Genomic DNA, 69924 nt, shown 5'->3' with positions numbered 1-69924 from the left:
GATGGGAAGAACATTCATAGTTAGCCCTCTTCAGGCACTGGATATGTCAAATCATGTTAGAGACACAGGGTCATTCCCACATCCCAGTGAAAACCAGTCCCACTCACTTTCCTCAGCCCCAGCTTTATCACACAAGGAGCCCAGAATTTAATTCTGAAAATGAAAATATTAGGGAGCAATGTCCAATCCGTGGCCGCAGTATTCTGCTCTTTAAAATGTGGGCAGCTTCTCCCCATTAAGCCTATTAACCAGGCTGCCACTCTGACCTCTGCTGATGTCTTTAACCCTGCAATGTATCTGCAGTATTCCAATTCAATGACAATGCAGGGAGCTGGCTGCCCTTTTCAACCATGCTAGCCGCAGGTTCTACCATGCCCTTTTGGGCAACTTCTCCCTACCTTTCCACTTCAGCTGAGCCTCTCTCTTATCCTCCCAATATTCAAAGAGGGAAAAGAGAAAGCATCAGTTTTACACAAACTTACTGCAACCTTCTTTCCTGATTGAAACTAATTAAAAATAAGTACACCTCTTTCTAAAGAAAGACTTTGTGAAGGAGGAGAGGATGGCAAAAAAATCAGATGAGGACTTTTGTGGAAGGATGAATGGTGTTTATTGGCCGCTGGCTAGACAAAAGGGAGTCTGGCTGGGCTGTGTCCCAGCACCAATGAAGCAGAGGCAGGTGAAATAAACAGAAAACCTGTATAAGGTAAAGGTGTGAATTGTACATGGAGTGTGTGTTTGTGAACGCTCAGTATCAGGAAAATTCAAGATTGGAATGTGAGGGGGGGGGGGGGAGGAAAAAAACCCTGTTCTTTAGCTATACACAGTAGGGCTGGAAAAGATTTGGGATTTCCTACGACTGAGGAAAGTGTGGCACATATGCTGCATGCAACCTTCAAACATGGGCTTTTTTGTATTGCCCACAACTGCCACACTCTGAAGCCTTCCCAAAATCTGGACAAAAATGCCTGAAAAGAAAGTAAATCATTACTCCTGGAGGCCTCCAGAAGCACACATTTGTTAAATCCCTCTTCTCTTAACTCCCTGATCCCCTCAAATGGCACCTCAAAGTAGCCTGAAACCACTTTCAAGTCACTTTTTTTGCCCAAATGTTGGGCTTGTTGTTGTTAACTGCCTTCAAGTTGGCCCTGACTCATGGTTGTGGGTTAAAAACTGGGCTACACCCCTGCCATAGTTCTCTGCCTCTGCAGAACCAGAAATACACACTGAGATTTAAACAGTTCTGAACATAGGCCTTTTTTGGATGGAGGAATTCCAGGTAAGAAGTCAAGATTCCTTGCTCTTTCATTTCACTCTTTCTTCACTTCATCAGGATAAAGATATTGGTGGGAAAGAGATGCTGGTGTTGCTAAAACGGCTAAATACTGGGAGCCAGAAAGCTTTACTGATCTACTTCAAATCACCAGAGATCTATCAGGAGGTCCCAATCTACCTTCTGCCCACTTTGGTGGACTTGCAAGGCTGATGAGATAAGGCTTTAATTTCTACAGAAAAAAAGCCCAGGGACTGAGGCTTGTAAGGATGAGATACCATCTGTTTTACATAGTCCTTCCTTAAATCTGGAGGCTAGAGTTAGAGTAGGTCACAGTAGAAAGAAAGCACAACTTGAGGAGCAAGAACTGAGCTAAACATTGCTAACATGAATAGTAAAATGCAAACACACTGAGCAACCCTGGGCAAGTCACACACTCTCAGCCTCAGAGGAAGGCAAAGGCAAACATCTTCTGAGCAAATATTGCCAGGAACACCCCATGATGCCTGAGGGTCACTATTAGTCAGAAATGACTTGAAGGTACACAACAACAATATAAAAATATCAGGAACAAAATGTTCTTTACCTCCATGGAGTATGAACATGATTGTGCTGGATCAGACCAAAGACATACCTACTCTAGTATTATGTTATCTAGTTCTGTACCAGATGCCTCTGGGTTCTTCATAAGAAGAGCACAAAAACACTCTCCCCTTCATGTTCCCCAGCAACTGATACATAGAAGCATGCTGCCACTGATGCTGGAGGTAATACCCAGACACCATGACGAGTCTCTGATAGCCTCACCCTCCCAAAGTTGGAGTAGTTTCATATTGTTTCGATTGTGCTACCTTCCTCCCTTCACTGCTAAGCTTCATAGCTCCAGTTTCTACAAAGGATGAGCAGACAACTCCTAAATGTCTAACAAGCCTATTAAAAGGTCTTAGAGTAGGTCATGCCAAGAGCCACCTCCACATGCATTAACCACATCCTAGTCTCAGACTATGTTAAATACAAGTGTTTGAATCTATTGTAGTTTTAAGATAAAGACCCACTACACAGCTCTTCTAGTATGCTCATCCCGCATGGTGAGAAGATGTTAATTAGCCTCAACGAACATAATGTTTCTGAAAAGTGACTAATGCATATCAAGATAGAAGTCTTAAGCAGTTCAGATAAACTTTCTGTGCTATCAAACTGGACATAAAGTAATCTTTCTGCAAGGGCCCATGTCTAGCCATTTCAATGCAAGGCCTTGAATAAATTAAGGCTGTTATAGATCAGTACTTCCCACACTCTTGACTGTCAGGGAAATGCACACATGGGGCATGGCAACAGACAAACCATTTCCTGTGGTGAAAGCCATCACTGGGAAATAAAGACTGAAGACTGACCAACTCACCCCCCTCAACACACATACACACAGTAGAGCAACATTAGTACAAAGGTTGCTAGCACATGTGGTTGGAAAGAACTCAGACCAACCGAAGAACTTGGGCAACAGGCTCCTTCTAAAGCGCAAGAATGCAACTATTATTCACTTCCCAGTAAACAAGTTCCTCCCTCAGCGCAAGACTTCTCGGCATCTTTACTCCACAGGGTTATTATATGGGGGATGGCTTCACATTAGACCATAGCTATCCATGTTTGGCTCTGAAGTAACAATAGCTGAAAGTGTCCAAATACTTTAAAGGCATCTAAGCAAAGGTGGCCAGAGTCATGCTCACTGCAATGGAGGTTGAATGGCTAAACCCCTACAAATTCTGTCTAGTTCATATGGTCTACTACACAGAAATCCAACTAGAGTAGAATAATTTAGTACAAAGAGAATGCCCTATGGAAGCACACATAGATAGTGAGGCTCTTTGAACTAGACTTCCTTTAGCTGCTGCTTCAATTCACCACGTCAGTGGGATTAAAATGTACAATGACTTTGAGGACTCACCTGTTCTTCTCCATTTCATTGTGTGTTGATCTAAGGGAGAGGAGGGAGAGAGAAAGAGATAGAAACTGATTAGATTAATGAAAGGCAGTTGGCAGCCATAGTGTATGTAAACATGTTGTGATAAAGATTACAAATATGGGAGTTCTACTTAACTATTCATTTTAGAAGACTTCAAGGAACCTGCTGGTTATCCTTGCACTTATCATCCTGCTGTTAAGCACAGGGTTCCTATGCAAACCCGGTACTGTGACACATTAAAATCAGGTATTACAAGTTGCATTGTGGTATCAGTACAATCATTAATCATTGTTCAGATCGATTTCTCCATAAACTGAGGCAAAATAATCTTCTAAATGAATCCCAAACAACTCTTTAGAAAATAAATACTCAAGGAAGGGTAGCACAAGATATGCTGCCTTTCTGAATCTAACAATTTCACAGAAAACAGACTAAGGCAGCAACCTCCAGCCCTAGTTTGATGATTCAGACTGTCTTCCCACTTGTTAACCTGGATTGTAAAAAGAAAGATCCCTCCCCTTAGCTCCCCCATTTACAACTGAAAACACTCACATTTAATCCATCTAAACAGAATTAAGCTCTACTTAAAACCTCTGAATAACTTGTGAATTATTTTCATATTATCATTCTTTGAATCAGTTGTCCTCATGACATTATCCCTATGTAATACCTACCGAAGAGTAGTCTCCAATACACCTATTTCCCTGTGTTGCACTTAGGAAGACATACTGTCATTCTCCAACTGAAAACATGTGGCAAAGAGTCAAAATCCATGAAAGGGTGAGCGGATGGCATTTCCCCCATAAACTAAATGCTTTTAAGAATGTTCTGTAGTATCTGCAGGCAAAAATAGCTGGGAAATTGTTTCTGTGAAGTACAAAATCCCACCAAGTTCATATATTTTGATCTGTGTCAGCAGGGCCAGCTAAATGGACACTACAGTGTGTATCATCCTTCCCATACCTGGTACCTTCCAAATGTTTTGAATTGTGATCCCAAGATAGTGTATCCAATGGTTAGGCATTAGATAAGTTGTAATCCAAAACATGTGGAGAGCATCAGGTTGAAACTCAGTAGCTCAGTGGAGTGTTTTGCTCACCCCAAAACCAGGCAAACAAAGACTGACTGGTAAGAAAACATATGACAGCAGCTAATCCTCTCAGCCACTCTGTGGAATTAACACACACAGTGAACCTCCCCTTGGAGGAAGAATCTGGGCATTTCCTGAAACATGTGACTGGATTACCTGTGTCTCAATGCCAGTTCATACATCTGCATTATGAACTAAGTATTTCCTTGGAAGAACTACAACTCAAGTAAGAGTCAAACAAAAGTGTGGACTAAAAGAGAAGGTGGGGGATGTGGAAGAGAAGAGGTTACTGAAACTCCATCCTGCACTTTCCATGCCATTCCCCAAACAGAAGAACATCATGTACTCATCTCAAGACCACTAACTACTGGCAAAACACAGGGTGATGTAAGGACAAAGCTTTGACTGGGCATTTCCTGATTCCCAGGACATAAAGGAAGGCTGCATGCAGTTTGTCGCCAGACAGCCAGAGAACAACTGCATGCAATAACTGCACACGATTTCTCCAAAATACTTTGGACCTGGATGCCTTCATCCATAAGGGCACCCTGACATACTGAGAATGGAGTACATATTTAAGGGGTTAACTCAAACCCTGTTTGGAACATCAGCAGCCAGAAGCAGCTGGGTTGTTTTGTCCAAGCACTTTTGGTAAGACATCAGATATTTTCAACTGTAGTATCACTCTGTATGAAAGACCAATGAAGGGCTGATAAGAAACAAAACTGAAACTATTCAAGTTCTGTACGCAATGGACATGGGAACTTTGGGAACTTAACATGATCTATAGCTCAATGAAGCCTTTAATTATGACTAATAGTCATGTGACTAGCGTGTGTCCAATGCATTCACTAAGTTACTACTATAATTGCCCTGTAAGTGACTGGATTCTGTATGGAAGCAGGATAGTCCAGGGAGAACCACCATTTCTTTTTTAGTTACCTGCTACTACTGTTGTTCTTCTTGGACTTGTTTCTTTTTTTTAAGGCATCTCTATCCTTGGTGCTGTAAGGTAACATGGAAGCATACCCATGCTCAGCTTCTGGAGGAGAGACCAACATTCATTCCATTAACTCACAACAAAAGAGAGACACCAGAAATCAATGCACTATCTGCACCCAAGTAAGCCCACCGCAGGATCCCATTCTGTTCTAAGAGCTAGTCCCCTTTTCAAAAATGCCCATGAGCCTTAAACTTACTAGATGGCCTCAGACAGGCCAGCGTCTTTGTCTCAACAACCTCATGTACAATGCTTACACCACCGTACAAGGCTGCTGTAAGGATTACTAAAACAACGGAGAGGTACTCTAAATGCTTAAAACATACTAAATTATGAGCACGCTAGACCATTTACATCTCATAGCTGGTTGGTGTAACCACAGAAAAGAATAGGTAGAGAGGTTGCAAAGAACAGCATGGTGTAGGAAAGGCAGACCACGTGACTATGAACGCACGCAAACCAGTGCAAAACCCCCGCCGCCACTGCTGCCGGTGATGGGAGAGATGCCTATTCAGTGGGAAACAGAGAGTTCCTTCAGAATACACCATTTTGTTTTAGAGAGTGTTCATAGCACTTAACCAACAGCAGTATTTTCTTGATAGCCACTGGCAGCTCTATTGCCTCTCTCTCTAGAACCCTTTAGAGTCATGCATGTATGTCTATGCAGCCCATGAACAAGCCCAGGAACAGTGTGGCCTAAATCCATCCACTTTGCTGTTTGTCTTTGTGTGCCTTCAAGTCACTTCCCACTTATGGTGACCCTAAGGAAAAACCTATTACTGGGTTTTCTTGGCAAGCTTTGCTACTGCCTTCCCCTGAGGCTGAGAGTGTGTGACTTGCCCAGGGTCACCCAGTGGCATTCATGACCTAGCAGGGAATCGAACCCTGGTCTCCAGAGTCTCAACTATAGTGAACCTACTGAATGAGCTACTGAATGGTCAGTCAGCATTTATGCCAATTGCACTAGTTCAACAGGTCTCCTCTAACTGGGGCTGGCAACAGGCTTTGGGCCCTTGACTTTTCTGGGGGAAATGTGTGCATCTCTGAGAAAGAGAGAGAATTCATACTACAATCTGAAAGGAGGAAGAGAGCAGAGAGAAAGGAGACAGAGGCAAAAACGTCAACAGCCTTTTTGCTCTCTGGCCAAACCAGGCCGGAGCAGGCCGATGCCAAGAGGGCAGGACTGAAGGAAGAAGGGAAAAACAAGGCCAGGAGCGGCCCTTCTGCTCCTTCTCCTCCCTCCCCACTCAGGCTCTGGAGAAAGGAAACCTACACAGAAAAGAGGAGGAGGGAAACCAAACCTTTGGGGCACCCTTAAAAGTGATTTATTTAAGCACCAGCTATCTGTGGATTACAGGCCACTTCCTCAGAGCACCTCTGGATCCAGTCCAGGAAAGCTCCTGCCAAAACAACTTGGATCTGCTGGCCTTAGAGGTGCCGCAAGAGCAAGGGCCCTCCCACCGCCTTCTTTCCTTTCTCTTTAACAGTGGAACAACAGATGAACGTGGCTCTCTCTTCGCAAACTGCAGGCCAGGCGGCGGCGGTGGAGGAGGAGGAGGAGGCCCAAGGGCTCCCTTCAGATCCGGGCTCTTGCTGGGTGTGTTTGGGGGGGAGAAAGAGGGATATGCGCACACGATGGAGGGGGAGGGAAGCGTCCATATCCTCCTCCTCCTCCTTCTCTTTGCAATGGAGGAGGCCTCCTGCCTCGTCTCTCCCCCCAAAGGCCTTGCAAAACAAGAAGCCACACTGGATTATGATGTCCCGGGTTGAGATGTGTATGTGAGAATGAAAAGGGGTTGGGATTCAAAAATGCCAAAACAAATAGCATGAAGGCACCGGATCCTCGTCTGACTGTGGAAGCTAAGCAGGGCCAGGCCTGCTTAGTCTTTGGATGGGAGACCAACAAAGAGCAGGTGCTTTAGGTGATATTTCAGAGGCAGGGACTGGCAAAACCACCTATGAAGAAATCCATGGAGTCACCATTAGCCAAGAGGTGACTTGAAGGCAATGCAGACACCGTGGAGAGAGGGGCAAAGGGGGATCCTGGTGTGTGCGGAGGGAGCAGGAGTTAATTAAGGCTGCCCATGATCTCTTTAGGCCTTCAGCATCCAGTCTGCTGGCATCAGGGGAGAAGAACCATTCCCAGAACGGTCCTTTCCTTTTTGCCCCATGGTTTTCTTTCACTGGTTTGAGTTCCTGAGAGGTGGTCTGCTCTTTCCTGTCCCAGAAGGCATTGGCAGTCCTTCTGGGCTTGAGGAAGGCTCTTCTTTTGTGGACTGACTGCCAATCCCAGAATCCCCCAGCCAGCTACGGCCTTGTCTGTGCGCATTATGCGTCTTATGGCAGCCCCATGAATCTCAGGGGGTTTTCTTAGGCCAGGAATCCTCAGAGGGGCTTCTGACACTTCCTTCCTCCGAAACAGAGCCTAGTGGCCACAGTGATTCCTTGGCAGTCTCCCATCCAAGGACTGGCCAGGGCTGGCTCTGCTTGGCTTCCAGGTGCCTTGTGTGAGTCCACCTGCCTCTGCATACATTTCCTAGGGTTTCCTTAGGGCAGGAGTCCTGAGAGGTGGTTCTGTCTTGTCCTTCCTATCTCTATAGCCTGGCTCTCCTTAGTGGTCTCCCATCCAAGGACTGGCCAGGGATAGCTTGGCTTGGCTTCCAGAGGAGGGGAGCTGGTGCTGAGGGTTTCCTTGGTGTCTGTTTTCCAGTCTGTTGCTGATGTATATCAACCCCAGGGGCTTCGCAAGGCCTTTTAGGCCAGGGATCCTGCTCAGAGAGCCGATGTCACCTGGGACGACCCTGCGGTGGCTGCCATCCAAGCACTGGCCAGGGCTGGCCCTGCTTAGCTTCCAAGATCCTGCGGAGCTCTCAGAGGGTCTTCTTGGGCCAGGATTCCTCTGAGACGGTTGCCGTCCCTGCCCTGTTCAGCCTCCAGGCCAGGCAGGAGCACCTCTCAGAGGGCCTTCTTGGGCCAGGGCTCCTGTCTTCCTGGGAAATGGAGCCCAGGCTGGCCCTGCTTAGCCCCCAGGATCTGTGTCCGTTGCCTTCCAGCCCCGAGGCCTGCTTAGGCCGCCCCCTTCCTCCGTCTCCATCTTAGGGACCCCTTCGGGGCCTGCAGCTTCCTCCCAGGCCCCAGGGCTCCCTAAGATGGCGGCGGAGGTGCCTGGGAAGGGGCCGCTATCGTCCCTGGCCCAAAGGGGCCCAAAGGCTGTGGAGAGCTCCGCTCGGGGCCCAGAAGAGACTCCAACTCCCAGAACGCCACAGCCTTTGGGCCAGGCAGCCCTGAACGCCGAGGGAGCCCTGCGCCTACCTCGCTCTCTCCGCTCCAGGAACTCGGCCGCCTCCAGCAGCATCTGGATGTTTTCGCAGACTTGGGCCGCCGCAGCCGCCATTTTCGCCTCTTTCTCTCGGGGTCGGTCGCTCGCTCGGTCGGAGGAGCCCTTCGGGGCGAGCGGCGGAGGAGGAGGAGGAGCCGGAGGAGAGGCAACGGCCAAGGCGGCTCTCTCGGGCCTCGGAGCCTTCGTCGTCGCCGGCGTCTCCCTTCCCTTCCGTTCCCTTCGAGCGCGGAGCCCTCTCTGCTCAAACCGAGGAGGAGGAGGAGAAGGAGAAGTGTTTACTTCACTTCAGCCTGACAGACACCGCGAAACCGAGCCTCACCGCAGCCTAACCCGCTGCCCTGCTCCTGATTGGCTTATCCGACCTTATCCCCGCCCTCCCGTCGCGCTCTGGTTGGTCAAACACAGCCACAGTGACGCGTACCACGCCCCCTCTCGACACGCCGCCCTCCCATTGGCCGCCTTTGTTCCTCAGCCACGCCCCTCCCTTTCCGTCGTGTTGTTTGTGTCGAGCCTCGCCTGGAAGCTCCGCCCCGACACTGCCGTTGGAGCGTTTCATTGGATAACCGCGTCCCCCTCCCGCCGAGGGGCGGTGGCCTCGCTCCTCATCCCCGGCTCCTATTGGACAGGGGTTCTTCTTGCTCACTCATGATAGGCTGGATCATTTTTTTAATCCGGGTTTCCTCCCGTCCTGATTGGTTAAGAAAGCTCTCCCCGCCCCATTCCTTTATTGTTGCTTTGGAGGCTTCCGCACCGCCCACTGGCCACGCGTTCCCTGCCAGCCGCGCGGACCAATCAGCGTCCGAGTTGCTCGGACGGACCCGAAATGGAACTAGGCCTGTACAAAATGATGGAAACTGAAGCCCCTGAAGCAGAGCCCTGGGTTTGGGGACTACAACACCCACAATCCCCCTTTAGCCAGGGGATCATGGGAGGTGCAGTCCATTCAAAAACAGAAAAGCTTCTCCACGAAGTCGCTTTAAACTACGGTTTTTAAAGTCTTTTTAATACAAACGATCTCTTTTAACCTTACAAGACTCTCCTCCCTCCCTCCATGTTCGCGGATTTGATTAATATGTCTGCTCTAGGAATCTCTAGGTCCTCCAGCGCAACACTCAAAGTGGCACTGAAAGGCCTACGGATTCCTAGAGAGGACACTCTTCTAGGCCTTTGTAGTTCCTTCAGCACAACTCTATGGTCAGTGTCTGTTGGACGTTGGCCACAGAGTTGCACTGGAGGACCTAGGGATTCCTAGAGAGGCCTCCTCTCAGGTAAAAACAGGGTGTTTCTGTTATCAGCGGTTCCCCCCCATTCACGGGGGTCTTGTGCCCCTGACCCTGGCGAATACGGAGGGACAAGTGTGGTTTGGTTCTGTTTAAATTGTCACTTCTGTAGGTTTTTAATTGCACTTTGCTTTTTGTAAAGTTGCTTTAAGTCCCAACTTTTTTGGGGGGGAATAGGATACAAATAAACGACAATAACAACAATTATTGGGGCTGAGGTTGGGCGAGTCACACTCTCTCAGCCCCAGAGGATGGCCGTGGCAGACGCCCCTCTGAAGAAACCTGCATCCCAGCTGAGCAGAGGTAAACAGTCCAAAGCTGTGCCTCCAAAGCCTCCAAAGGGGATGACCCCTCATCTCTCCCATTTTGAAACCTGATTCCCTCCGTTTTAGATAAACACAAGAAACTCTGTGGAAGCAGAAGAGAAAGTAAATTACAAGATGATTTAAACGAAGGTGAAACAAAGACACCAAACGGCCGCGGAGTGTGTTTATCAATTCCCTACTTTAAGAACCCGAATCACTCAAGAAGCAATTATCAAAACAACACACACACAAAGACACACAAAGACACACACCCTGAACTCCTTTTACAGGTTTCTGAGCGCCTGTCCCAAGGAAATGCCTTGCAGGGTTTGACGGTCCCACAGGCTTGGCTCCAGATTTGTGTCCATGGGATAATCTGATGCAGACACACCCACTTGGACACACCGCATGCGAGCAACATCCTGCCAGCTTTAGGACTCTGCGCGTCCTGGTTGTGTAGGAGGAATAAATCCCATTGCTATTCTAGGTCAGAGGAAACTGAGCTGGCAGTTTTAATCTGGACTGTTGTTGTCGTTGTGCGCCTTCAAATCTTCTCTGATTTGTGGCGACTCTAAGGGAAACCCTTGGGGTCACCATAAATCACAAGGCAAAAAAAAAGTCACAGGGTTTTCTGGGGCTGAGAGAGTGCCGTTCGCCCAAAGCCAGCCAGCGGGTTTCCATGGCCAAGCAGCACCCTCCAGGTTTGTATTCCAATGCTCAACATCATGCTGGCTCTCTGATCTGGATTGCACCTCTGTCCAATTAGCTGTGGAAGGACAAAACAGTAGCTGTGTTCCCTAGAACATCACACAACCATCACTGCAGCCCAAGCCCTGTTTGCAATAATGTTGTCTTCAATTCAGTGGGGCTTACTCCCAATTAAGTATGTCTTAGGGCAAATTTTAGGTCTTGCTTTGAAAGGAAGCAACCTGCTATTCCAGGTGATCACCTCTTGGACACAACTGGATGCCAAACAGGCCCCAAAAGTACTAATTTTGTATTCTATGGCGTATTTTTGTGTTGTAACCCACCTCAATCCTTTTGGGAGAGGCGGGATACAAATAAAAATTATTATCCTTCATTTCTCTGCCTAGTGGTTTCCGTCTCATGACTGAGAGGCATGTCTTTGTCTACCACCCTCTGCTACCTTTGCATGCCATTTCCAACATCATAAAGTCAACTCAGGTCCACTGGAGCGAACTGTGACACAGGGGTTAAGATCCTACAGCAAGCGTAACATTGCACCTGTAGTTCCATGCCTTTCCCTCTCTACTCTATTAGCTGCGAAGCCCATTGCAGCCGTTCCTTACCAACGAGGAAGAGGGAAGTAATTGAGAGAAGGAAGATGCAGCTGGTCTAGGTTCATGGCGGGAAGAAATGAGGCATTGCTCCCAGAGAAGTGCACCATCCTTCCTCTCAGAACTTACACCAGTCACTTCTTTGACCTCTGAAATGTGTTCATCTCCCTCTAAACCGCACTGGTAAAGAGTAGCAGCAGCAGTAACAGCTTCTCCCAGGATCTGACAGCAGTGGAGGCCAAGGTTTTAGGCCAGGCACACAGGGTAAGAGAACAGCATCCTGCACTCCACCCAAAAAAGAGACATAACATGCATATCCCACTAACAGACTCTGCACAGAAGAAGCAGATACAACAGAGGAGAAGCAGCCCTCTTTCTTCAGATGAAGAACTATGCCAGGAAACGTCCAACATAATGAGCAAGGATCAACTGCCAAATACGAAGGCTACTCCAGAGGGTAGCCCAGGGTACTTTGCTGCCCAGGGTGAAGGGGAAATAACACCAGACTGCCCAAGTCAAAAACGTGCATCGCACCAAACCAACCAAGTTGTTTTGGCACATGAGGCTGAAAAATCCCACAAGAACGTCTCCCCAACAAAAAGAGAAGTCAAAGTGAACATCTACTGTAATTATTGGCTGCCCTTTCATAACATCCCAAATCAAGTACCTGAAAGCAGGGTTGACCTTTCTCCTATAGTATTAATTCTTTCCAAGGGAACACACAAAGCAGTAAAGGTTCTCTGTTTACATTTTGCTTAAGGGGAGTTAGATGACATTGTGAGATTAATGGCTACTGGCTATGATTATTCTACCGCAGCAACCATATATCTCTAATTCCTACAAGCTGTGTCACTTTGCCTGCAGCCTTCTAACTGGCTGGCTAGAGTTGGAAACAAGATGCTGGACTAGTCCACAAGTGGGAATCATGTGGCCTTCAAGACATCACGGGACTGCAATGCCCAGCATTCCTCACCATTGCCTATGATGGCTAGGGCTGCTGGAGCTTGGAGTCCAACCACATTTGAAAGTCTGGATAATTCTCACCCCTGGACTAGACCCAGCAGAACAACCATTATACTCTTATATTCATGACTACAGCCTTTAATCACAATGTCTCTCAAGTAAAGCCACAACTTTGTATTTCATACTCTGGTTTAAAAAAAAAAGACAAGAAAATACATGCTTCAAATTTTGCAAAGTCCTGCACATCTAGTGCATAAAAGCAAATATTAATTTGTTCCACAAAGCCACCGAGGAAAAAATCCAGACCTTTACAAGGATACCATGCAAACCAATTTAGAGGACAATCAGAGTTGTATAAGCATATTTGCAGATTAGTTTGGGTCCCTCTCCTGGATGGAAGGAAAACAGCAATTGGGGGGGGGGGGGGGGAGGAAAATGGCCTCTTTGTGGGGAAGAAAGGGATATACACCAAAATAATATATGAACAATATTAACGATCTTCAGAGGAGCCTGGAAAGGAAAATGGATGGTTTAAACTTGTAGAAAAAGGTACCCCATCAACTTCAGAAATGTCTGTATCCACCAACATAATTCAGGAGTCTAAGATGAGCCTGGTATCCCAGCTTTTCAGACAACTGTTCTTAAATTTCAGATGGATGGAAGGAGAGAATACAAAGTTTTCCTTTTTAATTTAAGCAACAATATTTAAAAACAGGGACACCTACAAAAATGAGACACAGCAACTCAAAAGGGTGCTCTGTGCAAACAAAGAGAGACAAACCTACAACCGCCTCACTCCGCGAGACAATGTCACTTTCACAGACTCTCTGGAAACAAGAGCCCCATTTTGTGTGGGAAGACATTGGGATCCTCTTAACCACAGGTGTTGCTCTTAAGACAATTAAGGGACTAGCGGTGGAATCATCTTTCGTGGGCAGGGATCAGGCAATAAAATCCAGAGGCCGGTTGAATCCACCTTTCCGGTTCATGTACTGCCTGCAACAAGAAACAGCCAAAATGAGGAACAAAATACACCCAAAGCCCCCTTTCCTAATCCTTAGACAATCTTCTTGGTGCCCATCCAGTTTTTCTGAAACTGCTCTAAGCTCAACCTGGGTAGCATCAACCTCAGTTTTGCAGCCAAAACATTCAGGAGGAACAAAACACTTATTTTAGAAGACCTATTTTGATTTAGTTATTGTGCATCCCACCCCCCTCTCAAAGTATAAGTATACTCTCAAAGAATATACGGCTGAAAACGATGCAGAGCTATAAAATGCAGATCACATGTTAAAGGAAAGTAAATAAGCAATCAAATTGAAAACATTAAGGTAAAACAACTTAAATTCATTTAAAACATAACAGTGAAAATAAAATACAGCACACCTAGTTTTAAAACTTTTCTGAAAGTTAATGAGCTCAGAACTCCAATATTGTATCACAAAACACAATTCTGCACTTGTGTGATGATTATCTGGGCAACCAATGTCTGTTACACAAGCAGATGGACTTTCTCTGAGGCTATGCAAGGCTGGCATCCCACTCAGGACTGTGCAAACCGTGTGACATCAACATAAATCACTGTGCAAGTCAAGGAGGCTCCGTGAGCGTGATCCTTCGTGGTGGTAAATTAATGGGATTTACTGTATATACCTATATATAAGTCTAGAAGTTTGAGTCAAAGAATTGATCTGAAACAAACGAGTTGCCTTATCCATGGGTCAGTGTAAGTACTGTTCAGTACTTTAACTCTTAGGAACCATCCCCTGGTGAAAGGCAAGAGTCCCATAGAAGGCTGCTAAACGTGCACTGCTCAGTGTTGCACAATGCACAGCAAATGCTCAATGGTGCTCAATGAAGAATGCTCAATAATGCACAATGGCATCCACTTTGTAACCTGCAACTGAGTATGTCTGTCAGGCACAGGCCAAAAATGTCCAGTCCAGTCATGTAAAAATGTCCAGTTAGGCACTGTCTTGTTGAATAATACTGTGCCAACTCTGCACTCAGCACTAAGAACCACGTTCACGGAGTCCCTTGGTGTAGTGTAGTGGTTTACATTGATGCCACAGGGTTTGCACAATCCTGAGTAGGATGCCACCCTTGCACAGCTTGTGGGAAGGATTATGAATGCATTAAGAGACCAACAAGATGCCAGCCACTGATTGACAGTCTGTAGGGAAGGTGAAGCGGAAACCAGGGGAGGTGGAACAAAACAACTTGGAAAGGTGCTCCCCCACCACAGGAATAGCAACATACAGATAAAATATCCCAACCAACCAAGAACTGAAGATTGCATCAGAGTAATTTATATTATGCAATTAAACCTGAACAGCTTGGGGACACATGAGGTTGATCCTGATAATTTTCAACTCTCCCACAATATTAAAATTTGGCTGATCTTAAGAAGCTCATGTTTCCCTTTTGGCATTGCTCACAATCAGGAGCTTGAGAACTCTGGGCAGACACTAATCTTCTGGAGCAAGTTAAGGAGGATATTTATGGCAAACCACTCAGAAACCAGGAAGGGCAAAATGGGCTTTTGTTATTGTTTTGTTCCTTTAAGGAAAAAGGGAGATGAAGCAACACTGAGAGCTCTTTTTTTGCCAAAGCATTCCAGTGAATCAAGTGCTGGGGTGCAAATCGCTCTTGTAAACACAGGGATGAGATGGCTACCCTCCCCTGCTCAGGGCCAATCTGTCTAAAGTGAAGAGACGCCAACCTGTACTTCCTCTTCTGTGACACATTTATAGCATAGGCATTCACAGAGCCTTCTACCTTCTTGCCCTGGAAGACAAAGAGAAATCCACAGTCACCTTCAAGACAACAAGCGATCCAGTGGTACTGGCCAAAGGGAAGGAAAAAACAACATCTTGGATCCTGATTTATGTGTTTTGCTCATGTAAGGAACTGGACAATTTCCATCTATTCCTAGCGCTTCCATCTGCATCCAACCCTCCCTCATCAAGGCCTCCCAGTCCCCAGGAGCAAAGCTGCAGGACTCTTTGGGTGCTCCAGGAAAAAGAAAGGGTAGGCATAGAAAAAGCCCAGAGACACAAGGAAAATTTCTTGGCAAGATTTATCCAGATTTAAAAAAAAGAAGTCAAATGGTCCTCTGAGTAGGTTCTCTCTGTTCTCGCAGAACTCTGGCAACAACACTGGCTGCTTCGCTTACATGTTGCTGCTAGATTATTATTGTCCAAGAACAGCAGAACTCATTTATCACCCCTCAGTCTCCCAGGGCTCCCAAAGTGATGCAGAAGGGACAAAAGCATTCCTTTAACCCTATTTTAGAAAACATTTTCAAAAACGCACAAATTAAATATATCCAGGAATAGCTGTGTTGGCCAGACAGCAAAGTACAGTACCATCAAAAATCCACAAAACAGTGATACATTTATTGGGCCAACCAAAATGCACATTATACATGTTGCCATTAAAATAATCCCCAAAGCCACTGTTCATCCACATGCTACCACTGACCTAAGATCTACAAAAGAAGGCACTCACTTTTGTGGTGTCAAAAGATGCAAATCCCATCATTTTCATCATTTCAATTTCTTCCTCTGTCTTTCCCTCCAAATCTTCCTCTGGAAAGAAGCAAATTTGTATTGCTTTCTTATGCATTTATGTTGTCTCTTACGGAAAGAGATGCCACGTAAGCATTTAACAATACACAATATTACATCAATTTTATATAGCCCCAGAAGACCTTGAGAGCAATATCAGCCAAAGCACTTTGGGCTTGTTTACCAATCAAACATCCATCTACTGAGCACCTTGAGAAATGTCTCCACTTTCTTCTGCACAGCTTTACAGAAACCCTGTCAAGGAAAAATTCCTTTGGGGGGGAAAAGGGCCAACCAAAGTATACTGGACTTGCAATAAAACATTTATCAGCATCTTGAGGCATGGACTCTCTTTTTGGAGCGCCTGGAGGATGGTTTGTGGTTTCCAGCATTTGGTTGTGACATACAAGCCTCTTCTGTGTTACCTGTGATCTGACGCTCTTTGCCTTTGGCCTCTTTGTTCTCTTTCTTTTCATCATCTCGCCTTTCTTTCGGCCGGACTGGGGAAGACGAACTGGATCTATGTCGCCTTGGAGATCTAGGATGTTAAAACAGAGCAGGTTTTACTTTAACAGCAAACAAGGTACTCACATATTATGGCTCCAGAATCCTTTCTAAAAACTAGTTACGTATATTGTCAGAGCATTACAATTCTTGGTCCTGGCTTCTCTGCTTCAGTAATTTTAATCAAAATGAGTGTTTCAGGCCTGCTTGAAACTAAGGAGAACTAGTTGGGACTCGATACAAAAATATTTATTCTGCTTTACTAATACTGATAATTTTCTACTGTTTTTTAGGGGTGATTGCCTACCCCACAAAAGGCAAAACTAGAGATCCCTTATAATACAGGTGTTCCTTATGTCAAACATGATAATTACCAAGTTATACCCAAGTTGCACATACAGCATTTTATGTTCCTAAATTGTCTCTCAATGTGTAAAGGGTGCTAAAATTGCATTTTAATTTTCTTTTCTGCGCAGGAGGGAAGAAAAAGAAAACAACCTTCCCTCCATCCCTTCAAAATTTCCAGAATGTTTACAGTTCTATGCAAGGGGCAACGCTTTCCCTTTCTTACACAACTGTGGTGTTATAGCTGCCCAGAAACCACACTCAGGACATTGATAGGCCTCAATTCCCATTTTCAAATATCCCAGCTTGGCCAGCAGTCAAGGATTCTGGGAGCTGAAGTCCAAAACATCCAGAGGACCAAAGTTTGGGAAACGCTGATTTAACTGCTGTCTTCTCACTCCACAGTTAAGCATGGATGGGGGAATTCAGGGACCTTTCCTTCGTCTATTCCTATCAAGCGAAACATCTGCCAGACAGCGGGGGTGGCTTTCAAATGTTTCAAATGAAAGTAGAGAATCGCATCCAGCCACCGTTTCCCCCAAACAGTGCCAAAGGCGAGAGGGGTGAGCCTGCTTCGTCCTCCCACTGACTACAAGATTTATGCTGACAGAACAGGTTCACCAGAAACCCGGGGCTCCTATCTGATCGCCACCTCCTCACCTGGATCGCCGCCTGTGCGGGGACCGCGAACGGCTTCTCCTCCTGTCTCTTTCGCGAGACCGCGACCGCTCTCGCCGCCTCCTCTCCCGTGACGCGGATCTGGAACGCCGGCGCTCTTTAACAGAAAGAAGGCATGAATGAACAGGGAACAATTGTAATGCATGTGAGGAAGTAGGCTGAAGTCTAGCAAAGCTCATGCTGCCAATGTCTTACTTTCAGTGAGTCTCAAAGGTGCTACAAGATCTCTCTACAGACTGATTTACATCTAACATAGCTATATCCCTATTAATAATCATGTGCATCTGAGGAAGTGGACTTAAGTCTACCAAAGTTCATGCTGCTAACTCCTTTATTTCAGTGAGTCTCAAAGGTGCTACAAGATCTCTTTACATACTGATTTTTCAGACTAACATGGCTATATCTCTATTATTGTTATTGTTATTATTATTATTAATGTGTATCTGAGGAAGAAGACTTAAGTCTAGGAAGGTTCATGCTGCCAACTCCTTTATTTCAGTCTCAGAGGTGCTACAAGGTCTCTCTATGTACTTAAGTGTTCTGCACTTGACAAAAGTGCTGGTCATGACCCAGGTCCAAAACACACTGCAGACATAATCCAGTCTGAGGCCACTTTAACTGCCCTGGATCAGTGCTAAGGAATCCTGGGAATGGTAGTTCATTGTGGCACCAGCACTCTCTGACAGAAAAGGCTAAATGTCTCTACAGAACTACAGTTCCCAGAATCCTCTAGCATTGAGCCAGGGCAGTTAGAGCAGCCTCAAAGTGGGTTATTTCTGCAGTGTGTTTTGAACTTGGGGCTTATGGGAGCTGCAGTCTGTAAAGAAGAGGAGAAGGGAGAGCTTAAGCCCAAAGGCCAAAGTGGGGGGGGGGGGCAGAGGAGACATAGGATTCTGGGAGTTGTAGTGGGTAAAGAAAGCTCCCCAAGCTCTGCACAAACCCCAGCCCAGGCTGGCTGTGGCTGATGGGAGCTGCAGTCCAAAGCCCTGGAGAGAGAAGAACTTAGCCCAAAGGCCTTCAGCAAAAGGGGGGAGGATGAAGATAATGGGAGTTGCAGCAGCTGTAGGAAAACCCTCCTCCCCGCCCTGGCTTCACAAACCCCAACCCAGTCCCTGTCTGGCTGTGGCTGATGGGAGCTGCGGTCAAAATGGAGGGCAAAGGGGGCGGAGACTGAAGGGAAAGGGGCGCAGGACTTGAACCCAGGGCCTTCCCAGCTGCTTAGGGCCCAAAGGCTCCCCGAGAGATAGTCACCCCTTCGGGGAGGAGACCTGGAACGGCTCCGGCCCATCTCTCCGCTTCCGCCTCCTCCGAGGCTCCCAAAGAGAGCAACTTCCGGTGACGCGGTCCGTCCCCCTATTAGTTCCGGCAAGGAACACAGACCAGAGTCCTTCCGTTCCACACTTCCGGCCTGTCCCCTTCTTTTAGGCTCCGGCTGGAAACGCCACGCCCCTCCCCCGCCTGGGATTGGCCCATGCTGGCTTCGCGATGGAGAGCGGCCGGCCAATCCCAGAGAGGGGGGAGTGGCGAAGAGAAGCCCCGCCCCTTCCACGTGGATCTTCTCTTCTTGGTGCTAGATTTGCTTTGAAAGGTTGGGAAAAGTTACTTTTCTCGGACTACAATACCCACAAGGCCCCAGTGCTCCCATCGCTGCATCGCTCCAAGGGACTCATTCCTGGCTCTCGGGCGCCCTCCTGTGGCTGCATTCAAATTTCAAGCACATTTCCCAATGCTAGCCACAGGAGGGCGCCCGAGAGCCATGCAGCGATGGCTCTTTAGCCGGATAAGATCTTAGCCGGGTGCTCTTTGGCAATGAAGCCACAGGGGGGCGGCCAGAGAGAGAGAGAGAGAGCGAGCGCGGGAGGAACGGGAGCCTCGAGGGGAGAAGCCGCCCTTTCTGCTGCCGCCAGAGGGCGCTCCAGGACCACAGGGAAAGGGGAGCGAGTGCAGCAGCGACTGGGTTTGGGGCTACAATTCCCATCATCCCCAACCGACCCACAAGCCCATGGCCCTGGAGGAGGGCTGAAGGATTCTGGGGAGTTCCAGAAAGGGGCTTCAGACAGGCTGCAGGGAGACCTCTTGAAATATGCAAGAGAGTGCCATGTTCAGTAAAGCCATGCTCAATGCCCAAATGTGCTGCTGTTGCCTGTGTTTTGGAATGGCCAGAGAGGGAAGAACATTTCTGCCATCTGTCTAGCAATGATGCCAAAACGTCCTCCATTTTGAGCATGCCTAAGAAACATGTCTTTACATTCATGCTTTTTTAAATTATTAATTTTTTTAGTGGTTTGCGTGTCCTCCATTTATAAAACATGTCCTCCATTTGGGGCTTACATTTGCCCTACATTTTTTTACCTTTGTCCCGGTTTGGAGGTTGACAGTTATGGCAACCCTATACTAACCACAAAGGAGGACAAGGGACCACAAAATGTAGGACGTTTAAATAAAACCTTTGTGGCTGAAGAGAGGGGTATAAATACAGTCAATAGATACAACCATTTAATGCTTCTGAGTCATGCTCAGAAGGGAAGGCATTTTGGGATTCTTCCCGGACAGAAGCTTGAAATGTATGTAGGACATGTCCTGGAAAAGGAGGACATCTGGCCTCATATGAAATAACAAGAGCTTTTCTCACACTTTGTTGGTGTTTTGGTGAAAGTTTATTTGTATCTGCTATTTTTTGTGTGTTTTTAGAGCAATCAAAGGAGACAAAAGCGTTTCTTCCAAAAGGAGTCTTGGATCCGGACGTTGAGCGCTGAGTTCGAGTTTGGCGTAATAAGACCTTTAGATCCCAGCCAAAGTGTCTCTTGGAGGAGTTCAGCTGCTTGGATGCCATTAGGCCAAGAAGACGATGAAGAAGGAGACAAGAGCAGCGCATACAGATGGCCTTTAAAGAGGAGACATGCAGCAGTAGCACACTGGCAAAGCGCAAGGAAGGCTTGGCGTTCGGCGCATACGGTTCTCTCAAAGGCCGCAAGATGAGTCCAAAATGGAAAGGGATAGAAAGCCCCGGCGTACAATATGACAAAGGTATAAGTGGTATAAAAGTCCAAACGAACCATTGATTCCTCTTAGTTGCTGAAAAAGTGGCAAAACACACAAAGAAAGAAAGAAGGAAAGAAAGAAAGAGAATACAGGCTTTTTTGGGGTAGTAATGCACAGAGTCTTTACGCTGCAGGAGAGCAAGTATTTTACATTAGGACCTGAAAAGGTAAAACTTCACAATATCAGTCAAAGGCCAAACACAAAGGTGTGGGATGTGTGTGTGTGTGTGTAGATATATATATGTGTGTATATATATATATATACACATACATACAAGGGGTGACATTAAATAGCACTTTGAAGCGACGATTGTCAGACACAGACATTTAAATTTCAGCAGCCTGGCCCATAATGCTGAGCATCATTACTCTTTTCTTTCCCTTCTGCCTCATTCGGGGGCCATGGATGGCTCCAGTTTTTTGGGGTCAAATGGGAAAGCAAAGAGGAGACCTTTGTGGGTTCAGACCTCTGGTTCGCGCCAAAGTGTACACTGCTCACTTGGGTCGCATCCGCATTGCGGAAGTAATGCAGTTCGACACCACTTTAAATGCCAGGGTTCCATGCTATAGGATTCTGGGATCTGTAGTTTGGTGAGCTATTTTAGCCTTCTCTGTCTGAGAGTTCTGGTGCACCAATACACTGCAAATCCCAGGAGCTCACAGCATTGAGCCATAGCACTTAATGCATTGCCAAACTGCATTATTTCTGCAGTGTGGATGCAGCCATAGTTTGGCAAACCTCAGCCCTCTCTTTCTGATGCTCCCTTAATGAACAGCCAAAAAAGGGCCAGGGATCCTAAGGGATCTAGGGTTCAGCTCAGCCTAGGATCCTTCCTACATCTGTGGGTCCCAAGGCAACCCTGGTGTGGGCTAAGCCTAAAGCCAGGTTTTGGTGGATCCCTCTATCAGATGGGTTAAAATCCCAGGGAAAAGGACTGAAGGCATAGGCCAAACTCCTCCGCACATTTTGCACAATGTATATATGTACACCCAGATTAGCTACACATTGGATCCCACACTTGCACAACTAGATGTGCAAGGGCCACCAATTTTACTCCCCGTTGCAAAATGGTGGATTAGCATTCCTATTGGGCCAAAATGTTTGAACGAAGGCCCTTGTGCGTGTGAGTGTGCGTTTTGTGGGATGATGGGCTGCACTGAGGAGCACGTTTACACAACCTCTGAGGAAGCACAACTTGTTGCACAACTATTCTTACCCTTTGCATCCTGTGATCTCTGTCTTCCCCAGCCTCTTGCCCCATTGCAGTCTTCCCTATGAAGAGTTAATGCCAGTGATGGCTGGTGGCTTCCATGTTTGTGGGTGAATCTGCTTCAGATATTACTCCGAACTTTCCAGTTCAGTACATTGTGTTGAACTCTTTCTCCCCATAGTTTGAGCATTTTGGAATGCCGCTTTAAAGGATTTACCATCCAGCCAACATATGAACCATTGGCCACCACTGGACACTGACACCTTCTTGACCATCCTATTTCTGCACCAAGTTCGTCCAAAAAGCACTTTTCCGGAGACTGGATCTGAATGCAAGCAAATGTATGCTCCCCGTTTTTGTAATACCAGGAGCTAAACTCTTTCAAAAGTAGGCAAGTGAGACCTTGCCATTTTAGGACTTAAATATATCTCTCTCAGTTGCCATTTCCTCCAGTCTCAGCCCCGGAGAGATCAGATCCACCATATTTCTGCCAGGAAACCAGCCCCGTTTTCTCCGGAGGGAGAGACTCCCCAGCGATCAGCGGCATAATTGCAATGATAATGACAGGCTTCTTGCAGAGAAATTACAGAGTGGCCCATGCCTTGCTGCTTACTTGGAGCCAAGTTTCTACAAACAGATGTCTGCTTATCAATGGAATAATTACTCTGTTAATATTGTGAAATTACAGAGTCGGGGCGAGAGTTTTTGTTCTCCGTTAACTTGAGTGATTCTTGTGGAAATGCTATGAACCAAAAGGCACAGAGGGCTCCACAGCCTGCTATTCTTCAATCAATGGGGCACAACAGAGCCACAGGAGTGATGCATGATGGTGGGTTAAGCACATGGGGGCTCCTCCATGTTGGGATGTTGTGCACTGCATCTGGTGGCCTCCAGATGTGTCAGACTGCCTTTCCTACAATGGCCCCATTAGGCATGGAAGCAACCTGGGCTTCCCACTTGTGTTCTTTGGCAGATTAGACTGCATCTGCAACAGGTTAACACCACTTTAATTGCCATGGCTCAGTGCTATGGAATTCTGGGATTTGCAGTTTTGTGAGACAGTTCACCTTCTTTGTCAAAGAGTTCTCTCTGGTGCCAATACTGACTACCAGTCCCAGGTTCCCATTGCATGGAGCCATGGCAATTAAAGTCATGTCAAACTGGATTGTTTCTGGAGTGCGAATACAGTCTTAAGTTGTCCTAGTAGGAGGCAGTAAGGCAATGGGAAGGGATTTGGAGTACAGAGTCCATTCTGGGGTTTAGCCTCCTAAATGGCATGCTTCAGAAACTCCATTTGGATCAAACTGTTGCTCCTAGTCTTTGCTGCCTCAGCTGGTTGCCTCACCTCTGAAGGCAAGACCGCCAGGTAACTTTAAAGATTTAAACTGAGAAAGTATTTTAACACATTGGTTGCGTTTCAGAAAGAAGTACCCAGTGGCGGCAAATTTGGAAACTCTGGAGCAGAGCTTGGAAAAAGTTCCATCTCTGCACTATGACTCTTAATGTGAATCGAAGGCTTTCATGGCCGGCATCCATAGTTTTTTGGGGGTTTGGGGGCTACATGGCCATGTTCTAGAAGAGTTTATTCCTGACATTTTGTCAGCATCTGGGGCTGGCATTGAAAAACCCACAAAAAACTATGACTCTTAAATTCTGACAAAGGATCGCAAAGGATGTTTTCTAGGCTTTGCTCATGACAGCCGGGCACTTTCTCTGAGGCACCAGGGATTAAGCCCCTTGCATTGATCCAAGAGCAATCCCTTTGCATACCCAGCTGTGACCTGGCCAGAAAACATAAGTGCTCCTGAGAACTAGACTGAAACATAAGATGTGTGCAGAAGGGGACAATATGAAGCCATCGCTGGCCCTCCAGCAATGGATCTGCATGTCATTTAAGCCACATGATCTAACACAACTAGCTGGTCTGTGGAAGCACCAAAAGAAACCCAGAGATGCTGTTTGCTTTAGCAGTTCCAAAACTGCTGGGCATCCCTGGTCACTTACTATTTATATATTTAAAAACTGCTGTTGGTCTAGTCCTAAAGGATCGGTTGCCTCTCTTCCTCAGTTGCCGAGTGAGAAAAATGAGTGGATTTGGTCCTTTTTTTCTGAGAGAGAAGTGAGCCTCTGTATGCAAAGCACCAATATAACTTTTTGAGGTACAAGGAGGTAAGGGAACCTCTCCTAGGTGAGACTCAGCTAGGAAGAATGGGATTGCTTGTTCTATCAGCAAATGGTATTAAAGCTGTGAAATGCACCGAGAGACTCCTTATGTGCATGCATGCACACAGAGAGGTATGCACACAAATGGACAGGATAAAAGAAGCATCCATTTTGGCTCAGATATGGGATGCATAACTTGCTGGGTGTATTTATTTGCTAGGTTTAGAAACTGAGCTGAGCTACTCTTCTCTAAGCGGCTCTTGCCCCCATTTCAGCCAGTCTTTTCCAAGAGGACTTCACTATGGATTGTGCCCAAAGGGATGTTCATGCTATAGCTGCCATATTTGTATGTTTACTTGCAAGTAAGCCCTCTTGCATAGGAAAACAAGGAGTGCCATGCTGGATAAAGCCAAGGGGGGAAGATGGTGTAGGAGGGCTCTAGTTCACTATCTGGCTTCTGGTGATGGTTGGCCACTGGTGCATTATGGGAAATTCACCAGCCAGACAGGAAGGTGGTGGGTTCACTTGCCTGCCCACTCCCTTCTTCCTTCCTTCCTTCCTTCCTTCCTTCCTTCCTTTCTTTGGTGTGTATTGGTCTTCAATGTGTTATTCAGAGAAATCTCTGCACATGGGACTAGAGCAAATTTGGTTTCCCCTAAGAGACAAATACAGGGAGATGCCTCTTTTTATAGTGTTGCATCCACCAACAACCTGCACATCATCCTTCAAAAAGCACAGGTGAGCTTCCTCCAAGGCCGAACATCCCTATCTATGTTGCAGCTGCACATGGGGTTAAAACTGCACTTGGCCACAGCCACATCGCTTCAGCCACCGCAACACGAGGAGCAGAGAAAGGGCCGTTTTGACACAGAAAAGCGCATTCTCATCCAAAACGGCGCTTTGAAGCAAATTTACAGTTGCAGCCAAAGTTATATATAATAATCACTTATGGAAACGCCTCGCAGTGTGACAGGATCCCATAACAGTGCAGTAAGTGAGAAGTTAACTCACACAAGCTTTCCGTTGGCATTATTAAGTACTATGCATTACTACGACACGACTTCTACGACTGGCAGTGTGCGTGTGTGTTTTAAATATTATTCCGGACTCGCCAAGTAGCACTTATGTGACTGAAGTGAAGAGTTATATTTTAAATGCAATGCAGGTGGAACTTGAGGGAATCTTGTTTCTTCCCCCGACCGACCCGACCCATGACACCTGACTTTGCGTACTAGAGGTTTGCACCTGCTTTTTAATGATTGTTTAGTGGAGACTTATGTTGTTCTTTAGCATTGGACTAGCAAGGCAATTTAAGATCAAATGGCAGTGCTGAGCAGGAGGCATGGAAAGGTTTATGGGGCTGCCATCCTGCAGCTGGGCACCTGCCAGGTCTGTCATCCTACAAGTCTGACCATCACCAGCCAAGCTGGTGTCTGGTCATTTCCATGTCCAGGAGGTGGTCAATCCACTCCAAGGGTGCATCCACACTGTGGGAATAGTACAGCTGGACACCAGTTTAAGTTTTGCAGCTCCATCCTATTTTACAAGGTCTTTAGCCTTCTCTGCCAAAGAGTGCCGATGTCTTGGAAAAGTGCAGTTCCCTAGATTCTGTAGAGTGGAGCTTTGGCAGTTAAAGCGGTGTCAAATTGCAATATTTCTACAGTGTAGATGCACCCTGGGTTTTAACAAAAACTTATCCAAGGTTCTGAACTTACGTTGGAGAGATGATGCAGAACCTTGGACAGAGACTTTGGAGCTTGCAGTACGTTGGGAAGCTACAGACCACCACTGTATAAACACGGAAAGCTGCCCCATACGGAGTCATCATTGATCCATAAAGCCAAATGGTAGCCACTCAAATGCTTCTCAGCCCTGATACCTTCACCTCCTGGAGACGGCAGGGACTGCATCCCAAAACCTGCAAAGCACAGGCAGGAGTGGGATTTGCGCCAGGGCCGGGTGTGACAGCACCAACATTTGATCAGGTTCTTCTTTATAAAAAATATCCAGACTCAAGGGATGGTTCTGCCTGGGCAACGGAGCTAATTCCCTACATTGCTCTGGATTGTAAACCTGATGGAGGACCTGGGTTGACCTGAGTCATCCTGGTGGAAAATCCAAGTGGTGCAACCCCAGCGCTGAGTAACCTGTGGCACAAACCCTTGGGGAGTTCTCCTGCTCAAGCTCCATACTTTTAAAAAAGAAAGAATGGGAGAGGCACATGAGTGTCACCTCAAGGAGGACTCTCCAGTGGGTTATGCCTCATGGATAAAATCTCACCCTTTCCCCTTTGCCACCCTTAATTGTACCCAGCCTTACTCTGTGGCAAGACTGAGCCATGCCATATTGAGACGCAGCAAGGAAAGTGACACCGGTCAAGTGCCACCTTCGCGGTGTAACCACTGAGATGCCACATCGCCCTCGTTGGAGGTGCCTGACTGGTCCATGTGACCAAAGAAATCCCAAAGGTTTCTGCATACAGCCGCCCTGCAGCAATAGTGCCACCCCCATTTCAGAGGAATTTCCATCAAAGGGTGGCAAACAGCCTCTGTCTGAACAAGCATCCAAAAAGAAGAAATGTCTAGGGAGGTGCCCTCCAACTTCAGCAGCAGGAAGGTCTTCAGCCCCTCCTCTGCTTACCGTGCATAATGTTATTTCCAAACAACGACTCCCTCCCTCCGACCTGACTGTACCATCAAGCAGCCTGCGGGAAAGGTCCCACCGCAGGACTTCAATGGCTTGCAGCATCCATGCAAAGAGAGAGACGCATCGGAAGTGGTTGATGCTCTGCCTTCAACGGTGCATGAAGAAGAGCAGAACATAATTCCTTCTCTCCCTTGTATCCTTGGATGAATGGGGACGAGTGGCGGAGGAAGAGGAGGAGGAGGAAGAAGAACGTCTTACAAACCATGTCACTTTCCCCAAAGGCCAACAAATCCATTCCTGGCCCCTCAACTCTGCTCCAAGTGGTTGCCATCCAAAGATACGCCATCGCAAGGAGACTGATCTCCCCATCGCTCCCATGACTTTGCAGCAAGAGTGGCAGAAGGTAAGAGGAGGTGGAGGAGGAGGAGGAGGACGAGGAGGGGAAGAGGTTACTCAGGAAGGAGTAACTCAGGACTCTACCTTCTCTTTCTTTTTGCTCTTTTTCAGGAAGGAGGGGGCCCGGAATTTCTTTTTCTTCTTGGAAGGAGACTTGGATGGAGAACCGTCTGGGGACACAGGGCCACTGGTGACCGTCTCAGTTTTGTCTTTAGGGGCATCTGTGTCCGCGTTGGTGGTCATCTGGCTCAGCTCCTTGCTAAGGAGTTCCTCTACGGTCTGGTCCTCCTCTTTGCCGTTCACCACCACTGCTGCCTCAGGCTCTGCGGAGGGGTCAGCGGGCGTCTGGCCACTGTCCACCTTCTTCCCACCTTTCCAAAAGGAAACAAAATGGGATGTGAGCCACTAATGACTTTCAGACAAAAGCTCACCTAAGGATATTTCCACATTGCACAACTGTAGCTTAACTGCTATGGCTCCATCCTATAAACTTGGGATTTGCAGTTTGGTAAGGGACTTCTGGAGCCAGTGTGGTGTTATGGGTTGATCTTTGGACTATGATTCTGGAAACCAGGGTTCAAATCCCAGCTCAGCCATGAAACCCACTAGGTGACTTTGGGCAAGTCACACCTGTAATGAATTTTGGCCTGAATCTTATTAGTCCCCAACAGAGGAGACCCACCAAAAATCAGTGGGGTTTTACCTATCTGCTGACACACGGTTGATTCTATAGGTCTAAATAAATAAATAAATAAATAAATAAATAAATAAATAATATTGGGGCAGTTCTGCAGGAATCTGGCCTGTGAATACTCTTTGCATCCCTCTAATGCAAAGCATGGGGTGTCTAGTCTTGCATGAACCCCTTCCTTGCATGAAGACCTTCAAGGGGCAGCCAATGGCCCTCTTGCCAGTGGGGAGCCGCTTTGAGATATAGTCCAAAATTTAAACTGATGTACTGAGCCCTATCTTACCCACGCACATTCAGCATTGATTTTAAGTTCAGACTAATTCCCAGAGTGGGTTCTCCACCCAGCCATTGCCTCCGACAATAAAGCGGGTGGAGGAATCATCGAAATGGCTCCCCTGGCCCTGAAAGAGACAAAAGGAAGCCCCCCTTCCCACCCAAGGAAGTGGGATAGCTGGGAACGGAGAGAACAGCCTCTCTATACTTACTACATTGACAAGTATTCAGAATCAGAGGCAACTCCTTAGATGAAAGCAACACATGGAAAGAGAAAGGGAGACATTGTGGAGACAAACACGCCAAACACAATGAAGCACAATGAGACAATGGGAAAGACATGCGCACATAGAGAGACATGGCCAACACAACACCTGCCCCCTCCCCAGCCACAAGAAGCCTTACAGCTCTAAGGCATTTCTAAGGCCCACAAATCCATCCATCCTCAGATGAAGAAAATCACATCTCAAGACTGGACCCTTGTGCAACGTTTGCCTGGCACAAGCCCTCTGGGCATAGGGCCCTTGACAGTAGGCATGAGACCGAGAAGCAGGGCTTTGAAAAGCTGTGCTCCGCTCTGGGCCCACAATAAACTCCAGCTCCCAGAATTCCATAGCCTTGAGCCAGAAAGAGTTAAAGCTGTGCCAAACCGGGCTATTTCTCCAGCATGGATGCAGCCTTAGTTGCTTATCGCCGGAAGCCCTGCCAGGACTGGTCTTACCTTCCGAAGACTTGGAGGGGGACATGGGTGGGCTTTTGACCGCTGGCTTGCTGGGGCTGTGTTCTGTGGTGGTCACTGAAGAAGTCACCTCTTCCTCCAGGCTGGTGTCCTTCTCACCTGGGCAAGGATGGCGTAAAAAGGAGAAAAGGAAGAATGAATGCACCGCTAAATCTTGAAAAAGAAAACCAAAACAGCATGCATCTCTAGGGATCATTTTAAAGGAGGGCCCAGTGAAGTCTCCTCCGTTGGAGGTCTTAAACAGGGGCTGGATGGCGATCTGTGTGGCAGCGGGCTGGATTTGGACTGTCCTTGGGCTTCCTTCTAACTCTATGTTTACTTTATTTATATTTAGTTATTGCATTAATATCCCAAGATTCAAGGCAGCTATGATTCTATGATTCCATAGAATCCAACTAGAGTAGACCTGTTGAATCCACAGTGGACACAAATAGGCAGACCCCACTGATTCAATACATCTATTCTAGTCCTTTTTTTGGATAACAATCCCCCTAGTACCCCTGCCAGGGATTTGGGGTGTTGTAGCACAAAAAGTGCCTCTTCCAAGTTCTGTTCACCGCTTTGCAAGTCTTGTTGACCAACAGCAGAACCAAGAAAATGGATGCATGCATTATTGGGAGTGACAGTTTCATCAGGACATCTTCAATTTCCTTAGCAGCTTCCAGCTGAAACCATCATCCCCTCCATATTCCACTACTCTCCTGCTTCTTTCAGTTGATGAAAAAAGAAGTGTCTCCCCACTTTCTGGGGATCTCCATGGAATATCATATTGTTTGCTTAAGGAAGGAGTGGGACAATGGGATTTATTTTTATATTGTATTAATTTTATTATTGTTGTAAGCTTCCTCAATTCTATCAGAGAGGTGTGATAGAAATAAATTGTTGTTGTAGTAGCAGTTGTTATTTAGGTGCTCATGTGGAAATAGATGGTGATCCTTCACTTCTCTTGTGTTCTAGTCCTCAAGCAGCAATCCAGCCATGTTCAACCATCTTGGGATATTTACCATCAAGACCCAACTTCTTTCTCTCCACTTCTTTCTTGTATTCCTCTAATTCCTGGTCTGTGAGCTGGCTGAACGGGTTCGGGGGCTCGGGTTCGAGAACAGCGTCTGCCTGAACCTCGTCTTTCACCTCTCCGTCAGCCAAGTTACTCTCCGTTGACTGAAATGGAAGAGCAAGACAGGCGCTGTGTAACTACAGCAAGAACACTGCAGGCAAAGAAAGACTTTGGGGCCTTATCATCCACCACTTCTGTACCCCAGACTTTGTTCAGTATACATGACTGCCCACTTTTAATCATCATGCCAGCCCTGTGAGGCGGGTTAATCCATACCTGGCCATTGAGCATCAAACCTCCCAATGGCTGAGAAGGGTAGCATTGCCCCAACTCTTTTCCTCCAGATTTCTTATATCTGCTAAAAGTGAAAACAAAGTACCGGGCTTCTGCTCTTCTCTGCAATCACGCTGGCAAGGAGCTGGGATTGGGGCCCTGCAGACTTCACTTCCTGGCGGTTTTGTTCTCGAATCTGCAAACGGAAACAAAAGGAAATGAAGGAAGGAAGGAAGGAAGGAAGGAAGGAAGGAAGGAAGGAAGGAAGAGAGTGCAATACTGGTCTATGGAGCTGTGGTGCTCTCTCTCTCTTGCACCAAACAGACAAGAAAGTGGACAAGTACCTTGTTCCTCATTTCCAGAACTTCTTGTGGGTCTGTATAGAGAGGCACAAATTGGTTTGGGTTTTCAATTCGGATTGGTGTTCCACTACTGGATTTTTCCACCTCATCAGCTTTCATCCACTGGATAGGGTGAGAAGAAAGTGGAGAAAAACCATCATCATCATCATCATCATCATCATCATCATCAGTTATGATCTTTATTCATGTTCCACATTTTCCACAACTAAGATTCCTGAACTAAGGTTCCTTTGCAATATAAAACGAATATCCTGTTGCCAAGATACGTTAAGTTAATGTTAAAATGCAATTAAACTGTCAATAATATTAAAGCATTTCCATTATACGTATAAAAAGCAGCTAAAAGCAGCACTGCGTCCTCCTGAAAGCCCTTTGTTTATTCATTTTAAAAAATACCTTCCACTTTCAAAAGCTTGTTGAAATAGACATCTTTTATTTTAGGGAACAAAAATCCGTGGCCTCCCTAGGGAAGGAGTTTTGCTAAGGAGAACAAAAAGAGACTTCCTTTAACAAGGATAAAACAATGCAGATAATAGCCATGAAACAGCCCGGGGATTGATTTGGTGCTTCTGACTTCAAGGGTGGCAAGTTTGCTTCAGTATCAGTTCAGAGGAAGTGTCCAGATGCATAAAATCCACGTTGCCTGTTTGGTTTTATTCCCAGTTTGATGGCCCAGTCTGCAGCCTGCTTTGTAAGAAAGAGAGCCCACAAACTGGGGAGCGGAGAGTCTGCCATGAGTCCCAGTTTAGGGGATGGCAAGCCAGTTTTGCTTTTATCAAGCCAGCTTTTGGGGGAAAATAAGCCCATTTTGGTCCAGTTTTGGAGCAAAACAACAAGCCAAGACCAGTTAAGAAAAGGACAATCCCAGTTGGAGGAAAATAGCAGAATAGGAAAAAAGAAGCTCCATTTTGGGAAAAACAAGCCCAGTTATTGAAAAAATGCACCCATTTGTGGGAAGACCAAGCCCCGTTTGGGGAGAAAACAAGCCCAGTTTGCAAGAAAATAAGCTCAGTCTGGGGGATAAACAAGCCCAGTTTGAGTAGAAAAAGGCCCCTCAAGGGGATGAATAATCTACCCCAGTTTTGGGAGAACAAACCCAGTTTGGGAGGAAATGAGGGAGAGAAAGAGGGAGCGAGAGAGAAATAGACTGAACCCCTTGTAAGTCTTATGCGCATAAGAATGCAAGTGTACATAAGCCTTTGCAAGGACGGATGCAGCGATGGATGCTTCACTCACAGTGGTTTTGGTTCTCTGGCTGCCAGCCATCCCTTGGCTCTCCTCGGCCACATTCACCCGCAGATAGGTATTTGGAGTGTTTAGCCAGCGGGTCTTTTCTTTCTGCTGCTTCTGGGCATGCTGCCGGAGGGTGGAGATGGGGGCCACCTCCTCTTCAAAGATGAAGGCCGTGACGGTAGCCGGGATCTCCACTTCGCTCTTGTGCTTGGTCTTCTCCTGGACAAAGGGATGGCGGTATGCGTAGCCGGTCCGGTAGCCCTGTTAAGGGGAAAGAAGGGAGACATGAACACACATCTGTATGGCTACCCAGGACTCCAACAGCGCAACACCCAATGCGTTAGGGCTTCCCCACTTGCAGAAGACGTACAAGGTTGTCCAGCATCCTCATGAGGGCCTCGAACTCATGCTCCCCCAAGCGGCTTTTCTGCATGGGGCCAAAGGTGCTTCCCGCCCATTGCACAGAGCCAACATCATGGGGCCGGTGCTTCTCCCGTTCCAAGACGATGAGGCTCTCTGTGGCGCCTGTGCTGGACAAGGCCGAAATCTGGAGGAGGCAAGAGAAGCGGGTGAGAAATCAGACCACATTCTGGACCACCTGCGCTCCACCTTCTCACCTGGTTGGAAGGAGAGGTGTATATGATGTTACAGTGCAACCAGAGCTTGGAAGGTGACTTTTGAGAAAGGAATTTGTTTCTCTTACAGTGTTTGGAAAGCCATCCATTGCTGTGAATGCATTCTGAAGCAGACTTAGTTAATGTTATGGGTTTGCTAATTAAATCTGAAGACAGAAGTCAAGGTCCCTGGGGAGTGCTCTGTATATTTCCTGGAGCAGCGGAAGGCCAGATAGCGGAAACGCCAGCCTCGCTCCTTTCGCCTCTCATCCCACTCACCCATCGTTTGCAATTAAAATGAAAAACTCTTTACAATTAAAATGTTTAATTATTTTAAAATTTTCTTCAAAAACATCAAATCTGGCCAAATTTTCACTTTAACCGCTTGAACCTATGCGCATGTAAATACAGGCTGTGCATATGGCGTTGGAATTTAAAAGGTATGATTTTACTTTTGCTAGTTGTTTTATGTCACAGCTACAGTTGGCCCTCCTTACCCACGGATCTTTTATCCACGGATTCAAGCATCCGCGTCTTGGAAATATTAAAAAAAAGTATAAATTCCAAATAGCAAACCTTGATTTTTCATTCTGTATAAGGGACACCATTTTACTCTGCCATTATATTTAATGGGACTTGAGCATCCATGGATTTTGTTATCCATGGGGCATCCTGGAACCAAACTCCAGCGGATAACAAGATCCCACTGTATTGCCATTACATTCAGTGATATAAGAGAATTATGATTTATGATTAACATTAATACAGTCATCCTTCCGTATCCATGGGGGATCCATTCTGGACGCATACACACACACTGTGGATAACATAAAACACGGGACTTCAAGTCCCATTCCTTCCTATGGGAATGCAATGTGTGCATGGCCATGCACCTCCATTTAAAACAATGGAGTTGCCATATGCGGAAGCACTAATCCATGGGTGTCAAGTCTGTGGATAAGAAGACTATATGAAAAACATTTCTAAGGATTCTGTATGGTCTGGTATGTGAGGAGATCAATGGCGGGAGAGGTGACACCATGAGTTATTGCATTGGGTGGCACCACTGTCCTATGCCATCCACCGAAGTGCCACCAGAACCACCAGCTGGTTTCTTTGATCACTGGTGGCTCTCTGGTTAAATGCTGGTCCTGAAACTACAAGGTTGAGAGTTGGATCCCACAGGACTCCAAGGCTGACTCAGCCTTCCATCTTTTTTTAGGTCGGAAAAATGCGTACCCAGCTTGTTGGGGGCAATTGGCTTACAGATTGTAAACTGCTTAGGAAGTGCTAGTTCTCTATGAAGTGGTTTAGAAATGTAAATGTTATTGCTGTTGCTATCACCTAGGAATGCAGAAGAAGAAAGAGCCTGGTACTGCCTCTGTAATGCCAGCCCTTCCCCTGAAGATGGCACATCCATGCCAGGCGCCAGCAGCACATGGCTGACCTAGTTTCTTCCGGCTGAAGAATTAGGGTGACGCTCAGAGGGGCAGACAATAGAGCAACAGCGAGAAGCCGGCAACAATAACTGGGGCCCAGGGGCTGAACCTGTGCAAAATCCCACTTTTCACTTATCTAGTCATGACTTTTTAATCTCTACATGAACCCTATCAGTGTATTTTAATGATTTTATAGTACTGCACTTTAACTGTGGGTTTATGCCATTTTAATTGTGTTTTAATGTGCTTTACTCCGCCTCAAGGAAAGGGGGAAAGAAATCAAATTTATAATAAAATTCATCATCATCATCATCATCATCATCAGACCAAGTGCAAATGGGGGCAGAAGGAAAAAAGCAGTGTATGAGTGTGTGAGAAAGATGGGATTGTATGTGTGTGTTTATCTATAAATATATTTCACCATTCATTATTTCCTGGATGAAAATGGATTACCTGACACTTAAGAAAATCTGGTCATGAAGAATAACACAAAACACAAGAGATTTGCTCAGTTTTTGCCTGGTATTTGCACATCCCAAAATGTTTTTGTGAACTGATTTGTGCAAAAATACATGTATAGCCTTTCCCCTTTTGTGTTTTTGTGCAACCCCCAATGTTTCCAGAAGAATGCAGTCACAGCACTTTGGTGCCACTTTAACTATCCTGCTTCCCTACCATGGAATCCTGGGATGTGTAGTTTTGGGGAAGAGAATGAATTCCCTGCTGTAGTTCAGGGCAACAAGCTAAAGCTCCCTAGAAGAGACTTCTCTAAATCCTGAGATGTCCAAGGAGGGAGCCATGGCAGCCAAAGTGGTATTGAGCTGCAACACCAGAAGGATTTAGCTACAGTCATAACTGCTTAGTAATTCTGTTCCATTCTTTGGAATCCTACAAATCACTGTGTAACTTGGCCAAGAAAGAAATAGGATGGATGCCAGGCTGCACAGAGAAAGAAGAAGGGCTGATCAGAGATCATATAAGCTCATGCATGCAATGTCCTCTGCGATTTTTCCCCGGACTGTGGTCATGGTGGACGCATTATGTGGCCCCAGCAGAGGGCAGCCAGTGACAATGCAAGCCATGCTCAGAGTTTGCCATCTAGAGCACCTTTTCTTCACACTTCCCCTCATCCTCTGCTCCAGAATCACTTTCCAGGGGAACATTTCCAACTGTCAGAACAAGCTGTCTTTGCCTTTCCAGGACTCTTTGGCAGAGAAGGCTAAAGACTGCGTCAAACTACCAATCCCAGGATTCCATAGGATGGAAACAGAGCACTTAAAGGGGTGTCAAACTGCATTCTTTCTACAGTGCAGATGCACCCAAGGAGCATGGTCTAGCACCCTTTGGTCTTGAGCTTGTCCCTCTTGTCAGAGATATAGTAAGTAAGAGTGAAATTGTGCGCATGTGTTTCATCCATTGCTCACCTGTACTTCGCAAGCAGCCTGCAAATGGAAGATCTTGTAGAAGGCTTCTTCGACTGTGTCTCCAAGAGCCACCAGGCCATGATTTCGCAGCACTAAGACCTGCCAAGAAAACCGGAAAGGGAGAATCCCATTGGGAAAAAATGCCCAAATGCTGGCAGCTGTATTGTGAATTTGTTCCAGTTTAGGGTCATTCTCATGCTGCTCCAAGGACTCCCAAAACATGGAGCTCACCCTCAGCTCAGAGGTCTACATCCCAAGGCAAGTCTCAGGCATCATGGTGCCCAAAGCACAGTCCAAATTGGCTGTCAAGGAACGTCCCTTGGTCCTAACCTTGCAGGTGGGTCCAAGACACTTCTGCAGCTCGACTCTGTCTGCTTCTTCCTCCATCTCACCATTGAAGTCAAAATACACCATTTCTCCTGCCAGCAGCGCATCATGGGAAATCAGCATGAGGCCATGTTTCATAGCAGACACCTGGAAGGCAGGTGAGGGAGACACAAAGGTCAGTATCCAAGTCTAGCCCTTCATAGATCTGTCCACCCCTGACATGTTTGTCTGTGGATCAGCTTTCAGGGGTTGATGCAAATCCCAAGGAGTGCCTAGTCTCCTCACTCTTGCTGCCTTGCCAGCAAGATGGATGGCCTTCCTTACCGCAGCGGTGGCAGGTGTGCGCAGATGGATGATGCACCGTACGTCAGGTCTGGCTGCGTAGATGGCAGAATGGAGGCTAAATCCTTGTGTATCCACTGGAAAATTGGTGCTCCCTTGCTCTACCACTTCCCCAAGGATGTTCACTTTGATCTGCAGAGTAAAAAAAGGGAAAGGAACAGGGGATGTGGAAGTCCAAGTGGATGAAAAGGAGTGATAGGATCTCCTTAGGGAAGGGTGGGATACTGGGGGTCATTGTTCCTTTTCTGGGGCCTTGAAGAGGCCATATAGTCTGCCAAAAATATCAAAACCTAAAACAAGTCATGCTTCACAGCTGTATCTTGCATTATTATTATTATAGTTTATTTCTATAGCACTGTAAATGTACACAATGCAGTTTTGCCAGAAGGAGTTGGTCATGTCAGTGAGAACAAGATGGGCAGGAAATGGCTCCTGGGACCTCTGGAACACATCCATGCCTGAACAAAATGTGTGTTGGTGTCGTTGTTGCCATCAGTGCCTAAGCAGGGATGTGGCCAGGATTTTGGGAAGGGGGGCTTGGGCATGGCGGTGTGGCAGCATGTACGCCGTTCATTGTATTCCAGTGCAGCTTTGGAATGGGGGTCCGGACCCCATGGACCCCCCCCCCCCCCCGGCTATGTCACTGGCCTAAGATATTGTCATTCTTTTATGTGGAACCAGTTGAGTTTTGAGTACTCACCAAGCTAGAAGCTGTAACTTCATGGCAGGACAGGCCCACAGGGCAAACCAGGAAATGATCCTGCTCTTTACTGACTCGCAGCTAGGAAGGAAGGAAGGAAGGAAGGAAGGAAGGAAGGAAGGGGAGAAAGAGAGAGAACGGTGAATGACGATCTCATCCCCCCGAAAGGATTTCCATCTGCTTCCCCCACAACTACTGTCTGCCCATTGGCCACCTAATGTCCCCATGCATTCATCTGTTTGCCACTGAGTCCTTCTCTTCATTGTAAAGATGTGCCAGATTGGCATTTCCAAAGGACAGTCGCCTGTCTCAAGCCAAAGGTGATAAGGTGGGATTTTAGAACAGCAACAGCAAGAAAAAAAGTGTAAGGAGCCTAGTTTTATTTGGACTGGGCACTCAGCAATTGCTAAACATGTTAAGGGCCAATTGTAATGGGGTCCGAGGAGGGGTCCCTCACCGTGACAGAGGTGCTGCTGAGCTGTGCCCAGCCATAAAGGTCCAGTAGACGGTAGACACTGCCCAGCTTGCAGCGCATGAGCCTTTCTCCCTTGGCCAGGACTGCAGAGTCTGTGGCATGGAGGTCGTTGATGGGGGTCACTGTGGAGAGGTCTGAAAGAGAGAGGTCAAGAGGAGGGTTCAGCCTTCAATCAAACCAAGCCCAAAACAGCAAGTCTCCCCCAACCAGGAGGCAAATCACCATCCATATCCTTTCCATTCCTAGTACCAGGTGCCCCTCGCCCTGTTATCACACCCATTGTCCATTGCCTGTCCCCCACCCACATCATGGTTGCAAAGCTGGATTGGTGACCAGCTCTGTGCTCTCCTCAGGAGATGAGCCATGCTTTGTGAATGAGTCACACTACGCTTTATCCCAGTGTGGCCCAAGATGCTCTCCATTTCTGCTGCTTCCTACACTCCTGTCAGCCTTATCAATAGAAAAGGAGTCCAATGACAAAGCCAGGGAGGACTAGACTGCTCAAGACATCCTTTTCCTGGCCCTTACTGATGATGATTCAGGTATTTGTGTGGGATGCATTTGCTGGATCTGCAGGCTAGTTCTCTGCCCAAGGGCTGCAGGGATTGCCAAAAATTGAAGGCAAAAGCAAAGAAAACCATGGACCCTTTCCCACCCAACACAATGACAGCATTAGGTTTCCGCTTTCATTGCCTTGGCTATACTTTGTTGAATCCTGAGATTTGCAGCTTAGTGAGGAACTACAACTCTCTGGTCTGTCAACTGTCAGCACCCCACTCTAAACTACAAATCCCACAATTCCTTGGGTGGAACTATAGCACTAAAGTGGAATTAGAGCACTATGTCTGTGTAGCGTGAAAGGGTCCCATCTCAGGGTTTGAAAAACAGTTTTTGTGTCTTGTTTTTGGTTGAGCAGTACATAGAGCTCCAGATACTATTCATGGGGGGCTGTGATTCATACATCGGTGATGATGATACGGTGAATATTTATGAGAGACTCATGTAAATCTGTGGATGGCAGGAGAGAGTGGGAAGGAAAGGAGAGGAGAAGGAAAACATGCTTGCAGGCTAAGGTTCCTAAATCCCTAGGCTTTTCTCTGGTGTCCAAGGCAAGGGGAAGAAATCTCAGGAAGAGAGCACACTGCTTTGAAAAGTGTGCACATATGTGTGTATGTGTGTATTATGTTCATTAGACCTGGTGTTTTTTTATCTGAATTGCATCCTTGGTGCAATTGTGGTTTGTGCTCTACATATGATGCAGACTGGCATCAACAAGGGCTGCGCCTCTTTACACCAACTTTGTAGCATCACCAGAGTCTGCCTCCCATGGCATCGCAAGGAGTCATCCCTAGTCATCTCAGGAAAAGAGAAAGCCCTGGGAGCCCAAACATTTCCATGCAAGAGACTGAAAAGATTGTCCACATACTCAAAGGCGACGTGGGGAAGACGGAAGGAGAGGTGTTGGCCATGAAGTCCGCAATCTGCCGAAGGGCCCAGATGCTGGAGTTGTTCCCTTTCTTCATTTGCTCTTGGATGAGGCTCTCCAGCTCCTCCCTGAAAGACTGAAGACACCACAGACATCCTGAACCATGCTGGTTTTTGCCAAGCTGAGCCCTCCTTTGTTCAGCTTGGTGGCACTCTTTGGGTCTTTCTCATGTTGGGAACTTCTGAGGGATTCTCAGGAATGAATCTGACACTTGCTCCACTAAGAGTAGGGCCATCACAATGTATATGTCCAGCTCAGTTGTTTAGGGGAAGGAAGACCAAGTGGCAGGTGAGAAACAGGGGCAACGGATGATTCTGGGCATAATTTAAAGTGCAGGTTAGGAGCTATAAAGCCCTAAATGCCTCTGGTCCAGGCTCTTTGGCAGACTGGATCCCTCTGGAGCCTGGATCATCTTGGTCTCACCGCCATTACAAGCACAATTGATGGGGATGCAAGAGAGGGCCTTTTCCATGGCTGTCTCTAGTCTCTGGAACTCCTTGACCAGGGAGGCCAGAATGAGGCCCTCCTTGTTGTCCTGGCAAGCTAAAACCTTTTTATTCAGAGAGACATTTAAAACAGAAAGTTTTTAAGGAATGTTTTAAGGAATGGAAGGACATTTTGGGCCAACTGCCGCAAGGTGGGAGCTACTCACGGGGCTCTGCAGGATCATGGTGACCCTCTTCTTCTGCTCCATCAGGTTGAAATCCTGGCGCAGGTCAGCGGCCATGTTCCGGATGCGTAGGTACTCCGGGTCGTCTTCAGAGAAGCGGTCAAAGTTCTGGCTCTGGGTGGGCAAGGAAGAGGAGACCTCCGGGATGGTTTCCTCGCTCATCTTTGGACAGAGATGTGGTCTTCTTCTCCTTCTTCTGTGGATCTGCAAGGAGGCAGGGAAGGGCACATTCTTCATGATGCTCTAATACCAATGGCACATTATGCAGACAGCAGCTGGAAGTTATAAAATTCATTCTTATAGTCAAGACTGGATCATTTGATCAAGGGTTTGTTGTTGTGTGCTTTCAAGTCATTTCTGACTTAAGGCGAATCTATCATGGGCTTTTCTTGGCAGGATTTGTTCGGGGAAGTTCCCCCCATTGCCTTCCTGTGAGGCTGAGAGAGCGTGACTCGCCCAAAATCATAAACATTGCAAAGGGTTTTTGTTTGTTTTTTGTCTCGAAGGCATCTGGAAAATTTTGCCATGTATTATTTGGACTGTTTCTATTGTGGGGAGGAAGCTTCCTCTCATGGGTCTACAGTGGCTGGGTCTAACATGGGATTAGATGACTCAAGGGACATTTGGGGCCAAAAGGTTTTGGGGAATTTTAAAAAAAAGGTTGGGGTCCCGGGTACCACAGAAACTGTCCTTGAAAGAAACGTAATCGTCAGCCAGAAAGCATTTTCCTTTGCACATTCCACGCTTGCAATTCCATGCAAAATTTAGGGCTTTCCCCTACTGCATGGATGGCCATCTGTCAGGGATGCCTTGATGGTGAGTTCCTGCATGGCAGAATGGAGTTGGACTGGATGGCCCTTGGGTTCTCTTCCAAGTCTACAATTCTATGATTCTATGTTTTCCAACCTCTCTCCCATCCACCTCCCAAAAGGAATTTGGCAATTGATGTCAGAAGATTCTTCTTTGCAACACTTGGGGGATTTTGTACACACCCAAAAATCACAGAAAGGGAAGGAAAAAACCGAGTCACCGAATAATTGTCGCTTCTTAAGGCCACCAGGATGACAGGAAGCCCTGGCTGTAAATTACAGGCTGCGGCCCCTATTCCCAGTTCTGCCTGCTTCTTAGTGCTAAAAATGTTTAATTGCCACCAATGAGACAGTTCCAGGGCTGTCATTTGAAGGCAAAGGGAGTGCAAATCTGTTATTTTTTCACCTTAGAAGAACTGTTAAAGGGGAAATTGAGCAGGAAACCCACAAGAATCCAGATTGTTACATCTCTGGTCTCCAAAGCTGAGACAATGCATCACAAATACACAAGAAAGAAAGAAAATGCATCACAAATACACAAAGCAGGGCTAGACATGTATGGCCCTTCAGGTATTATTGGATTGCACAGCTACCTACTGATGAAGAATGTAAGGTTAGGCAATTGCATGGGTCCAGGGGCCAAATGTTCCTCTGTGAAGCAAGCCAGGATTGCTATGTTTTCCTCTACTTTCCTGCTTCAGGGGGATCTTGGGATCAGTTTGATCTGACACCTTCCTCTCCTGTGGATTTCCAAAGCCCAGGGATCCAACCGTGAACATTTCACTCAAGACTTCTCCCAACCTTCCCATAAAAAGTGTGGCTTTCTGCTTGCCTCCCACTCCCAAAGAACGCAATGGTATCATTCCCAGTTGCCTAGTTACTCTGATGTATCTTCAACCTAAAAATAAAGATCTGAGTGGGATTAAAGTCACTCAGAAGCTCGAAAAGCCTTCCTGCCTTTCAGCCGGCAGAGAATTCATTCATTCATTCATTCATTCTATCGTTAATTTATTTGAGAAAGCCCCTGTTCAGACACAGGGCCCAGGGCTAGGGATGCATAGATCCTCATGAATTTCATCCTCTCCAGCAAGAATGAATCATTTTACCCTTTTTTGCTTTGCTGCGAGGAAGCTGTTGAAAATGGTGCAAATTGAAATACATTTTCAAAGATTATTCACAGTTTGGGAATCATTTTGTGGAGGAACATGCACACATAGGGATTTCATGGGAAACAAGGTCCTTGCAAAAAAAGTGTGCAGGGACAGAAAGACAGATAGGTTTTTAAGACGATGCTTTCACTCTGGGATTTCTCCACTTTGCTCTGAAACCAGGCTCTGCTGGGAGCCCCAGTCTCAGACACTGGTCCTTGTTTGGTACCCAAGGAGGGAGATTTCCAAAGAGGGATAAGAAAAACTGATGCATTTGACTTCCCCTGCTTTTAGTTTTACGAGTTCTTTTCATCCATGAAGAAATGTTGAAATGTCTGCAAGCAAAAAACAACAGCAAAGCATGGCCACAGTCTATTCCTAGGTCTCTCTCTCTCAGGAAGCTAAGAACCTGTTTCCTTTCCAGATTGCACTGTTAAAATCCACATCGGCTGGCGGCCACTGAAACAAAAGCTCAGGGAGAACTGGAGTTTTACGCACAATCGTATGAACCCTGCTGCACTCACTTTTGCAGCTTCGCTCCCCAAACTTCCAGGGGCCTCTGAGAACAGACAGGGGACTGAATGCAGTTTCTTTTGCTTTGTTTGCCCTCAAAACTGCATGCATGCAACCACCCAATCCCCCTCCCCATCCATCCATCCATCCATCCATCCATCCATCCATCCGGAGCACTCGGTCGAGCAGAAGACACATTCACTCAGCTAATGGCCAGGAGTCCAAAGGGATGTGGCAGTGGCTGTTACTGCAGGTGCTTTTGGCACTTAGTGCATCATGCTCAGGAGGTACAGAACAAGGTCAATCAAACCTTTAACCTCAGAGACAATGGCGTGTCCCAGGCATCTACCACAAGACCACTAGGCCTGCTTCTTCAGATGCATTTGGTAACTTGCATGCTACAATTTCTTCCTCCACTCCATGCCTTTGAGATGAGACTCAAGTTTGTGCTACCAGTTTCTTTCTTTCAGAGAGGTCCAAAACACACTGCAGAAATAATGCAGTTTCGGACTACTTTAACTGCCCTGGCTCAATGCTAGGGAATTCTGGGAGCTGTAGTTTTGTGAGACATTTAGCCTTCTCTGTCAGAGAAGTGCCACCATAAACTACAATCCACAGGATTCCCTAACACTCATTCCAGGGCAGTTAAAGCAGTCTCAAACTGGATTATTTCTGCAGTGTGTTTTGGACCTTAGTCTCAAAGGTGCTAAAAGATCCCTTTGCATCCTGATTTCTCAGACTAACATGGCCATGCTTCTCAGTTCTACCTCAGAAGACATAAGAAGATAGGGAAAAGGGGGGGAACAACAGACTTTGAGTTGGAATTGTGGCTTCCCATATGGTTTTGCATTAGTGTAAACCATTTCCACCCAAAACCGTGTCCTGGCAAAAGCATAGTGAAGATGAAATAGATTTATTAATGTATTTACAGAAAAGCTCTCTCTAGCAGTTGAGGCAGCAGAACGGCCTGAAATTTCGGCACAATAGCGAACGGCCGGAGGAATTGTGCCGGCAAAGGCCTTGTTTTGTGCGTGGCTTTTTGACACAGAGCTGTGTGTGCACATTCTTCCTGATCCGGATTGCGATGACAGTAATTTGTGTTTGAGCTTGTTTTGTTTTTAAAAAGCTGTCTGCCTGCTCCTTTTCTCTCAGTGTAGGAAACAGTCCCTTCTGTAGGATGGTCCCTGGTTCATATCTAACCTGAATAAGATTCCCAGATGTCCAGGACCGGTGCCTGAACCTTTTGAAGTTTGGCGAGGTATTCAGCCCGTCCGATCCATCAGAGAGCTCTGGTGCCTACAAATCCCAGGGTTTTGCAAAATAGAGTCATGGCAGTTCAAGTGATGTCAAACTGTTTTAATTCTGCAGTGTGGATATACACTCAGGAGCTCAGAGTCCAAAGCCGACATAAAAGGAGAAGAGGATGAGCGACGGCATTGAACCAAAGAGCTTGGCATTAATTCAAAGAGACTTGTATCAGTCCTCAGAGCCTGGCATCAGTCCCAAAAGCCTGGCATCAACCCAAAGAGCCTGGAATCAGTCCTAAGAGCCAGCCCAGCATTGATTTAAAGACCCCAACCCACTCTTAAATGGTCAACCAAATGCAGCATCTTCTCCCTCCCAGAATCAGCAGCTGGCCACCAGGATGCCTAGCACAGGCTTGGATTAGGGAACAACCCAGCTTCATCCTGCCCTCCAAACACAGCCTCACTTGGGTCCCATGCCCCTGTTTCCCCCCAAAAGTCTCCAGATGGGAAGGAGTCCCAAATGGCCGATGCTATGTCTTCTCCTCTCACCAGCTTGGCAGTGTCTCCCCTGTCTGCTTGATGAGAGCAAACCTCATCCTTACTACACACTCTCTCAAAGGGACCATTGCCAAGGATGCCAAAATTAATAGCCTTCTGTCTGTGTGGTGCTTAAGGAAAACAACCACACACCGGTAAGAACATGCAGACAAGAGTCACAGGCAAGAGACAATTCAAGGCGTAATGAAATGGCTGGGCAAGGCACACAAGTTTGCAACAACACTGCAAACATTCTGGAGCCGTCTGGGGTTTCAAGACGCATTTGTTCACGAACTGGATCCGGCACATGGGCTCTGGAAACCTAATGGTGGCATGCAGCCAGCAGAGGCAGGGCTGGGATGAAGTGAAGTTGCCCACTGAAGAGGGCAAGGAGCTGGTTTTTATGGGAGGAGAGTCCTTCTGTGGGCCTCAGGATTGGAGGCAGGCAGCAGCAGAGATGTAATGCAAGTTGGCAGAACTCTCTCTGGGCATCGTCTTCTGGGTGAGAGCAAGATGTTTTCCCAGTATAGCAGGGAAAGCAAGCTTTGGGAAGCAAGTTCAAGACCTTCTGGCTGGCACAGGCAGCACCAAGCCCAGGGACACACATGACTAAGGACATTGCATCTATTATTATTATTATTATTATTATTATTATTATTATTATGCTTTATTTATATAGCGCTGTAGATTTACTATGAGTAGATTTATCTATGCAATGGCTTCCAAAACTGCCCTTCTTCTGAGCCCTAGGGCTACATCTGAGCCAGTATTCCCAACTCTGACTGGCAGCTCTCCAGGGTTTCCAATACAATTCCTTCCTAGCCTTGCCTGGAGATGCTGGTAAATGCATAAGAAACTGCCTTTACACTGAGCCAGACCCTTCATCCTCCCCAGTCCAGTGTTGCTGACACTGACCGGCAGCCATGGGTCTCTGTGGTTTCTAGTGGGATTGTCCCCTCCTACTTTTACATGGATTTTTCCTCCTGGAGGTCTCTCATTTAAGTACTAACCAGGTATGACATTGATAAGCTTTCAAAAGCAGATGAGATGGGTTGTTTTCAAGGTGTTACAGTCATATTTAGGGAGTGGTCATCCCAAAAAGTAACTTTTCCTTGCTCTGGCAAGAGCAATAGACCCCCCCCCCCAATATTGTAGCTTTTAAACTGTATTCTGGGGTGCTGAATTTGAAAAACTGTGTTGTTACATGGTTCTTTCAAAAATTCAATATTTCTTTTTATCAGTTCAGTTGTTAGTAGGCTTTGATTAAGAGCAGAGGCTCTTGTTCCAGTGCAATTTCTTGTAGGGCTTTTTGTCTTTCATATCAGCAGATTTAAGTGTTTTGAAAGTGTATGAGAAGACTTTAACCCCCCTTTCTTACTTACTCTTTGCTGGATTAATTCTTTGCAGGATTCTTTGCACTGAGTACAACAAAGAGACATCAAAGCAATTTCTGAACAAACTGTAAGTGACGGAGCAGCTCTTAAGGTCGTTTTTGGATTTAGAATGCAAGATTCCTATAAAACCTTTGCTGATTTCTCAAAACCTCCTGGTCCTCTGGCCCCACACTTTCTGCTATTTGACCTCTGAGGAGGGTCTGGACATTGAGGTTGATGTGACCGCTTCCGCCAGTTCTCAAAGCGGATTAACTAAACGGCCAAATTGGAGGGGGAGAGAGAGAGAGAGAGGGAGAGGGACCAATGAAGACAATTAAATGGACCATCAATCAAACGTGTCTCTCTATGTGAACCCTTTGCCATGTGTGCTATTGCTCTGGCAGGTTCCTTTCCTTCCAAAAGGAAAAAGCTCCAATCACAGGAAGATTCAGAGTCCTACTTTTTATTGCACAGGAGGGCATTTTGCAGAGTTCCAGATATTGTTTGACTGCTGCTCCCATCAGCCCTAGCTGGCACCATCAATGGAGTGAGGCATGCTGGGGGTTGCAGTCCAGCAACATCTGGAAGGCCAGGTGAGTTCCCCTCTTGCCAAAAAATTAAATAAATAAATCCCTGTAATTGGGTTTTCTGTGGGCCACCAGGAGCCAAAAACTACTTGAAGGCCCACAACAACACACAAAGCTTCCAAGCCTTTCCAAATGGCTGAGTCTTGCATTAAAAGAGTGCCATGACAAGTAGTTACAACTGCACAGTGCAGAAAGACTCTAAAGACCAATCCTAACAAAAGTGCCTCTGCTTTCCCCTGCCTTCTCACAATCTCTGTGCAAAAGAGACCAAGAACGAAATGTCTTTTAAAAACTCCTATCTTCCCCATCACGTCTCTTTTTCCTCTCTCCTCTTTCTCTCCTAGACCTTCTCACCTTGTATCTGACCCTTGCCATGATGGTGGCAGAGGGAAGGTTGGCATCCTCAAATAGCATCCCATTAGTAGCTGGCATACAGAGAGGGATTATTTTTCCAATGACAGAATGCAAGAAGGCCTCTGCAGGGATGTGGGTCATTAAGGAATTAAAAGGGGGAAGGAGGATCATACCAAGACGTTTCATATTTCTTTCTCCTCCGAACTCCTGCTGTTCTTTTGCAGCGATGCTAAAGAAAAGCCAACCCTGACTTGCAATAACTAAGTGGTGCGTATGTGATTGGAAACCTTAAGCATGCTCAGAGACTAGTGGCACATGATGGCTTCCATATGAGTCGGACAACTGGTTCCAAACTTTGGGCCAAACTTTAAGCAGACCACTCAAATGGCTTGAGCTATTTGGGGGATGGGGTTCAGATCAGCTTAAAGATGTTCTGGGGCTGAAGCCTGGCTTAAATGGATCCTTCTGCATGCTTTTCACAGCCAGTCTCTGTCTTTTTCTCTTCTGCTATGTGAGTGAGAGATGCTGTGCTTTCATTTGCTACCTGGGAGCAATTTTGCCCAGGTGGGTTATTGCAACTACCGAAAATAACCTCGGAAGAAAGGAGTCTATGCTTCCTTATTGTCCTTCCCTTGTTCCACTAGGGATGGATAATCTTAAAATTTGTACTTCAAACGAAAAAACAAAGACATTATGTGGGCCAGATGAGTGGAGCGATGGCTCAGAGGGAAGGAAGGGAGGCTCTGGCAAAAGAAACCTGGAGGCGGCTGCTTCAGTCTTCATCTCCAGTGAAACCCCCTCCAGTCTGAGCAAAGGGACAAAATGGAAGAAGACAGCTAGCCTGCAGTGTGGTGACAGAACACATTTTGAATCTACAGACACAGATTTGGGATAATACAGGTACTGGATTCTTGCAAAGGGTCTCCTGGCCCAAAGGAATAAGGTCAATGACAGATAAGCTCTGTGAGAGAAGAGGTCAGCATCTCCCCATCTGTCTGACAGAACATCAACAGCACAGCCCCTGACCCCAATGCCTTCCGACAGATGACATGTTGACCTCCTTTGGCTGCGGCTGAGATCCTACACTGAGGTTGTGCAGTGTGCAGCTCCACATGTAAAGCTACACTGGCGCTGAGATCCTGCCTTGCTTCAGTGTGGCATCAAAATCTTCCACGGGAGTTGCCTTCTGCTTCTGTTGTTGGGTACCTTCAAGTCATTTCTGACTTAGGGCAACCCTATCATGGGTTTTTCTTGGCAAGAGTTGTTCAGAGGAGGTTTGCCATTGTCTTCCCTTGAGACTGAGAGAGTATGACTTGCCTGATGTCACCCAGTGGGTTCCATGGCCAAACTGGGAATTGAACCCTGGTCTCCAGAGTCATAACCCAACACTCAAATCACTAGGCCATGCTGCCCTAGGGGAAAACATTTCTTTTCAGTGCAGCACTTTCCCCGAGAGATTCATCCCTTGCCTTAATGCCTTGTGATTCGGGAATTCGTCCTAAGATGTGGGAGACCCTGTACCTATTTCAGACAAAAGGGAGAATCTAACTAGAGTCTTAGAAGCAAAACTGGGGAATGGCTTCCATTGTTATCTAAGGAAGGGAAAACCTGTGTCTTAAGGTCAAAGATCTGGGGACGCACAAGGTTAGCAGATGTTAGTGTGAAATGGGGATGAGGATGAGGATGATAGTTTGTGTGTGTGTGTGTGTGTGTGCATGCATGTCTGATTCTAGAAATGGGAAGAAAGTATACATTTCTGAATAAACTTGGGTAAAAGTTCTTTTCTAAGCCCCGCAAAGATCTCTGGAGAATGTTTCTCATATCCACTGGCAGAATGCCCTCTGCTTCTGTCAGCCGTCTCCTACTGCTCTGAATGGCTCCCTTAAATACCAAGATCAATGCGGAGGGGAAATAGCATCCATGCGCATGCTAATGTATCAAAAGGTAATTGCACCTCTGGAGGCGAGAAGCCCATGAGCTGGGCTTTGTGTTTGGAGACCCCCCACCCGTGCCGCGACGCTCCCTCCCTGCTGAACTATCACTCCTACGTTATCCTTTTGTCAACTGTGTTGGTGCAACAAAAGCCCTGATGCTGGAGTATGAGGAGGCTGACTGTATGTTATGTATGTTCTTGGAGAAGAGGAGGCAGATGCAAACAGCACATGTGCTCAAGTGGCTGCACATCTGCATTCCTGTCCAATTTTAGAGCTAGAAAGATCTTACTCCTCCAAATTCTCCTCTTTGGGTTTTTGGGATTTGCAGCTTTGCCTTCAAAACTCTGTCCAACAGCACAAATATTTGCAAATTTCACTTTGGTTCTGTAAAAGCACAAAAACACGGTAGGAGTGATTGGGGAAGGAACCCTAAAGCTCGACTGCCTTGCCGTATAGCCTCTTCAGGAATACAATCATTTCTTTCTTATTTATTGAAAGCATTTGTCCCTCATGCTTTGGTCAAAAGTAAGACTCCAGGACAGAACAGTCTTTGCTCTTGGGCTTGCCATTTCAGACACAAAATGCCCGGAAAATAGAGATGGGGAGGGAGATGGGAGGAAGAGGGCGGTGTTTATGATGACCAGCTGGAAGAGGGCTATTCAGGAGGCCTTGAAGGAACAACTCCACTCTGGATGGTGGTCAGTCTCCTGTCCAAAGTAATTGTTGCAAGGATGGCTTCTACTAAAAAATTCAAATGGGGAGAGGCAATGAAAGTGAAAAGGTTCTACCCGTTTTGGTGATCAGCTTCCTTTAATCCTATTGGGTAAATATAGTAATAAAATAATAATAAAAAATTACCTTCCGTGTCAGTGGGATGGTAAATACATTACAGGGTTTGGACTGTGGCAAGGGACGCTCCATTCCAGCACCGTGGGTTGTACCTTGAAAGGCTATCAGTGCTCCCCAAACTTTGGTCCTCCAAGTATTTTGGACTTCAGCTCCCAGGAGCCCCAGCCAGCTTGGCCAGCAGTCAGGAATTCTGGGAGTCTAAAACATCTGGAGGACCTAGGTTTGGGAACCACTGGGCTGGATGAAAACCTGGAGAAGATTTTCTGCCCCACCGACATAGGATTCACCACCCATCCGTTTCCCAGGACTTGCACAAACTGACCCCAGTAAAATGAAACTGGAAGCACTCAGAAGTCCACTTCTGGATTTGAAAAGCTGAAAAATATGATAACAGTCCAGGGGGTTCCTGCCACTGATTAAAAGATGACTTGCTGAGGGTCCCTGGGGGGAAGGCATTTGGCCCTCTTGGGCCAAAAAAGGTGATTTGGGAGAAGGCCCAAAGACCCCAAAAGCAACCTTCGGAGGTGGGTCATATGCGGTCCCAGGGCCACCACACCTGTCCCACCCCTGCATTAAGAGCATAAAGAGCAAACGCACTTTTAAAATGCTTCTGCGTCTTCATGTTTTCTGTCCCTGTCTTCCTTCTCCTCCTTTCTCTACTGCATCCAGTGAAGGAGGAACAGATTGGCTGAGACTTCGTGATGAATTTTTAATCACTGTCTGGTGAGCTGCCTGAGGAGGGGAAAACCCACTTTGTTCCAGGCCTTCCACCGAGACAGAAGCAAATCTTGCGTGATGGGAACTCATAAACGCAGAAATGTCTTTCTGGGTTTTGGGTTTTTAAGGAGATCAGCATCACGCTCTACCTTTATTGGCGGCTGAGAGACCCACCAGCATCCTTTCTTCCCCATCCAACCCTGACGCCGCCTCTTGACCTTCTCCTCTTAGGCTTTCTGTCAGAAAATCTTGATCTGGGTTTGTTGTTCTTGTTAAGTGCCCCCAAGTCAACCTCAGCTCATGGTGACCCTATGGATGAGCCATCTCTAAGCCCCCTTCTCCTCCACTCCTCCGCTGAGGTCATGCATGCCCATCTTGCATGCAGTCTTCCTCTCTTCTTACTTCCCTCCACCTTTCCTGTCATTATTGTCTTTTCCAATATGGAGGTCTGAGGACCTGACCAAAGAAAAGCTAAAACATAAATGCGTGTTTCTCAGTCAGACTCAAAGTGGAGGACATTTGGGGATTCCTCCTGGATAGACAAATGGAGGGCCTGACCAAGTATAAGCTAAAAACGTTCACAGAAATGAATCCTTGGAAAAGACAATACTGTAATGATAGGAAAGATGGAAGGAAGTAGAAAGGAAGATTGCATGCTAGATGGGTACGAGTTTATACTCTGAGAGATTATATTCTGAGAGCAGAACCAGGGACACAGATGGAGAATCCAGAGAGATGTAATAACACTGCTCAGATTCCTTCCTTCCTTCCTTCCTTCCTTCCTTCCTTCCTTCCCTCCCTCCCCTTCCCTTTCCTTTTCCCTTCCTTCTTTTGTTTGACTTTTATCCCACCTCTCTCAACACAGGATCCAAGACAGCTTACAACAAATTAAAACAAAGTAGAAAGCCAGCATGGCATGATGGTTTGGGAGTTCAACTATGACTCTATGAAATCCACTTTGTGACTTTGAGCAAGTCTCACTCTCTCAGCCTCAGGGAAAGGCAATGGCAAACCTCCTCTGAACAAACCCTGTGAAAGGGTCGCCTTAGAATTGCCATAAATCAGGAACGACTTGAAGTTACACAACACACATACGCACCGGCCTCAAAACCCTGAAGGCACCAGATCCCATGATCTTGAAGCTAAGCACAGTCGGCCCTGGTTAGTCCTTGGATGGGAGACCACTAAGGAATAGCAGCTGCTCTAAGTTCTGTTTCAGAGGAAGGAACTGGGGGGAAAAACACTTCTGGGGATTTCTCACCTAAGAAAACTCCATAAAACTCATGGGATCGCCTTAAGTGGCAAGTGACTTGAAGGCATACACAACTGTGGGATTTCCTAAGCTTGCAAATATTCCTCTCACCCCCAAACGTTGCTGCTCTGTACTCCTTGACTGTTCCATGTATATATCGCAGCAGCAACAACAACAACAACAACAACAGTGCTGCAAATGAGGCATTCTGGTTAGCATTCATGTATTCCCTCTCGGGCATTAATTTTCTAAGCAGTGCAAATGAAGAGAGCTTAAATGGCAGGTGCAAAATATAAATCCCTTGGCAGATACAAAAGCTGGTCTGCTCGATTCCTTAATATATATATATATATATGTGTGTGTGTGTGTGTGTGTTTAAAAAAATAGTTATCAGTACGAAAAAAGCTCTGGTTGAAAACAATTTCTCTGGATCCAAAGGTCCAAAAAGGTGTAGGAGAGTGACTTGTGTGAAAGGGGGAAAGGGCAGATGAAATAGATGGAGAGAAGACAGCTGCGGCAACCCTCTTTTATTCCATGCAAATGGAAGGAGAGGCCCCAGGGCCCCTTGGCTGAATGCCAGCCCAAACCAAACCTGTCAGATGGGGCATCTTTCTAAATCAGGTCAAACCAGACTCGCCCTCCGCTGCCATGCCACCATCTCCCTCATGTCCTATTGTATCCCATTGCAATAGGATTATACAGGCATTATACAGTTTGGGGCTTCCCTTAAATGCATCTCAATAAAAAGAGCATTATTATTATTATTTACAGGTAGACAGCATTCAGCAGCATGAGGGTGACTGATGCGCCTTTTCTTCGCTGTGACACTCTTGAAAAGTGTGTGTGTGTGTGTGTGTGTGTGTGTGTATCCCATCTCCCCCTTTTATCCTGGGGGGTGATCTCCAATTGCAATCCGTTCTGCCTCCCCAGGGGAATCCACTTGCCTTGTTATGCAAAATTTAATACATGGCAGGATAAAGGCTTTCTGGGGGAGAGAAGAGAAGAGGAGTGAAATCTGTCTGCCCAGAGCTGGAAATGCATTTTAAAGGGTTGTCCCAGGTTGTTTACTTGATTCATGCGCTCCTCTTTAAAAGCAATATGGCTTAGCTCTGGGGTGGGCAAGATGTGACCCTTGGGCCATATGCCCCCACCTTCAAGGCGCTCTTCTGGCCCTCAGCACCTTTTAATAATCAGAAGGACTCTTTTCTGGTCCCCAAAAGGTAGTCTCCAGATGCCACAATGTACTTTCAAAGAGGTTCAAGGCTTCGATCCTTAGGGAGAGGTTGTAAGAAATAACAACAGTTCCCTATACTCTTTAACATTAAAAAACCTACTAATTTCTGACAACCAGAAGTGGCCTTCCAGACATTATTTGTGCTTTATTCTTCAATAGGCTCGATTTCAGAGGAAGGAACTGGCAAAACCACCTCTGAGGATTCCTTGCTTAAGAAAACACTATGGAAATTCATGGGGTCACCGTAAGTCAAAAGGCAAATTGAAGGCAGAGACACACAAGGCACCAGATCATCTGGAAGCTAAATAGGGTCAGCCCTGGTTAGTACTTGGATGAAAGACCGCCAATGAATACCAGAGGAAGGAACTGGCAAAACCACCTCTGAGGATTCCTTGCTAGGAAAATTCATGGGGCATAAGTCAAGAGGCAGCATGAAGGCACAGACACCCACAAGATCTGGCTTCGGACCCTTTTCCCCAAATGTCGCACGATGGGACTTCCAAAGCATGAGAAATGGTGCTTTTTTTGGACTGTCACTCCCAGGATCATGAACTTATAAATGCATATGAGACCATCAGGATTCTGGCCTTTTTCTATCTGTCCATACAACTCAGACTGCCTCTCTTGTGACAGGGAATAATTGATGCCAATGCAGCCGCCTCTACAAAGTGCATGGATTTAAATGGGGGCAAACGCCCCTTTGCCTGCCCTTTACCAAACAAATGAACAAGTGAAAAGCATTTGGAGAGAGATCTGTGGAAGGAACAGCAAGGATGGCGCTCATGGGTTCAAGAATGCCATTGGGGGATTTTGCCGTTTCTCTCAATCCCAGTCTGGATTGATCACGTTTTCTGGAGCGTAACATCCTGCAAGATCAAGATAACCAAAACCGCTTAATGGGATTTTCGCTCTCTCTCATCTTCAAAAGATGGCAGCAAGGCTGAGCAAGGGCTTCAGAGAGAGCCTCCAGAGGTTTCAACCCCATGAATAATGACACTGTCCAGACCCCTTCTGCCTGAAGACTATTGTGCACATGCAGCCATCTGCCGGGTATACAAAAACACATGTAAGTCCTCCATAATGGTAATACAAAGGGGACGGGAAATGACTACCATTGTCTCTTCCACTGTCCATATATATTAGGGCAGGGGGTGCCAAAATATATGGATCCATGTGCAGTGGATGTGCATGTGAATCTATGTATCCATGTGCAATGGCGGCACATGTCTAACTCCACTTTTGCAACCCTGAATTGAGTGCGGATGATCTGCATCAGACAAAAGTGCCCAGCCATGCATAAGCCATCAAGATGACGGTGGCCTTTCGGTTTCCTCCCTGGGCTGAAATTGGTGCACATTAATGCATTAACCCTCATGTGTGCATTCATTGGCACAGTCCACCTCATTTCCCCCATTGACTCAAGTGTTTTTTTAAAAAACTTCTGCGTATTGCAGACATCCACATTTTAAAATCTGCACACCAATATCACTGCAAGTGAAAGCGTACGGTGTGCAATTTCTAACAGCACAAATGTTTTGATTGAGATGCTGAGCCCAACAATATTTCCCCCATCCCTACAAAACGGACAATATGGAAGCAAGGCTGCGCTGAGGTCTTCTGCTTAGTCAAGCATAGAGAGAGAGAGGAGGAAGAGAGAAAGCAACTGAATAATACATCTCCGATGCAGTTTTGGAAAGGGCTGTGGAGCATGATGCTCCTTTTTAAAGTTGTGCATAAGGATGGCGTGGCTCAGAGGGAGGCATGGGGCTATAAATAAGTGATAAACTCCTAATTTCAAGAAATGGGGAGGGAACAGGCCATGATCAAACCAGAGAAGCTATGGAAAAAGCCTCAAGAGTGTCACCAGACAAAGCAGGTCAGGCCCCAAAACTGCTTGGTAAGGTCTGGATGCGGCGGCTGGAAATAAGCGGCGGATGCAGCTGATCCACCATCTACATGTTGGTCTCCAAGGCCTTTCGTCTTTGAAAATGTGCCAGCTGTTTTAAATGTCATTTTAAAAATAAAACTGTTTTTAAATAAACCTTTTCATTAGTTTTTAAAAGCGTTTATCAACATATTGTTTTAAACATTTTTATCCACTGTGCATCACTTTGAGGGGTCTTGGGGGGCTTAGAGGTAACTCATAAATGTCTTTAAATGCACACACACAAATACACACACACACACACACAGAGACAGGATTACATCCAATTACATCTTGGTTGGGAACCAAGAAGCCCTCTGGAAGCTGTTGTATTGCAGCTCCCAGCAGCCCTAGTCAGCATAGCTAATGGTAAAGGATGCTGGGAGCTGCAGTCTGACAATACCTGCAGGTCTGCAGAGGTCCCACCCCAAAGGCACACCTTCATACCTGAAAGAGCACAGGTGTGCAGTGAACACCCACCTGAATTCATCTACATGAATTTACCAGTTTCTGTATGAACGGGCATCACTTTGTAACACCAAGAGCAGCGGGAACCCAAAGTTTCTTTTTGGAGGCTATGCCTCTCCAGAACATGCCAGTCGGAAAATGGAAAGTCCCAAAAAAGTAATTTTGTCCAAGCTCTTGTCAAGAAGCGCAGACTCTGAGCCAGCTTTGTAGCTGAGTTTGGTGTTCTTCCCTCCCCAAAATCAAAACAGGAGTGACAACACATACATTTCTTCCTGACGGCTTCTCTCTCAAGACAGGCAGTGTTCCTGCCTTTGGATATTATTGGGGTGAAGTTGATGGTCAGAGCCATCAATCTATATGGCATTGTGCAGAAAACAGAAGCAAGCAACAAGAAGCGACAGTTCCCTGCCCTGAGTGCTAACACTCTCAAATTCAGCAAAGTACTGTAGATGATAAAAGGAGGGACAAAGAGGGCTGGCAGAGAAGCAAGGCGCAAATGCAAGCAAGCTCAGCAACAATACAATGGTTGCTAATGGTGGCTGGTGCCTCCAATGGCATAGTGGTTTGAGCGTTGGACTACAGCTCTGGAGACCAGGGTTCGATTCCCAGTTTGGCCATGAAACCCACTGGAAGACCTTGGGCAAGTCACCTCAAGGGAAGGCAATGGCAAATCTCCTTGGAACAAATCTTGCCAAGAAAACCCCATGACAGATTTGCCTTAGGGTTGCCATAAGTCAGAAACTACTTGAAGGCACACAACACACACACCTTGAAAGGATACCTTCAATACAGTAGGTGTGCTGCCTGGCCGGGGGATTCTGGGAATGACATCCTACATCAGGGTCATGGAGCATCAATGTCCACTTGTGGAATTACTGAATGGTTGTGCTCCTCAGCCCTTGTACTGAAGGGTAAAGTCAATGCACGCCTGAGTGTACAACCACATGCACAACTGAATATGCATGTCTGTCTGTGTGCATGCACTGTGGCACCACCACATGTGCAACTCTGCTTCCACAAACGTGAACCGAATGCAGACCTTCCGCATCAAACAAAAATGTCTGACTGACTGCCTCCATGGGGGAACCTATGCATAAGATGTCAACAGGCTTTTACCAGTTCCAAAGAAAAGGGAACTGAATTCCTGGCTTTGGCCAAGAGATGACTCACACAAAATGAGAGAGAGAGAGAGAGAGAGAGAGAGAGAGAGAGAGAGCAGATGCGCCTCTATTTATTGTGGAAAAGAGGGAAGAAGTGTGAAAACGCTCCTTTTCTGCACAATGGGGGGGAAGAGCGGATAGATAGGAAAACCCTGCTTCTCTGTAGAGCTTTTCAAAGCTCCAAAAGGTTGCATTTCCATGAAGCAACCTAGAAGGTACTCACTTACCAAGAGAAGATTCCTTGGGCACCTCCCTTTTGTTTCCGTCTTAATGCCAACAGAAAGCGACAGAAAGGAGAAGCCACCATGAAACAGCAGGAAAACCTTTCTGTGATTTGCTCACAGACGTCGACTCTGTCCTCAACCAATTGCCAGGCATTGATTGCCTCCTTTAGACAGAGTCCTTTGCCGCGGCATCAGGACAGATTTATTCCATGTGTCTCCTGGATGGAAAGATGTGCTGAGGAATGGCTCTGATCCCCCGTGAGAAAGGCGAGGCACTGAAATGCCAAGGCTTCAATTCAAAACACGAGAACATTAAGGGAGAAGGTTAAACTCCATCACTGTGGCATTTCCACCGATGCCATCTCAGCTGAGTCATGCCAGGCTTTATACTCGGCTGGACAAGTCATTCCAGGTGGAACGCAAAGCAGGGGGAAAAGAGAACTAATTATGTTTTTATCTATCAAAACATGACACTTATTGATCCCTTCACCTTTCTGTAAAGTAGCTCAGCATGGCTTTCATGGTGCTGCCCCCCAGACACTCATGTTGTCCTCCCAAGAGCCCTGTGAGGTAGGAGCAGCTGAAAGAAAATGGCTGGCCAGGATCACCCAGCAAGTATCATGGCTGAAACTGGAACTCAAGACTTCCCTGTCCCCATCTGACACACTTGTCCCTTGATTATAAGTATTGGCATTTGGAGTGTGCAAGTCTAAGGGTGCATCTACACACTGTAGGAATAATGCAGTTTGATCCCACTTTAAATGGTGTAGCTCCATCCTATGGAATCCTGGGGTTTGTAGTTTTACAAGGCCTTCTGCCTTTTTCTGCCAAAGACTTCTGGTGCCTGACGAAGCTACAAATCCCGGGATTCTGTGGGATGGAGCCACTCAGCCATTGGAAACCCACAGGGTGACTTTGGGCAAGTCACGCTCTCTCAGCCTCAGGAGAAAGCAAAGGCAAATGCTCTCTGGACAATTTTGCCAAGAAAACCCCATGATAGGGTCACCGTAAGCTGGAAATGACTTGAAGGCACACAACGCACCACCACCACCGCCAACAACAGGATTCCTGCCAGATAATAGTGATGGCATTACGAAAACAATTTAAGAGATGGTCTTGCTAAATGAAACCATTTAACAAAAATGGGAGTGGGGCTGGTAGTGTGGAAAGGGAGAAGGCATGCCAGAAGGCATGACATGAAGCCAGACGTAAGGCCAGGCGAAGCGGCAAATAAAGGCTCCCAAAGCTGGACTCTGGCTTAGAGCTGGGAACATGTGGTTGTGCAAGCCTCACCGAAGTCAATGTGATTCCTGTGTGTGTGTCATTTTAGGAAAGGCACCATTCAGGGCATCCATCTCCACCTGAGACATCTCGGCCCCACCTTGTCTCCAGCCCTTGGATGCAACAACAGCTTCCTAGGGAGACGGTGGGGCGGGTTGGGCAATTTGTCTCTGAAATATCAGTTACATAAAAGCGAAAGACAAATCGATAGATGTGTGTTCTGATCTAATAAAATAGAGATTAGCAAGGGTTGGGGGGCTGTGCTCCATAGGGCAAAGTGGTGATGAATATGAGCTTCATGGGGAAGATCTTACGTGAACATCTGCACTGTTCATCTTTCACATAAAAATATCACCCCATTTTGCAAGACTCAGTTTGCATAATGTCCCCCCCTCTCAAACACCGTCCTGGTTTTGGGTTCTAACGTTGCATTAAGTGGTTGAAAGAGCCATATTAATCCACTTAGCTGTTAAGGTTGATTCATGCAGAGAGAATGAGGGCCTCCCATCTCTGAAGATTAAGAGGGAATGGGAGGCTGGTCTCCACAAGGAATATTATTTTGATGCCAGAAAAGAGAAGACGTGAACAAGCAGATTTGCCATGCCAGAGAACAAGACACTAGGTTTTGAGAATGTCAGAGGCCACAGCGAGTGACGGAGGAGCCTTGTTTGGGAGACATATCTTGATACCTTGGCTTTCTCTGCCTTGATGAGTCACCTTTCTGAAATCATTCCTGCTCTTGCAAAGTCAAGGCAGCTATTTGGCGCATCCATTTCCTTTTCAAACACACTACTTAGCCACCCAATTGATAGGGGGTCAAAGTATTGGTGATGTATGTACCTTTGAGATTATGTATGTTGTGTACAAGAAGATATGAAGATGTGGCTAGATAGGGTCAAGATTCTGAATCGTCCAGCATTCTCTTCCCATGGTGGCCAATGGAGCACCTATGAAAAGCCCCAAAACATGGGTGACACAGCATCCTCCATCTCACATTCCCCACCAACTGATATAAAGTGGCATCTTTATGTGTTCATATACCATACAGCACATGGAAAGAACAACCACAAAGCTGCATATGCCTTTCAGGAATCACGAGTCTGCCTTCTTGACCAGAAATCTCGACATTTCAACTGGGAACACCTCAGACTCTCTGATTCGTCTGGAACTGAAGCACCTCCTCTTTCAAGTACTTTGGACGAAAGGGAAATTTTCTGGATCCACAGACTTAAGACCTTAACACCGCATGGTCTCAGCCCTGAGGATAATACTTAACACCATCAAACCACTGAAGGATTTTAACAACAGAGCGCACAAAGCGGCCACCTTGGAGGCATCTCTCTTTTGCTTGGTGCAAGCAAAGAATCATAATCATAAAAGCATAGAGTTAGAAGGCAGAAGCTAAAATGTTTTGTTGATACAGTGATGATGTTCCGTTTGTTAATCCCTGTAATAAATACATTTGTTGTTGTTTGCTTTCAAGTCATTCCCAACTTATGGCAACCCTAAGGGTTTTATTCTGTTGTAAAGCAGCATATACATCAATGTTGCTATATAAATAATAATAACCACCACCACAACCTATCATGGGGTTTTCTTGGCAAAATTTGTTCAGAGGAAGTTTGCTTTGGCTTTCCACTGAGGCTGAGAGAGTGTGACTTTCCCAAGGTCACCCAATGGGTTTCCATGGCTGAGCAAGGATTCGAACCCTGGTCTCCAGAGTCTTAGTGTAATGCTCAGACCACTATACCATGTTGGCTCTCTAATAAATACATACAGATACAGTTTTTGCTGTTTTGGAAACACAGAAAACACACCTGATACAAAAATTTGTTCCATTTTTGCCACCAAAGCTCTTTGTTAAAATAGATCAGTCAGTCCTCCAAAGTGCCACACCAGACTTTGCTGTTCAGCTCAACCTGGGATATTAATACATTGGCATGCCTCTAAGGGAAAGCTTTTGCAGCGGACCTCCTGAAGTGGAAAGCACGTCTGGGGGGGGGGGGGGGGGGATAATGGATGTTTTTGCCTGGAGTTAGGGAGCCATGCTGGGAAATGGGGGCCAAAGCACATCCGCTGTGAAATATTGAGAACGGCACTCGCATGCAGCTCTCCTGGGTTGGCTTGGGCTTTGGCTTGGGGGGAATTCCTGTAGAGAGGTTTAGTGCCCATGACAGCTACTAGTTTATCTGAAACCAAGAACAATGGAGCACCCTTCCTGGGCTGCAAAACAGATTTTCCATGTAGTTGCATTACTGTTCATGGGGCTTTTAAAATCTGGTCTCAGGGCATGGATGCACCGCAGCCTTAATGCACAATATCTGCTGTGGTCAGACCACTGAGCAATGATGACAGTTCTTTGCTAGAAAAGCAGCTTCTCCCAGGGCTCTTGCTTTGTCTCTGAGGAATCCCATGCCAATGGGGCAGTGAAGCTACTCTGGGTTTTAACTGAAGGAGCTTCCAAAAAACAAAACAAAAAACAACCCTTAAATAGGGTTCAGCACTTCTGACAGCTCCTTTAAAGTTCAAACTAGAACGCAGAGGAGACGCCAATAAAGGAAAAGCCACTGAAAAGCAATGCAAAACAACCCCTAACATAACAAGTTACTGTATCAAAATCACCCCCCCCTTTCCCATTGATATGGCAGCCACCGTTACTCTTCTCATTCAAATTCTCTTTTTGAAAGAAATCCTTGACAGCCCCATTTCTGATCTGATTTGTTTCAAAGAAATCAATTTTAGTCAGAGTTTTTTAAAGCATCTTTGTGCGGTTTGAGACATAAAATCAAATGGATAACAGAGTCAAGAGGTAGATCTTACAGCAGACACCCCACGAAGATGCTTTCCTGCCTCACAGAGACATAGAATAATAGATTCTTAGAGTTGGAAAGGCGGAGTAATCCAACTCCGTTTTGCCATGCCAGAATACAAAGCTAAAGCACTCCTGAAAGATGACTATCCAACCTCCATTGAAGATCTCCAAAGAAGGAGACTCCATCTCTCTCAGAGGCAGTCTTTTCTATTCTTCAACAGATCTTTACAAGCAAGAAGATCTTCCTCATATTTGGGGGGAATCTCTTTTTGTGTCACTTGAACCCACTGATTTGTGGCCTAGTCGCTGGAGCGGCAGAAAGCAAGCCGAGTCCATCTTCTAAATGACTTTCCCTTCAGAAGTCTAAGGATGGCTCCCATGCGCCTGCCCAGACTTCTCCAAGCTAAAGAGACTCAGCTCCTTGAGTCATTCCTCTTAATGTTCCTCCTCCGTAAATCCAAAGGAACCTCAGAGCCAAGACCATGCGAGGTGACATTGTCTCCTGGATTGGGCTTCTGCAGAACATCAGCAAGAACTGGGCCCTTCTTATTCCCCTGTTTCTATTTTCTCTGGGCCCAAAGGACAGGATGGGAGTGGATGAAAAGACAGACCTGAACCTTCTTGCTTCAAAGCACCTTCTGCAAAATGGTGCAAAGAGACAGAATCAGGCTGCGCAGGGAAGCTAATAAGAAGCTGGTTTTTTACAACCACCACTGAGTTCTCCATGTTTTGGGAGCAAATGTAAACCTTTCCCCCCTTATTTTGCTGTCAATGGGAGACCTGACTTATGTAGCTTACCTTTAGCAAACAAACCTCTTCCAAATGCCAATGTTTGCATGCTACATAAATGCCTGGGAACAGGTATTTATTTATAGCCTCAGCACCTTGAATAACCCCTTGGAAGTCCAGGCTACAACCCAAAGTGAATGTGGGAGCCTCCAGCTGCCGCTGCAGTCACAGACCCGATAGAAAAGGCAACCACACCTTAAAAAGCAGCGCCAAGAACAGAGAGAAGAGAGAGGACTCTTCTGGAAACGTGCTTGTTGCATCCTCTCGCATCCGGTCAAATTTAAAAGGGAACATAACCATGGAAACAGAGATGTTGCTTTTCTAAGCTACGTAGGGGGATCAGAACACAAAACCCACAAGAGCCAGGAGATGTTTTTGCAGCTTAGGGAGAGCTCCTCCTCCTCAAGTTTAAGAAGATGATTTATTCAGGGAGAACTGACAAGGCGATAGAGATAAAAGGAAGAAATTGTCTAACCAGCCACCTATGAATACAAGATGAGAAATGGAACTGACTGGGGCTGGGGAAGGAAGGAAGGAAGGAAGGAAGGAAGGAAGGAAGGAATATTCCCAACCGTTTCAAGAGCATTGCTAGGTTACCTAGAGAAGAGCTAGACGCTAAGAGTTAGTGGCTTCCATTCTGCCTCCATTCTAGGTTTGATTCTGAATTTTCCAAGATGCTCAGTCCTATCTCAAAAGCAGGTGGCTCATTTACACTTCGTACTGAAACCCAGAATGGATGCACCAGCTCCAAAGACAGGCTAGCCCTTTCTCAGATTCTGCTGGTCACAACATGACTAGCAACGGGGCCCTTCCATACTAGAGAGATATAGCACTACAATTCCAGTTTAATGCCCTTGCCCGCATTGCATGGAGTCTTGGGATTTGGAGTCTGGAGAGGTGCAACTAGAGCCCTCTGGCTGGGAATACTCAATATTCCTCCCTAATCTGCTTCTCCATAGGATGGAGCCATGGGTGCTAAAGTGGAATCGTAGTGCTATAACTGTGTCATGTGAAAGGGCACCAGGACTCATCCTTCCTCTAGATTTTCTTCTGCCACAAACTTGTGGCCTCGGTGCTAGAAAGTATGTTTTCTCCTCTGTTGTTCTTCATTTGATTTATATCCCTCCCTTCCTCAGAAATACTCCGGGCAGTAAATCAGAAAACCACCCGGTCAAAGCCCCAAATGTCTGCAATCAGAAATGTAAAATCACAGGCAATTCAACTCTAAAGCCACAGGTGCCTTAAATCATAAGCTGCAAATCTCTGCTAAAATGCAAGAGTCAAGATGCAAGGGTGTCCTTTGCTCTGGAGGAAGCAACCCAGGAGAGGGCCTTCTTGGTGGCTGCTCCAGGTGTTGGGGGCCCTTCCTAAGGAGGCTGGGCTGGCTTCCCTTTTGCTCTCTTTCCTCCGGCGACTGAAAGCTTCTCTATTTCCACAGCTTTTTTGGAACCGACTGCAAGTGTTTTTGATAGCATGCTCTTTCCCTGGATTCAGTCTTTTTAATGGATGTGTATCAAAGGTTGTAATTGTACAGAAAGTTTAATTAAATTGAACAATAACCTTCTGCACTTTTTCGGCTTATGTCTTTGTATGCGCTTTAATCTGCATTTGCTTTAATTCGTGCAAGCTGCCTTGAGTCCTAGCAGGCCCCAATGCTCCTTTTCCACAAAAGTCTGAGAATCACAGTGTTGGAAAGGATCCCAAGAGTCACCTGTTTGACCCATCTCATACCCCCCAACATTTCACATACAAAGCCTGGGATATATGTGGGCAAGTAGCGCCAGAGTGAGGTCAAGATGGCAAAAGTTATTACTGTGGAAGACCAGAGAAACTAGGAGAGTCTGCAGCAGTTTGTTTTTGCCTGAGATTGCTGGGAAGGATGCCTCCTCCTCTTTCCCTTCTCCTCCTGTTTGGGTTAATTGAGTGCAAAGCGCTTTTCCCATTTGGAACTCAGTTTGCAGCAACTGAAATAAGATGAGGATAAAGAGGGAAAGTGAGGAGAGAATCTACAACAAAAACATGCCTGAAAGACAGCCATCCAACCTCCGCTGGAGGTTAAGGACCTGTTTTTAGCCTCCATGGAAGGAGAGAGTTTAGAATCATACATTTACAGCACTATAGAAATAATAATAATAATAATAATAATAATAATAGAGCCATAGAGTTGGAAGGGACCCCAAAGGTCTTCCAGTCCAAACCCAGGTTGCCATGCAGGAAGACACAATCAAAGCAGCTCTTACCATCTAGAGGTTTTTCCTAATATTTAGGTGGAATCCTTTTTCCTGTCATTTGCACTTTACTACCTTCTGAGGCAGTCCACTGTAAAGAGTGAGTTTACTCAAAAGCAAATGAGCACAGAATCGTCGCCAGATGGCCATTGGTTGGGAGTCCTTTGGTTTTGTATTCTTGCAAGGCAGAATGGGTTGAGACTAGGTGGCCCTTGGGGGTCTCTTCTAGCCCTATGATCCTGTGATTCCTTTGCGTTCTCTTGCTTCTTTGGTCATCCCTGAAAAGGTTACAGTGACTGCATTCTTTAACAGCACATGCCTCTAACAGTAAGTTCCACTGAACCTGAGCCAATGTGGAGCAGTGGCTTGAAAGTTGTACTACAATTCTGGAGACCAGGGTTCAATTCCCAGCTTGGCCATGAAACCCATTGGGAGACCTTAGGCAAGTCACAATCTCTCAGCCTCCATTGAACAACCCTTGCTAAGAAAACTCTAGGATAGGGTCTTCATAGGTTGGAAATGACATGAAGGCACACAACAACAATCCACTGGACTTGGTGGTATCATTCTCTCTTTCCTAAACATAAAATGCAAAACCAGAGCAATGACATACCAGCAACAAGCAGGAAAACAAGGGAACTGTTGGAACATATGCTCCTGGCCTATGGGAAAAAAGACAATATCTGATCCATTACATTGTGTTTCTAGCTTCTCAACAGCCCAACCTTGCCATCGGTTCTTGTTTATTTAAAAGGACGCAGGAGACCTCAGACCTTTAAGGAGTCCACATGTATTGCAGGACACAGTGTCCTACACTGAGTGCTACAGAACACAATGAATGTTCACCAGTGGAAACAAAAAAAGCAGACCTATTTATTAGCAGCATTAAAAGTATTTATTAATTGCTTCTCTGCCCAGCAGGGCTGCCAGGCAATCTGCCATTAAGGCACAGCATAACATCAAAACAGAAACAAACGTCTGGGTTCGATTCCCAGCTCGGCCAGGAAACCCGCTTGACTCCACCATTTGCACTCACTGTAGTTTCTAAACACCAGTCAAGGGCACTTCCCATGTATTATAGGGTGTATCTGCACTGTAGAAATAATGCAGTTTGACACCACTTTAAGTGCTATAGCTCCAGCCTACGGAATCCTGGGACTTGCAGTTTGACAAAGTCTTTAGCGTTCTCTACCAAAGAGTGCTGGCGAGTCACAAAAGTGACAAATCCTAGGATTCTGTAGGATGAAGCCATAGCAGTCAAAGTGGTGCCAAACTGTGTTATTTTGCAGTGTAGATGCACCCAGAGTAGTCTAATAAGGAGGTAGAGGGCCTGAGTGTGGCATCATGGCTTGACTGTTGGACTAATACTCTGGGAGACCAGGGTTCAAATCCCTGCTCAGCCACAGAAGCCCATTTGGTCTCCTTGGGTAAGTCAGACTCTCAGCCACAAAGGAAGGCCATGGTGAACCTTCCCAAGACAATCCTATTTTTGGAGCCAGTTTGGAGTAGTAGTTGCCGGGTTGGACTAGGACTTAGGCAATGGTAAACCTTCTCAGAATAAATCTTGCCTAGTAAACTCCATGATAGGTTTGCTGCAGGGGCTCCAGAAGTCAGAACCTACTTGAAGAAACAACAACAACAACAACAACAACAAGGCCAAACCCAGCTTTCCGGGGAAAGGGCACAGCTGGCACAACAGCCAAACCTAGGCAAAAGGGCCAAAGGGGGGGGGGGAGAATTTTCAGCCCCAAAACTCTCCAAAATTAACCGCCAAAAATGCCTCCAAATGGGAGTGCGGGTGGCCCAAATGCCAGATTTTTGTGTACATTGACATTAAGCAATGCACACCCATTTAAAAAGCAAATAGCCACCCTGGATGCTTTCAGAAGACTCAGTATTGCCTGTTTTTCTTTGCTTTCTTTACCAAAAGAAGGGTGATCCAGGCAAATCAGGGGAAGGGTGCCACGTAAAGAAGTATGCGATGTCAGGGACAAAACCAACAAGGCCCACCCTTGAACCCTTTTTGGATTCCAGAGAAATCCTGCATGGCCCCCATTCTTCTGATAAGAGTGGCTAGGATGCCCAGCAGCCAGGCCAGCTCAGCCCCTGCCTCCCAAAATAAAACTCAATACAGGAGTCAACAAACCAGGAAGGGACCAAATTGCCGTCATTCTCAGGTGGCCATGGACTGAGTTTCAGGGCAAGAAGGTGGAGAGATCCAGGTGAGGCTAGAGGAAGCTCATTTGGGGCTGTGGTCTAGATCCAGGAGGGGCAAGTGATGCCTCCCCTCCCCAAAATGCAACCTGGAATGGCAGCTGTTGCTTTTTGTGGGGGTTTTTGGGCTCTGTGGCCATGTTCTAGAAGAGTTTATTCCTGGCGTTTCACCAGCATTTGTGGCTGGCATCTTCAGAGAATGGCTGGCATCCTCCCTGCCATTTGAGCCCCAGGACAATTGGGGCAACCATAAACATTGCTAACCCAGCAGCAGCAGCAGAGTCAGGTGCTGCAACCAACCTCCAGGGAAGGGAAAATGGGCTTGTTTTGGAAGGGAAGCTCATGAGGGAGGATGGCATCTATGTGCAGCCATGCCGGGCGTGTTCAGGATTTGCTGAACAACAAGGACGGTGTGACTCATGACACCCCTTTGAAGGGGGTTTTAAAAAAGAGAGGTGAGCCAAAAATGCCAGACCTTGTGCACAGAGAGAAGGGAGGGAGTGGAGAGGAAGAGGACAAAAGAGAAAGGGATGGAGGCACAGAGCCAAGAGGAGGCCAGAAGCCCAGGTGGAGCCTTTGGGCAAGGAAGAGGCCAAAGGCAAGCGTCCTTTTCTCTCTGCACCCTGGAATATTGTTATTATTATTATTATTATTATTATATTTATTTATTTGTATCCTACTCTTTCTCCAGAAATGGGACTCGAGAGTGGCTCACAATATTAAAAAAAAACATTGAAATGTTGTACATTACAATGTAATTAAATCATTACAGTATTAAAATAGATTGCATATTAAAAGAATAAAATACAGTTTAGAAAGATAAAACACTATACAGAGTTGGGGGGGAGAGGATTTTATTTATTTATTTATTTATTTTTAAAGGGATTAATATCCCGTCTTTCTCCCAAAATGGGCTTCAAAGTGGTATGAAGGCTTTTGATTTTAATGTTTGGACATCACAAGGTTTCTTGCGTTCACATTCCTCTGCAAAAGGGAGCTGCAGGGCCACGAAAGCTTGTGCCAAAATAAACCATCTGGCCTTAGAGGTGTGACAAGGCTCCTTTTGCTCTTCTCCTTCCCTGTTTCCCAGGCAAACACTGCCTCTGAACACAACAAGGCTGTACATCTTCCATAGAGAGCACACACAGAGACAGACACACACCTGGCCTGCTCAGGTTTTTGCAGCCACTTCCCAATCACCCAGATAATAACAACAACAACAATAAGCAAGCAACTGAGTGTGTTGTTGCCATGGCTGCCTAGGAGACGAAAGGACACCCCCAGAGACCAAAGAGCCCCAGGTCTCCCAAAGGAGGAGCTCAGCAGCCTTGGCTGGGGGCAGAGGGATGCCAAGGCCAATGCCAAGGCCATGCAACGGCCCAGCCAGGGGCCAGGGGCAGGATTAGCCCCCACCCTTCCTTGCCAGGTTGCAAAAGACCTGCTCGCTCTCTCTCTCTGTGGCAGCTGGGTGGGGGCCTGGGTTTTCTTCAGCCCTTGCAAGACGCCAAAACCAGGGCAGGGCGTGCCAAGCCAGGGGTCCATCTTTTCCTGACACAGCAACCCACAGCATCCCCTCCATGCAACAGGGACTATCGTGCCCCCAAGAAGCCGCAAGGAAAGGAATGGTTCCAAAAAAGGGCAGGGAGGGAGGGAGGGAGGGAGGGATGGATGGGGCTTTGGTTTTGCTGCAGAAGGGGCTGGTAAGCATCTCCCCCGCCCAATTCTTCTTCTCTTGCCCAGGTGCAAATGAAAGGGTGCCCTTCTCCATGCCAGAGGCCCCCTTCCTTCCTAGAGAAGACCCTCGGAAGCCTTGCCTCCTTCCCCTCCTTGGGCCGGGGATGCAGGGGGCACCGAGGCCCTGGAAGGCCACCCTTACCTGCTCAGGGCATCGTCATCATCACCCTCCTCCTCTCCATCATCATCCTCCTCCGCCTCTTCCTCTGCCCAGCATCAGCCTGCCCAGCATCCGCGGCGCCATGCCCGCCTCGCCCCCCCCCCCCGGGACCCTCTTGGGCTCAAGCAGACCCCCCCCCCCCCAGAGCCTGGTTCTTAGGAGGAAGAGGAGAGGAAGGAAAGACACCGACGACGGAGAGGCTCCTGCTCCTGCTGCGTGTCTTGGAGAGGATGCGGGAAAGGATGCAGGCGAAGATGCAGAAGGAGGAGGAGGAGGAGGATGCTCCAGGCGGACGCTGCATCCAGGACTGCCAAACGAAGAGGGGAGGAGGGGAGAGCGGTGACAAAAGGGGCCACGCCCTCCGACGCCAAGGCGCCCCCTTTGGGCAGAGAAGGGCAAGGGCAATGGCTGGAGACGGGCACCAGAGAAGGAAGGGTACCCAAAGAGACCTCGCCCAGCATTGCTGCTGCTGCTGCTGCTGTGGGGCATGGAAGGGCATCCCTTTGCTTTTGGGGGGCGAGGGACGCAACCCACCCTTCTCACCTAGGTCCGGTGGATACCAGAGACCCAACACCCACCTAACTACCCACCCTCCTTTTTCCTTTTTTTCCCTTCCTTCCTTTCTCCCTAGGTTTATTTCTGTTTGTTGCCTGCTATATTTTATGATTTAAATCTTAATATGTATAAATATGTGTTACATTTAATTAGTTTTGTAGAATTTACACCAGAGGCAGGTTTACTTTAGTTTATTCTATTTTTCACTGACCGTATGTATAGTGCTGTGTAAATTGATAGTGCTTTATAAATAAAGCTTAATAATAATAATAATAATAATAATAATAATCCCCCCCAGCTTTCTTTGGATAAGTAGGGTGGTGGTCTTCCAGTGGGCCTTGGAAAGGTCAGGGCCAAAAGACCCAGGGAAGTGACAGGCCCCTCTCTTCTGCTTTGCTCAGCCTCACCTGGAATGACCCTGTCTCCAGTTCTGGGCCCCAGAGTCCCAAAAGGGATGCTGAGAACCCGGAACTGTGTCCAGAGGCAGCCAACCAAAATGGTGAAGGGTCTGGAAACCATAAAGCCCCAGGAGGAGAGACTGAGGGAGTTGCTGGGGATGTTTAGCCTGGAGAAGAGCAGATTAAGAAGGGACATGATATCCCCATTTGGGGGATGTCACACTGAGGATGGAGCAAACTTGTTTTCTGCTGCTTCAGAGAATAGTACCCAAGACAATGGATGCAAGCTATAGGAAAAGAGATTCCAGCTCAACATTAGCAGGAACTTCATAATGCTGATTCCTATCTGACAATGAAACCATCTCTTTCTGATTTCCATGCATGGCTGTGAAAGCTGGACCAAGAACACAGGAGATAAGAAGAAGACCATCTACTCATTTGAACTGTGGTGCTGGAGGAGAGCGCCCAGATCCCATAGACTGCCAAAATTACCAGTAAATGGCTTCAGGAGCAAGTCAAGCCTGAACTGTCCCCAAAAGGTAAAATGGCTAAATTGGAGCTGATATGATATGGACTCATCATGAGATGACACAACCCATTGGGAAATATCATCATCATCAGTAAACTGGAAAGCAGTCGGAAAAGAGGGAGATCAAATGGCAGGTGGATTGATTCAATGAAGGGAGCCACAGCTGCCCTGTGTTTCTTCCAACTCTAATGGTTCTGTGATTCTGAGTTTGCGAGACCTGAGAGCAGGATCAGGCAGGCCCTTGAAGGGCTCTCATTCATAGGGATGCCATAGTTGAAAGCAGACTTGACAGCAAACAAAAGCGCATTTATCTCGAGGAGCTATGATGAAGTCCTTTTTTCTTTATTTCTGCAATCCATTTTGTATAGTATTTGAGTGTACACATGGAAAACCAGCACACTTAGCATTGCACATTTATTCATTTTTGATTGGTCGATTGACTGATCTGTAAACAGGACAGGTGCAAATGGGGAAAAAAGGATTGTCCCTTTCCACAGTGCTTGGTCATGAAGCAACTAGCCTTCATCCAGTTCAAAAGAGGAGCTCTGAAAGACAATTTGGTTACTGGTACCATTGTGTGTGTGTGTATACACACACACACACACACACACGGCTGCACGTGAACAGAGAGCACAACTGTTGCTACACGGGTTACATGGGCTTGGCTCCATTTCAACAGCCATTGCTCTATTGTGAGGAATCCTGGGAAGTGTAGTTTGGGGAGGGATTCAGCATTCTCTGCAGTAGTTCAGGGGAATGAACTAAAGCTCTCCAACAAAGGATAGTAAGCATCCCAGCAAACAACAGGTCCCAGGAACGCATGCCATGGAAACTACGGGAACTGTGTAGATGTAGACACAGTCATAGCCTCTAAGTGGCTTTACAGAGCAAAAACAAAAAACATTATCAAAATACAGCATAAAATAACTAAAAACAGAGAAAACTGACACTAGAAGTTTCTTTCTAGCACAGACAACCTACAAGAATGAGCAGCTGGGATTAAGAAGCCAGACTCCAAAGGTGGAAAAGCTGGCTTGTTGGTCTCATGAGATTTCCTAAGGCTGCTTCAGCAGTTCTCAATCTGTGAGTCGCAACCCCTTTGGGGGCCAAACAACCCTTTCCCAGGGGTCGCCTAAGACCATCGGAAAACCTATTTCTGATGGTCTTAGGAACCGAGACACCACAATTTTATGATTGGGAGTCACCACAACATGAGGAACTGTATTGAAGGGTCACGGCATTAGGAAGGTTGAGAACCCCTGAGCCACTTCTTCAGATGCATCTGGAAAAGTAGGCTCCAGTCTATGAAAGCTCATGCTACCAACTTCTTTTTTCTCAGTTGGTTGCAAAGTTGCTGCAAGATCCCTCTGCAGCCTGATTTTCCAGACTAACATGGCTACAGCTTTGAATTAACAGGAGCTCTGAGGCCAGTTTCTTCCTGGCCCATCAGCCATGCAATGAAAGGGAAAGTGCTTTGCGCATGCTGGAGAAACCCTTACCGGTTATCCGTTTTTGTGGAGCTCCACAATCCCCACATACGCCGGCAGGAGCGTTTGCCCCCACGGACACGCAGTCGTGTCCACCACCTGGTTTGTCCAAACCACTTCCATGCCATTCTCTGTCTTGATGTAGCAGCTGGATCTTTGGGATGGGGCATTGCCCGGCAAGCTTTCCTCCATCACTCCCGGCACCAGATCGGGCTCAGGAGAAGGGTGAGCCGGTGA

General features: G+C 46.6%; 4 protein-coding genes across 7 annotated transcripts in view; all 4 read right to left on the bottom strand.

The window, feature by feature from the left end:
• The window catches only part of MXD1 (MAX dimerization protein 1), a 12372-nt gene extending 3393 nt beyond the window's left edge, over window positions 1-8979 (bottom strand). For both annotated transcript variants that reach the window (XM_089537380.1, XM_089537382.1), the window contains exons 1-3: window positions 8639-8979; window positions 5269-5368; window positions 3219-3248 (exon numbers count right to left, since the gene is read on the bottom strand). In XM_089537380.1, the coding sequence (XP_089393506.1) occupies window positions 3219-3248; window positions 5269-5368; window positions 8639-8720 (212 nt within the window). In that variant the 5' untranslated portion in view covers window positions 8721-8979. The remainder of the gene's footprint in view (window positions 1-3218; window positions 3249-5268; window positions 5369-8638) is intronic.
• Window positions 8980-13184: 4205 nt separating this feature from the next.
• On the bottom strand, window positions 13185-18953 carry SNRNP27 (small nuclear ribonucleoprotein U4/U6.U5 subunit 27). 2 transcript variants are annotated; one of them, XM_089538157.1, is made up of 6 exons: window positions 18860-18953; window positions 17591-17705; window positions 16507-16619; window positions 16023-16102; window positions 15235-15299; window positions 13185-13508 (listed from the first exon to the last, which is right to left on the bottom strand). In XM_089538157.1, exons 1-6 carry the CDS (start codon window positions 18894-18896, stop codon window positions 13454-13456), a joined length of 465 nt encoding a protein of 154 aa, XP_089394283.1. In that variant the 5' UTR covers window positions 18897-18953; the 3' UTR covers window positions 13185-13453. The 2 variants fall into 2 exon arrangements, with proteins under 2 accessions (XP_089394283.1, XP_089394284.1); XM_089538158.1 differs by lacking the exon at window positions 15235-15299.
• Window positions 18954-20893: 1940 nt separating this feature from the next.
• On the bottom strand, window positions 20894-66790 carry ADD2 (adducin 2). 2 transcript variants are annotated; one of them, XM_089539043.1, is made up of 15 exons: window positions 66701-66790; window positions 39153-39374; window positions 38441-38576; window positions 36997-37148; window positions 36540-36620; window positions 35822-35971; window positions 35501-35644; window positions 35171-35269; window positions 32064-32240; window positions 31697-31954; window positions 30443-30562; window positions 30205-30294; window positions 29773-29929; window positions 28751-28867; window positions 20894-27436 (listed from the first exon to the last, which is right to left on the bottom strand). In XM_089539043.1, the coding sequence occupies exons 2-15, from the start codon at window positions 39330-39332 to the stop codon at window positions 27138-27140; spliced, it is 2160 nt and encodes a 719-aa protein (XP_089395169.1). In that variant the 5' UTR covers window positions 39333-39374; window positions 66701-66790; the 3' UTR covers window positions 20894-27137. The 2 variants fall into 2 exon arrangements, with proteins under 2 accessions (XP_089395169.1, XP_089395170.1); XM_089539044.1 differs by lacking the exons at window positions 38441-38576; window positions 39153-39374.
• A 2912-nt stretch (window positions 66791-69702) lies between these two features.
• Window positions 69703-69924, bottom strand: part of LOC149306650 (factor in the germline alpha-like) — a 3679-nt gene continuing 3457 nt past the window's right edge. The window contains exon 3 of the mRNA XM_089539466.1: window positions 69703-69924. This exon is cut by the window's right edge and continues 9 nt beyond it. Coding sequence (XP_089395592.1) covers window positions 69703-69924 — 222 coding nt within the window.

The sequence above is a fragment of the Sceloporus occidentalis genome, unplaced genomic scaffold, assembly GCF_023333645.1.
Source record: "Sceloporus occidentalis isolate IW3139 unplaced genomic scaffold, rSceOcc1.0.p SCAF_9, whole genome shotgun sequence".
NCBI lineage: Eukaryota > Metazoa > Chordata > Lepidosauria > Squamata > Phrynosomatidae > Sceloporus > Sceloporus occidentalis.
This window is presented reverse-complemented; position numbering and strand designations above follow the sequence as displayed.

Coding starts and splice junctions, on each gene's coding strand:
- SNRNP27 (XM_089538157.1), bottom strand. CDS start 18,896: ATGGGCCGGAGCCGTTCCAGGTCTCCTCCCCGAAGGG. Junction 16,103..16,506: donor CAAAGAGCGTCAGATCACAG/GTAACACAGAAG, acceptor GCTTCTTTCCAG/AGGAAGATTTGGAGGGAAAG. Junction 13,509..15,234: donor TCACAGAAGAGGAAGTACAG/GTTGGCGTCTCT, acceptor TTCTTGTTGCAG/GCAGTACATGAACCGGAAAG.
- ADD2 (XM_089539043.1), bottom strand. CDS start 39,332: ATGAGCGAGGAAACCATCCCGGAGGTCTCCTCTTCCTTGCCCACCCAG. Junction 31,955..32,063: donor TGAGGATGCTGGACAACCTT/GTACGTCTTCTG, acceptor TCCCCTTAACAG/GGCTACCGGACCGGCTACGC. Junction 30,295..30,442: donor TTCTGGAAATGAGGAACAAG/GTACTTGTCCAC, acceptor TTCCGTTTGCAG/ATTCGAGAACAAAACCGCCA.